Source organism: Osmerus mordax, chromosome 7, assembly GCF_038355195.1.
Source record: "Osmerus mordax isolate fOsmMor3 chromosome 7, fOsmMor3.pri, whole genome shotgun sequence".
NCBI classification, from domain to species: domain Eukaryota; kingdom Metazoa; phylum Chordata; class Actinopteri; order Osmeriformes; family Osmeridae; genus Osmerus; species Osmerus mordax.
Window position 1 is genome coordinate 6,667,887 of NC_090056.1, and position 70,825 is coordinate 6,738,711.

The 70,825-nt window shown below is 46.6% G+C and overlaps 4 protein-coding genes across 6 annotated transcripts in view; 1 reads left to right on the forward strand and 3 right to left on the reverse strand.

Annotated features, from left to right (window-relative positions):
* The window catches only part of LOC136945616 (voltage-dependent L-type calcium channel subunit beta-4-like), an 8,841-nt gene extending 5,467 nt beyond the window's left edge, over positions 1-3,374 (reverse strand). Inside the window, exons 1-6 of one of the 2 annotated variants that reach the window (XM_067239542.1) lie at positions 3,361-3,374; positions 2,838-3,217; positions 2,179-2,198; positions 1,801-1,881; positions 452-510; positions 228-328 (exon numbers count right to left, since the gene is read on the reverse strand). In XM_067239542.1, the coding sequence (XP_067095643.1) occupies positions 228-328; positions 452-510; positions 1,801-1,881; positions 2,179-2,198; positions 2,838-2,904 (328 nt within the window). In that variant the 5' untranslated portion in view covers positions 2,905-3,217; positions 3,361-3,374. The remainder of the gene's footprint in view (positions 1-227; positions 329-451; positions 511-1,800; positions 1,882-2,178; positions 2,199-2,837; positions 3,218-3,360) is intronic. The other variant, XM_067239541.1, reaches the window with a different exon arrangement.
* A 17,211-nt stretch (positions 3,375-20,585) lies between these two features.
* On the reverse strand, positions 20,586-43,036 carry LOC136945617 (dihydropyridine-sensitive L-type skeletal muscle calcium channel subunit alpha-1-like). Of its 2 annotated transcripts, none has more exons than XM_067239544.1 (44): positions 42,582-43,036; positions 40,584-40,689; positions 37,045-37,184; positions 36,419-36,552; positions 35,951-36,103; positions 35,482-35,687; positions 35,084-35,187; positions 34,704-34,843; positions 34,351-34,429; positions 33,986-34,146; positions 33,474-33,699; positions 32,841-33,048; positions 32,514-32,634; positions 32,181-32,295; positions 31,967-32,066; positions 31,748-31,817; positions 31,021-31,153; positions 30,633-30,762; positions 30,440-30,499; positions 30,226-30,332; positions 29,965-30,052; positions 29,734-29,841; positions 29,556-29,608; positions 29,239-29,385; positions 28,809-29,010; positions 27,923-28,081; positions 27,636-27,746; positions 27,420-27,503; positions 26,297-26,344; positions 25,688-25,714; positions 25,421-25,546; positions 25,257-25,322; positions 24,890-24,981; positions 24,277-24,436; positions 23,984-24,111; positions 23,529-23,728; positions 23,333-23,434; positions 23,094-23,221; positions 22,287-22,412; positions 21,916-22,127; positions 21,656-21,717; positions 21,493-21,530; positions 21,277-21,369; positions 20,586-21,114 (listed from the first exon to the last, which is right to left on the reverse strand). In XM_067239544.1, the coding sequence occupies exons 1-44, from the start codon at positions 42,770-42,772 to the stop codon at positions 20,869-20,871; spliced, it is 5,490 nt and encodes a 1,829-aa protein (XP_067095645.1). In that variant the 5' UTR covers positions 42,773-43,036; the 3' UTR covers positions 20,586-20,868. The 2 variants fall into 2 exon arrangements, with proteins under 2 accessions (XP_067095645.1, XP_067095644.1); XM_067239543.1 differs by having other exon boundaries at positions 21,484-21,530.
* Positions 43,037-43,891: 855 nt separating this feature from the next.
* On the reverse strand, positions 43,892-46,831 carry tmem9 (transmembrane protein 9). Its single transcript, XM_067240136.1, has 6 exons — positions 46,752-46,831; positions 46,136-46,263; positions 45,952-46,043; positions 45,745-45,853; positions 45,323-45,454; positions 43,892-45,032 (listed from the first exon to the last, which is right to left on the reverse strand). Exons 2-6 carry the CDS (start codon positions 46,232-46,234, stop codon positions 44,892-44,894), a joined length of 573 nt encoding a protein of 190 aa, XP_067096237.1. The 5' UTR covers positions 46,235-46,263; positions 46,752-46,831; the 3' UTR covers positions 43,892-44,891.
* Positions 46,832-63,931: 17,100 nt separating this feature from the next.
* The window catches only part of c1ql4a (complement component 1, q subcomponent-like 4), a 7,050-nt gene continuing 156 nt past the window's right edge, over positions 63,932-70,825 (forward strand). Inside the window, exons 1-2 of the mRNA XM_067240307.1 lie at positions 63,932-64,483; positions 70,802-70,825. The exon at positions 70,802-70,825 is cut by the window's right edge and continues 156 nt beyond it. Coding sequence (XP_067096408.1) covers positions 63,938-64,483; positions 70,802-70,825 — 570 coding nt within the window. The 5' untranslated portion in view covers positions 63,932-63,937. The remainder of the gene's footprint in view (positions 64,484-70,801) is intronic.

Consider the following 70,825-nt stretch of genomic DNA (forward strand, 5'->3'; position numbering starts at 1 on the left):
GAGAGAGAGAGAGAGAGAGAGAGAGAGAGAGAGAGAGAGAGAGAGAGAGAGAGAGAGAGAGAGAGAGAGAGAGAGAGAGAGAGAGAGAGAGAGAGAGAGAGAGAGAGAGAGAGAGAGAGAGGGCGATGAATAATTTAGAAGAACCGTAGTACCTAATTCATATTGGACGACTGGACTGACAGGATGGTTTCCTAAACGTCCTCTCTGAAGAAGCTCATGCAGCTCACCCAGGCTGGAGCGCGTGTTGGACCTCTCCATGATGGCTTTCTTGTTCAGCAGCGACCGTTTGGCCAAGGACAGGTCGGCCGTGACCCGTGTGATGGAGATCCTACAGAGAGGGCATTCACCAGCGCGCTTAATCAGAAGACCCGCGAGGTGAACGGATGGTGTCAGAGTCAAAGCATGCTGAGGGCCCCTCGAAGTCGCCATGACTGGCGGCTCCCGTACTCACCTCCCATCAAACCTGTGCTTCAGGAAGTCAAACAGGGCTTTCTGCATCATGTCTGTCACCTAGGATAGGAGATGGAAACCATGTTAAACTGACCTCACAAGTCTCCCTCTCTCCACCCCGCTCCTTTTCTCTTCACCCTCGGTCCCTCCCCTCGCAAGCCTGTCGAAAATCACACTATTGTTGCTACGTCAAACAGAAAAGAGCTACGCTGCTTCCTATCTTGAGGTTCTAAAGTGCCATCTGAGGCCTGTTCTTTACAGTATTCTGGGCATATATTTAGTGTATATACAATGTATATTTACACTATCTAGGTAGGGTGAGTTCTTCTCCACAGAGGGCATGAGTTGATATAACTGGAAATGGCAGCGTGTCTTAAATAGAGATGAGCACTGCAGAGGATGACGTAGAAAGAGAAACCTTGAGTGTGTGTGTGTGCATGTGTGCATGTGTAAGAGGCATTCTATTTTCAAGCAAACCTGAAAAATGGATGTGTTGTGAAATAATAATAATGATAAAACCAGCAGTGCAGCTGCCGTCCCACTCTCCGGGAGAGAGAGAGAGAGAGAGAGAGAGAGAGAGAGAGAGAGAGAGAGAGAGAGAGAGAGAGAGAGAGAGAGAGAGAGAGAGAGAGAGAGAGAGGGATAGAAAGGGATTGAGAGAGAGATGGAGGGACAGGGAGAGGAAGAAAGAGTGAAATGTTAAAGGACAATAAAAAAACAGAGAAAGAAAAAGAAGAAAAATGTAAAAGAATGATAATAATAACCGTAATGAAAAAATTATCCAAAATTTGAGAAAAATAGGAAACGAGAGAGAGAGAGAGAGAGAGAGAGAGAGAGAGAGAGAGAGAGAGAGAGAGAGAGAGAATAAGCGAAAGAGGTGGCAGGGAGAGGCACGGCTGACGTACACCACTGGAGCATCCCCAAAGCACATCAGCAGAGCGATGCATAAATATTTCACACACACAAAACAAGCGGCTTGGCACACAGCCTCCTCACTCACAGAGGAGGAGAGAGGGAGGTAGAGAAGAGAGCAAATGGTGAACAGAGAAAGATACAGAGAGATTTCATTTAATTACAAGCCTCATAAGTCAGTCCGCAGGTTGGTTTATCAAGCTAATGCTAGCCTATTTCAGTCCATCTTATATAACATATTCTATTATTATTCTATGGGATATTGTACCGGGAAAGTATACAAAAATAGATATCAAATTCCATCTTCCATCTGAGCAACCAATCTGTGTGTGTGTGTAATACGATCTGCCAAAGGCTTTGAGTTTTTGATTTTTTTGCCTGTGTAATGAATGGTGTGTGTGTTGGGGGGGAGGTCTCCCTGTCGACGGCCCCTCTCACCTCGTAGCCTTTCAGGGAGGGGCCCACCAGCACCACGGGCCGCATGGAAGGAACCACATCATACGGCGGCAAGTGCTCCGCCTGCAAAGACGGAAAGAACAACATGCAGACCGTCACACGGACGCAGCGACAGAGCAGCAGCACACACATACTTGCAAGAACACACCCCGACCGCGCCCCACGCACACACACACACACGTCATGTGCACCCCGCGCCAGGTCTGGGAGGCTAGCCTCCCACCAGAGTGATGCAATGAGAGGATAACTCTGTGTGCTTCTGAGGCTCGTGTTTGAGGAGAGAATGCTAGTTATTCTCTCTGTGTCCATGCCTGTCTTTGGTCCACATGCAGACCCGAGAAGCTGCAAACACACACTTACCTGTTTCTGCTTCTGTTTGGCTTTCAAAAACAAGAGAAGATATGCTTTAGCGAGAGATGGCGGCTAAGGCTAATGAAACGGTAAAGGATGGGTTTATAAAGATTTACTAAGTCACTGACATCATATTGAGACGCTTCACTTTTATTGTGAGCACGCTGTCTGACACCGTAGATGGGGTACAATCTTGTGGTGGTACATGTAGACTGTTGGTACATTCTGTTAGTAGTAGTTACTTCTCACCATGATGGTGTAGAAAAAGGCCTGAGGTGACCATTCAGGATCAACTCCTGGGTAACTGATAACCGATCCAGTCCAACATTAGCTCCCCTTATTACCTGACTGACGGCATCCCAGACAAATACATTTAAATTTAGTCATTTATCAGACGCTCTTATCCAGAGCGACTTACAGTAAGTACAGGGACATTCCCCCCGAGGCAAGTAGGGTGCCTTGCCCAAGGACACAACATCATTTTCACAGCCGGGAATCGAACCGGTAACCTTCAGATTACTAGCCCGACTCCCTAACCGCTCAGCCACCTGACTCCCTGATACCAAAGACTGAATCTTATTGGTCGACAGGACCAGGGATTGGCCGCCCCTTGAGCCAGACACACAGACACAGACAGATGGCTCTTAGCCACGCCCCCTGCTATTCACCTGAAGATGGTTGTGTGGATCTCCTGCCCCCGGACGAGGCGTTCCTAGCCTTCCTGCGGGACGCCATGACATGACAACAACAACAAAGAGATGAGAAGAGACAACTATCTTAAGCTGCTGTGAGTACATTGACACACCTTTACCATTAGGAGGGAGGGAGGGAGGTGGGGGTGGGGGGTGGTGGCGGAAAGGGAGGGTCAAGAAGTGAGGGACCCTCAATTAGAAACGGAGGGCGAGGGCGTGAGAGTGAACTCTGACGTCTGTGCCTGTTTCAGCTCCTGCTTGATTCTCATGGCCTCCAGTTTCACGGGGCTGGGGATGAAGGTGATGTCCGCTCCCTCCTTCACCAGCCGTCCAATCCACCAGTCATTGCTGAATTTCTACACGGGAGAGAGAACCAAAGCGCTCGCTGCAGCTAATAACCCACGGCCAAATAGTGAATCACTGCTCTAAGGGCTTTCGTACATAACTTGAAAGGAAATAGCTTTGAAGAAGTTTGCAAGAGGAGTAAAACGTAGCTCACCTCCTTTATGTGTAGAAAGTCTTTGGTTTCAAAGTTGATGGCAGCACCTTGGACGGGACAATCCTCATCGAGCGCCCCACAGTAACTCACGTTGGTTTTCACGGCAAAAGCTACCGGTTTGGACTGTGCAGAAACGCCGGCAAATTTGATCAAATGTTTTACAAAAAACATCTATACGAATTTTGGATTAATTAAATGTTCTACATTTCTAGCCTTTTGGTCAGTGCTGATTACAGGGTGTGATTTTTTATTCAGTGACTGCATATTTAAAGATACATAGGTAAATACTACTCCAACACTATCTTAAACAAAGTTTAAAAATACATGAAAGGTTACAATCAAGTCGCTCTGGATAAGAGCGTCTGCTAAATGACTAAATGTAAATGTACAATCAGCTGGTCGTCAGGGCCCACCGTCCTGTATGTTTTAGATGCTCCCCCTCTCCAGCACACCTTCGTACGTTACCACGCTTCTACAGAGCTTGATCGGGACCCATTCATTTGAATTAGGAGCAGGGAAAACTCGACGACACACAGGACAGTGGGCCCTGAGGACCAGGGTTGAAGACTACAGGCCTAGAGGACACGGGACTGACTCTGACAATGTGCCAGCTGACCTTGGCCCCTCTCCAGCTGCAGCTGAGCCTGGCGCTCGGCTTCACGCCGAGACGCCTCCTGGTCTTCCTCCAGGGACAGGTCGGAATCCGAAGGTCTACTCGTGTAGGAATCGGCTGAACCCTGGACAGAGGAGAGGAGGAGAAAGAAGGGAGGGAGAGGGGGATATGGCGACGGGGGGGAATGGTGCAACGGGAGAGGGAGAAGGCGAGGGAAGAGGAGACATCAGCACAGACGGCACCCACAGAGAAACTGAAGATAGACTGGGCCCCCAACAAAAGAACATTGCCGTCTTCTCGGGAAAAATGCGAGCCCACGTCAAGTCCACAAAACTCCCACAGATTGCAAATCCCCTCCATGTTTTGATCCTCCAACCTCCTCCTGGTGCCACATCAATTACTGCAGCGTTGTGGGTCCCGGCTGCTATTATGCTGAATAACCAGTGAGCTGACTACATGGCCTGGCCCATGGTGCAGCTGACTTAGGATTGGTGCTTCCTTTTGCTTTCCAAAGCAGCCCTCCCAGAGGAGCCTGTGCGTGAGCACTGCAACAACATACCAAGTACCAGCTAGCTAGTGAACGCACCTCAGCTCCTGTGCTGAGCCCAAGAAACCCCCAAAGGTCAGCTCGCGAGGTATTCTGTCGGGGTTTGCAGCAGATGCTCTAAATGTACTTTACACGCAACACAGAGCCCGACTCTGTCAGCGGTGCTTGTTCTGTGCCTTTGTCGTCATTAATCACAGCAATAACTTTGCGTGCAGCCCGCCCCAACACTGTTGCCAAAGGTATCGAAAGCTACAGTTCGGCATGACGAGAATTGATGAGCATGAGCAGCGCGTCACTCTTCCCTCACCTTATCGTACTTGCTGGACAGTGTTAGTCCCACACACGTGTCCACACACACACCCACACACACATACGCTGTCGATGTGCCCTGAACGCCTTCATGCACTCACCAGTCCCCCTGGTCGTCTCTCTCCGTCCCTGCTGGGTGCAGGCAGGGCTTCCTGGGAAGGAAGGACACCTCGCACACCAGACGGATACACCCACACAGGACTGCCAAATATAGCTCAATAACAACAGCAGCCCTCCCCTCTCCACTCCCTCTCCTTTCTTCCTCCCTTTCCTTTTTTCACCTGGCTCCCGTATCCACCCCCCCCCCCCTTTCCTTAATCCCATAAATGTTACATTTTCTTTGCGCCATGATTCCTGTTGAGCTGCCTGACTGCACCGTTTGGGCGTGTGTGTGCATGTGTACGTGTGTGTGTGTGTGTGTGCGTATCATTTAAATATCAAAGAGCGCCAGAGGGGAGCTAGCATCTGATGATAACACCACAGGAAGAGACAAAGCATAATTAGCTAGACGCTGGTCCTGTTACTGTCGACCATGGAAATATAATGTCGATGACTGTGTTGAAAATCCTAACATAGGGGTCCAGTGAAAGATGGCGCGTTTTTAGCCGATGCTAAATAGGTAGACTGGCTAAGCTACAGGATCAAGGATGATTGCACACACAACACAGATATAGCATGGATTTGAGAAACACAAACTTTACGGTGAGAATCCTAGACTAGTAACAATATTCCATATTTCAGGCAGAGAATCCCTATGTATATTGTTTGCCTTTTTATCCCCTTTGAAGTTTTATTGCCTGAACACCTGTCTCATGATGTCACATGAGAAACTGTGGTACAGGGTTTTCTTGTTCTAATAGTGTGTCTGTGTGTGGTGATGAGACGAACAACGCCTTGCTGTCACCTATCCATGTTCCACAGACTCCTCAGAGCTCAACTGCCACAAAGACACAGCTGTGACCAGCATGTCTTGTTCCAACCAGAAGAGCTCTGCCTTAGTTTCACCTGATATCTTCCCTGCCTGCTTCACAGTCCAGATTCTGATACTTGGTGTGTGGGTGGAGGGGGGGGGGGGGTGACAATGACTGAAGCCCAGATCCTCTTGTAGAAAGCTTATCACTCTCTCTGCACCGCAACTTAGCCCTCACTTGTCAGTGTATGTGGGTGAGCATTCACATTTGAGAAGGCTTCGCCTTCTTGAGTGGTTGAAGTGAAAAGACAAAACAGGCATCTGGGATCAGACACGTTGGCAGTGTGATGCTGTGACTGTGAGAGAGACAAAAAGGATTCTGGAGATTGATTCAAGTGTGGCAGAAATACTTACAGTAGCCTGACAACACCATCTGTGAGATGTGGCTGCAAGATCATGTGGAAGGATGAGTGTTCAAGAGCTCGGAGCGAAAAAGGAAATAGAAAGACAACGGGACGAAGACAACAGTCACAGAGAAATTCACCGGAACTCATTGTAGAACTTAAAGATAACCTGAAGTACTCCAACCTCTGACCACAAAACACATCCAGGAAATGACCTCACACTTAGACCCTCTAGCATCCAGGAAGTGACCCTACACTGCGACCCTCTAGCCCGGGTGAGGACAAACGTTTTGCTGGTACATTATTGAACATTCCTGCTGTGACCTTTTTATAAAAGAAAGAAGGGCACCTTAGTTTTTTCACTGAGAAAACAAGATGAGCAGCAAACCTTTTTGTGTCACACTACTTCACCAAGGTGAATGTCACACCAGTAGAGGGCAGTAGACACATGTTGCAGCTGGTGGATCTCTCTTGCTGAACGGAGTCTTAGATAATAATAACAGTTTTCACCAATAACACTGGGAACTGGGTGGCCTCATTTATTTTCCGCTGTAACGAATACACCCTCCTTTTGTTGACTCACATGCTCAGCATTGCAATCGGAGAGAGATCATTGACAGAATTAGCTTGTAGTGCATATTTTGGAGGTCACAAAATGCAAAACGTCAACTATTTTGCAACGACTGAGTAAGCTCCCTAGCTTTAATGCCACAGAAATGTACCTGAATTCAACACTATTCAATTCTCTGCCTTTCCATTTCTATCAGTCCAAACCTTTTGATTTGAGAAGCACAGAACTGAGTCCTGACATTACTGTATCTTTATATGGTTTACAGCGTGACATTAGAAGAAAAAGGAAAGAAGAAGAGATGGATGAAGGTTTACACTAAAGACGCTTTGTGCTGGTGCTAATCAACAGATGTACCTCCAACAAGCTGCTGAGAAGCCTGCTGAGGTCCACAGAGGTGAGACAGAGAGACAGAATGTCCTGTGTCCGAGGACGGGAGGATGGGTGGTTGTGGTGGGGGGGGGGAGGAGGGGGGGGTGATGCTGACAGTGAGTGAACAAGAATAGACTTCTGCTGAGGCAGTGAGAGAGTACAGGGTACAGGAGGAAACAGCCAGGTAGAAGAGAGAATGAGAGGTGGAGGAGAGAGAGAGAGAGCGAGAGGGAGAGAGAGAAGGCACTGGAGGGGAGAGGTTGTCAACAGATAGGACAGGGAGAGAGAGAGCCGAGGAGCGCAAAGAGAGAGAGATAGAGAGAGAGGAAGAGAAAGAGTTAGGGAGAGAGACGGTGGCTCGAAGCAGAAGGGGTAGCGAAGACAGACAGAGAAATCGATGGAGAGACAGACACACAGTCATAGAGAGAGGGAGAAATCACGGAGAGAGACCGGCCACGCAAACACAACAGTACCTTGTTAGCGATGAGTCCTGTAGCGCTCGAGTCGGACATGCTTCCACAAACTGGCAGCTCTCTCCCCCCCCCCCCCCCCCCCCCCCCCCCCCCGTCACATGGAGAGAGCCCTCCCTCAGCCCGCCACCGCGCTCACAGACAGGCAGGAGGGGAGACAGAGAGAGAGAGAACGAGAGAACGAGAGAGAGAGAGAGAGAGAGAGAGAGAGAGAGAGAGAGAGAGAGAGAGAGAGAGAGAGAGGAGGCACGCTCGGCCTAAGTGCTCCACGCTGACGTTAGCGCGTCGCTTCCAACAAGCCACTTCCTATACAAAATTGATGCCCTGACTGCAGCCAGCGGCTTCTCAACACACCCTCCTACTGGGGTGGGTCCGCTCCCCCGCTCAGAGCAGAGCCCTCTTCCGTCATGCAAGACCTCCTTTTACTCTGGCTGCCGTCTCTATCCATCCTTCCATCCAGCTCCCTCTCTCCTCCCCTCCCCTCCCCCATCCCCTCCCCTACCCCCCTCTTCCCCCTCGTCTCCAGTTACACAAGAGTCTGCCTAGCCACTCTCTTTCCAAGAGAGACCTCCGCTCTCCTCCCCGGGTGAACGCCGGATCTCCGTTTCCTCCAAGGGAGACGCCACTCTCTTCTGCTCCACATAGCCTTCTCCTTTCATGTGGAACGTCCACGCTCTCGCTTCCAGAGCCTCCTGCCTCACAAAGCAACAATTGAGCGCCATGATCACGAACAATCCGCTTAAGACCCTGCATCCCCCCCACCTCTCCCCCACCCCTCGCCCCACACACACGCCCCCCCCCCCCCAAACCCCCCCTTCCCCACTCCGCAAGACGCCCCGCAGCAGGTTTATGTTGGTGTGTTTACAGATGCAGAAACGCTGAAGCACAGCTTCTATAAAGTGGTTTGTGAAGCAGGGTGGTCGAGGAACACAACAACACCATCCAACCCAGAGCTGAGAGCGGCTTGGACGGATCTCGGCCAAATCGTTGCTGCGGTTCAGAGTCCATACTTGGCAAAGGGCTGAGTTAGCAGGTCTGACGTCTCCTTCACTCTTGTCGAATCCAGAGCACCAACGAGAGACTGGAGGGCCAGGCAGTCAGGTGCCAACGTTATGTATATCTGTCGAGGAGTAAAGCAGGGCTAGGGCGGGGCTGGGCTGGGAGAAGACAAAGACTAATTGAATTGGAGGCAAAGACAGAGCCAGGGAAAGGCCTTAGGCGCTGATGATGACAGGGAGAGACTTCATCAAGGCCTGGACTAAGGTGGGCACAGCTGGGCTTAGGATGGACAACGTAAGAAGTCAAGGGTTAGGGCTTGGGATGGTCGGCACAACGTCAAAGATAACTCGGGGCCACGCAGTGGGGTCATTTGGTGGGTCGTACGTAAAAGTGGGCGGCGGTCTCGGACGCGGCTAACGTCCAGAGGAGCGCAGAGAGGGCAGAGCTGCGCCGGAGGTCCCGCTGGCAGCTGCGGCCTCTCTGTCTGTCAGGCAGGTGATGCATGAGGCCGTGGAGAAGCAGGGGTGAGTCAGCAGCCATCTCCAGTCCATCATGTCTTCATAGCAGAGCGGAGAGAGAGAAAGAGAGAGAGAGGGAGAGAGGGAGAGAGAGAGAGGAGAGAGAGAGAGAGAGAGAGAGAGAGAGAGAGAGAGAGAGAGAGAGAGAGAGAGAGAGAGAGAGAGAGAGAGCGAGAGAGATCGCTATAGGCGGAAACCACATTGTTCCCGGTCGGACTATTAAAACTCTGGCTTTTCCTGTGCAGCCTCAGGCTCCAAGGACACTACTCCGGAGTCCATTATGCTGGCAGCATGCGCTTTCACCCCCCATTCAACTTCGGCCTGCTTAAGAATTAAGTGCACTACCCCCCGCGCTTTCAGTGAAAAAAATGTCTCAGGGCTATATTTCTGTGTGGCTTTTCAAAATGAAAGGCAGGCAAGAAGGCAGGGAGGCACACGCAAACACACACGCAAACACACACGCAAACACACACGCAGACACACACGCAGACACACACGCAGACACACACGCAAACACACACGCAAACACACACGCAGACACACACGCAGACACACACGCAGACACACACGCAAACACACACGCAAACACACACGCAAACACACACGCAGACACACACGCAGACACACACGCAGACACACACGCAAACACACACGCAAACACACACGCAAACACACACGCAAACACACACGCAGACACACACGCAGACACACACGCAAACACACACGCAGACACACACGCAGACACACACGCAAACACACACGCAAACACACACGCAAACACACACGCAGACACACACGCAAACACACACGCAAACACACACGCAAACACACACGCAGACACACACGCAGACACACACGCAAACACACACGCAAACACACACGCAGACACACACGCAAACACACACGCAAACACACACGCAGACACACACACAAATGCACATGCAAACGCGCAGGGATACACAGTTGTGCACATGCATGCACACAGATATACAAACACAGGGACACAAATGAGTTTGAAAACGGCAAGCTCCCTCCAAAGCCGGTTTGTCAGAACAGAAAGATGGAGGATTCGGATCATTGGCTGTGGTGCCAGAAGAGCTAGTGTGTCGCAGTCTTCTCCAAACAGTGGGAGTGAAATGACGAGAGAGGGAAATAAAAAGAAAGAAAGGAAGAAGGGGAGAGAGATGGAGAGAGTCAGGGGGAAACAGGATGAGGGTGGTGCAGGGTGAGAGGAGGGACAGTAAAGAGCGAGTGAGAGAGAGAATGTCCGTATATCTCAGCCTTGGGACTGGAGATCGAAAAGCTGAATTTTTTTGGGGGTTGTTGTTGCTGCTGCTGGAACTTGAGTCTATATATAGCCTCCCTTCGTTCTCCTCTCCTCTCTGCTCCCTTGTCTGGGGCTGTGTCTGTGTACCAGGTCCTGACAGACCTGGGGCTGTGTCTGTGTAGCAGGTCCTGCAGACCTGGGGCTGTGTCTGTGTACCAGGTCCTGACAGACCTGGGGCTGTGTCTGTGTACCAGGTCCTGACAGACCTGGGGCTGTGCCTGTGTACCAGGTCCTGACAGACCTGGGGCTGTGCCTGTGTAGCAGGTCCTGACAGACCTGGGGCTGTGTCTGTGTACCAGGTCCTGACAGACCTGGGGCTGTGTCTGTGTACCAGGTCCTGCAGACCTGGGGCTGTGCCTGTGTACCAGGTCCTGCAGGCCTGGGGCTGTGTCTGTGTACCAGGTCCTGACAGACCTGGGGCTGTGCCTGTGTACCAGGTCCTGCAGGCCTGGGGCTGTGTCTGTGTACCAGGTCCTGCAGACCTGGGGCTGTGCCTGTGTACCAGGTCCTGACAGACCTGGGGCTGTGCCTGTGTACCAGGTCCTGACAGACCTGGGGCTGTGCCTGTGTACCAGGTCCTGACAGACCTGGGGCTGTGTCTGTGTACCAGGTCCTGACAGACCTGGGGCTGTGTCTGTGTACCAGGTCCTGCAGACCTGGGGCTGTGCCTGTGTACCAGGTCCTGCAGGCCTGGGGCTGTGCCTGTGTAGCAGGTCCTGCAGGCCTGGGGCTGTGTCTGTGTACCAGGTCCTGCAGACCTGGGGCTGTGCCTGTGTAGCAGGTCCTGACAGACCTGGAGCTGTGCCTGTGTAGCAGGTCCTGACAGACCTGGAGCTGTGCCTGTGTAGCAGGTCCTGCAGGCCTGGAGCTGTGCCTGTGTAGCAGGTCCTGACAGACCTGGGGCTGTGCCTGTGTACCAGGTCCTGACAGACCTGGAGCTGTGCCTGTGTAGCAGGTCCTGCAGGCCTGGAGCTGTGCCTGTGTAGCAGGTCCTGACAGACCTGGAGCTGTGCCTGTGTAGCAGGTCCTGACAGACCCTGGGCTGTGTAGGTGGCAGTAGGGTGGGATAGATTCCTAGAGGAAAGCCTGTCAGAGTTCACTGAGTATCGCTTTATTCCCTGCAGTGAGAGCCAGCTGGTTTTTAACATGGGAACAAATGCAGTTGCTTCAGATTTAGCTTTTGAAAATGCTCCGCCCGCCTTAGTTACTGTTACTAAGCCGTCAATATGCCTTTGTATGGCTTATCCTAATGTACTGTAAACTGCTAAGGATGGAGGGGATGAGTAGCATATAATTGGTCAGTGTAAAATGTTCTTTTTGGAGTCATACCTCTGCGATATCCTCCAGATTGAGTTAGCTAGCCAATGACAACAGTTTATTCAGCTAGCTAAACAGGAGCAGACAGAAGTGAGTTGGTTGATCTCTAAGGTGCTGTATTTAGCTAAGAATGGGGCCTCCCACAGTGTTTTATTCACTGCCGGCATCTTTCCTCTTCGGTTTAGAATTTGGAAAAGGGGTAGCCATGGGTAGCCTACACCTTTCACCATTTTGCACCTTAACGACCGAAGGTTTGACGGACCTTCTTCCAGTAGTGACCAGGTGCTAAGGTCAAGGCCGTTTGGGGGAGGGGTTTGCGAAAGGTAATTTAGGACTACTGGACCCTTTGAATGTTGAGGTGTAGGAGGTTCAACCTCATCAGTCTCCTCCGGGTGTGTGGCTCTGGTGTGTTCAGCCTTCCTGTATCAGTGTGTCACTTCCTGTGTATGCATCTCCTTCCCCTGGCATAGCCAACCAAACGCTGGTCTATGGCCACCTACTGTATCATTGTAACATGCAAGCCGGTATAGAGTTACAAAGAGTGGAAGTTTCATCAGAGAGAGAGAGAGTTGCATTGTCCCCAGACAATGCAATCTGAGATGGCCAACCATAGGGAATCAATATAAGAAACGCACAGATTGATACTGTCCTAAGCGTTCTATCCTCCCCTTAACTCATTTCCCCCGAATAAAAGTCCCCACCCCCCCATGTAGCTTACCCACCATCTAACATCCCAAAATAGACACTTCCACGTTTTACCCACGTAGCACAGCAACAAAGAACGCACCCCCATCTCTTGGCTGAGGACCTGCATCCGCACCAAGGACACCAGAAGAAGAAGAAGAGTTGTTTATAATGTGCCTGTGCCCGCTGTTTAAAAATAGGTGGCACGTTCTCGCAATATGGCGAAGACGCCGCTGATGCAATGAGGGCAGTGCAACGATATGAATCACAGTAGGGCGTGGGGGGCGGGGGGGGGGGAGAGACACTGACAGAGGCGCTAGAGTGTGAGGGAGAAGAGGGTGGAGAAAGAGAGAGAGAGAGAGAGAGAGAGAGAGAGAGAGAGAGAGAGAGAGAGAGAGAGAGAGAGAGAGAGAGAGAGAGCGAGAGAGAGAGAGAGAGTGCGGCCAGGGATCTCCATCTTTCATTGCGGCTGTCGACTTGGCCTTGCTCGCCGTGCATACTTAGGCCTCTCAGCCCCCTAGGGATCCTTCATTCTGACTCCACCAAACTGCTTCAAAGTAAAGCGAGGAGCGAAGCTTAAACCCATATAACACTAGGAACCTACTGCACACTGTTCAAGCTCTACACTGCTTAGGCTTCCATACTGCCAGGTCTTAGTGACATTCTTGTGCCTGGTTGATGAAGTGAGCTTTGGTCATCTTTACTTGTGGTTGGGTTGGGTTAGCTATGGGGCATGTCTGCTTATCAAGCAATGTGTGGTATGAAAATAAAATACAAATTGTTTCATTTCACAGATTACCGTATAGCAGAATTCCATTCTGTAAATTTACTGAAAGGTTCTTCATCTTTTTTATTATTCCTGAATTGGTATATCAGAAAGTCCTTCTACATATTATATTCTTGATGTGGGTCTTAATCTGTCAGTCATCATTCAAAGCTTAATGATGAGTAGTAAATTATACGCTTGTAATGCAATGTTCTGCACCACACAAAACAGTTCTACAGCACACAAATTGTGCTCCCGTGTCACTCGTTCAGAAACATAAGTCCAAAAAGAAAGTCAGAAAAAGCCTGTGTCTTCACCTTTTGCAACTCTGCTGGTTCATCAAATTTAATCAAAGCATTGCACACTGATGCACTAACGACACACACGCACACACGCATGCACGAACACACACACACACACACAAACGAAGCACTCCACTCCTCGCGGGACAGGCTTTTAGTGCTCTGTCTCATGCAGTATTTAATTGACCCCACACAGGAAGCCTGGCGGTCCCAAATGCACTCCTTCCCCCACGCTCAGGGAGAGCCTGGCTGCTTACGAGGAAGCCCACAGCCCTCCATCCCTCCTCTTCTCATCCGCCTCACAACAGCAGAGAAAAAAATCCTCCTTCCGCAAAAGATTTACACCCCAACATCCACCCTCACTGCGAAGAAGCAGCGGGAAGCTTGACACAGTCCTCAAACTCACTATCCTATCTAAAATAACCAGATGTTGTTGTGCCTCATGTTCACACCTTCTACACACATAAGGGCTAATGACATTTCCTCACTGATGAGTTTTCAAGAAGGAATGAGAAGAACTTGGTCAAATTCCGCCCACTATAAGAAACACACATTTTTTTCTCTCCATCCGAGACCCGTAGACCTCAAGATTGTAGATATCAAGAGACAGATGGATGCAGCTGCACTTTGCAGAATCAGCATATCGGGGTGCGAGGTAGATGAGACAGAGATGCTACTTACTCGGTTGGAGGTAGGAGAGAGTGCTCTCTCGCTCGCGCGCTCGCTCGTTCTGCTAGTCAGTCATGGTGTTCTCCCTCTCCCGGGTAGCAGTGAGGTGTACTGTAGCGTGCTTGGAAGCAGTATATCTCTCTCTCTCCCTAACCCCTCCCTCTCCCTCTCTCTCTCTCTCTCTCTCTCTCTCTCTCTCTCTCTCTCTCGCTCTCGCTCTCTCTCTCTCTCTCTCTCTCTCGTACTCAACCCTTTGCCACGTCAGAAGGGCTCCGCTGTTCTGTGGCTCTTTCCATTCTGCGCTGTCTCTCCCTCACTTGTCCTTTGCTCTCTCTCTCTCTCTCTCTCTCTCTCTCTCTCTCTCTCTCTCTCTCTCTCTCTCTCTCTCTCTTGCCTCCTTTATACCTCAGACTACAGTTCTCTTTGTCACCCCTCGCCTCAGACTGCAACTGAGACATGCAGAATGGACCTCATTACAGATCTTGAGCAGCAATCATAACAATGTGGTACTGGCACAACTGATAAAATGTACCAACATCTGACTTTGGTCTTTTGACTGCCTTGATGCTGATATGATCCTTCACTTACGTACATGTCTGTAAGAAACTTGTATTTATCTTTATTGTCTTTCTGTCTGCATTGAACAAAGGCTCACAGTACAATGTAACTGGAAGATTAGTCCTATTCACTGGAGTCTTTGGTAGGGACAGATTCAGAAGACCTAAGATAGACTTGCTTTCAGGCATGTATTTAGTCTTCTGCAACTGTCACCTGCCAAGTGAGGCAAACATGACCCCAATTCCACGTCTTTTTAACAGAACCCCAGGTATGTATTCATAATGACACAAGCTATTTACAAAAGACCTTGAAATAGTACAATGTCACCCCCCAAAAAAACTAAAATGTGCTTATGTTTAAACAACAACAGTTACAACAGCATTCCTAAACCCACACCATTCTGACAATACCTGCCAGTCGACACAGGATGCCCACTGATTCACTAAAGTACAAACACACTAACAATCATGATGAAACAATCATGACGAAACAATCGTGACGAAACAGGAATGGGAGAGAATCCCGATTACAGTAACTATTAAGACAAATCTCATTCTATTTGTGTAGACCTTTTTTTTTTTACAAGCCAAGCTTCACAGATACCCATGGATCTGCACATAAACCAACCTAAGACCCTCCAAAAATACAAGGATCAATTCAGTGAGGGATCCCCACCGTCAGAGACCGTTGGTGATTCTGAAAGATGCAGAACATTTGCTGAATACAATTATGCAGGAAGAAAAGGGATACATACAGGCACCAGACCATAGACAGTCCAAGAAGGGTCCCTCTAAATACTTGAAGCCAAGTCAAATGGAACAGCTGTGCAAGAAGACACCAAATACAGTTTCTACACAGGAAAGGGAGGGGCATTAGAACCACTCCAACAGTGCCAATCGGTCTCTTGCATCGGTTCAACCCATCTCTCGCAACATGTTCAGCATCCACGAGAACATCGAGTCTCCAGCCCAGAAGAAACACCACTACCCCTCGAGCACTTGACAGTCCAGTCATACCCTTCGACCATCCACCACAGGCTTCAACATGTCAGAACAACCCCAAACTTAGTCTGGAAGAGAGTTTTGGTGAGGTGCCCTGGGAGTCTTCACGTGTCTGTCCGTCAGACATGCTGAGGTTCCCTTGTGCTCTGTGTGTGCTCTGTGGTTTTCACGGCTGGATGTGCACGGACAGCTTGACTCCAAAGCTTTTGTGCATGCTTGTGTGTTGAGTAAACTCCACCTCAGAACATGAACGGTCAACAACTCCTCAACTCAACATTCCACCTGAGCAGAACGTAGACACGGACAAACTGCAAGTGGCTTTGACAAATGACTAACCCCACTAAACCCACCCACGTTGGGTGTATTGTAAAGTTTAGGTCGCGCAATTATGGCAAGAAGATTTTTCTAAAACTTGACCGATCACATTCATAATTCATTGACAAGGTTGCAGGAAACAGTCAGGGAAAGAGAAAAGAGAACAGGGGGAGTGGGGGGGGGCATCAATTCGAATTCAATATGAGCAGTGGGTGTGAATAAAACATGAATTAAGACTTGAAAGCTAAACTCCACACTGTTTTGTGTGGAAAAGGCGCTGGCTAAGTCCCGGGCTGGGGAGGGAAGCCACATGAACTGCACCCAAGCATTGAGTGCAGATGTCTGTCAGTCTGTCCCTCTGAGAGCTTCTGTCGGGCAGCACTGGTTCTGGTGCATTATGGATGAACCGGCTATTTCAAGCCTTTGGGGGGGGCTGCGTTGTGACTTTTGAGTGGAGAGAGATGACACCTGGCTGCTGCCAAGCTTCCAGTGGCGAGACTGGTGATGTACTCTAACAGGGACTCCCAGCAGGTACAGCATGTGGTGGTGGTTGTTGAAGGGTGACAGAGTCTGTGCAGATGCACTGCAGGATGGCACCGGTCGGTTGAGGGAGGGGCAGCTGTAAATCCGTTGACACACTTTGGTAACATGAAATTGGCTTATATCTGCAGCAAACAGTAAAGTCAAAAAGAAAAACCCACACACAAATTTAACTAAGATGAATATCATTTGTTTTATTCAACAAAAAAATGCATGTAGGAACGTGTTCTAAGTGTAAGAAAGAAAATGTCACTGACAAGTAGACTGCTTTACACAATAAGGCATTTTTATGTAATCAACTTTAGCATTAGTATTATATATTTAGTCATTTAGTCATTTTAGTCATTTATTATATGGGGATTTTTACTACATCACCAAGGACCATGGACTCCAGGAAATAACAACACTTAACCTCTTTAAGTAAAAAAATTTAGTATGAGAAACATTGGTGCGAGTTTGTTTATATACGTAGTTTGCAGTTCAACTCACACTAAAGGCAAAACAGGTGGCAAAGTGTGCCTGTAAGACAAAAGCACAATCCCTAACATTAATTTTAGAAAGCAGGAATCCACATCCCTTTACCACTACCACTGCTAAAATGACCTGCCAGTACTCTGGGTAACCTGGGCCTGCTCCTAACTGTCACCGGTCACTACAATCCCCCTGAGATACTGAAGAAGAAATTTCCCCCTCAAAGAGTCTACCATGAAATACCAGAGAAGGGTTATGGCCCACCTCTGCAGGGAGGCAGGTTCTGGATTTCTGGGAGGTGTCGGAACAAAACAGATACACGTTACCTGTGCATGAAGGCACATATCGAAAAGCAACACTAGCTACAGACAAATCCTACTGCCAGCTCTTACTTTGTATCAATCTCCCACCAGCAAACAGTAACAGCGAATGGTGACAGCATGGCCTGTTCACTGTAGGTGCAGTAAGTCCCTTCTTCCTAAAGGAACATTAGCGCCTGCCACAATTATTTTACTGTAAAACGAATAAAACATCAACCAAGATCAAGAGGATGTTCTATTTCCTTAAAAGAAGGGGCTTACATGAGTTCCAGTGTACTGGTTACTGGGATTGATTGTTGGAATAAGAAAAGGGACAGGTTTTCCCTTGACAAGATGTTGTGTTTAATTAATCAAGATGCTCTGTTGTCGAGGGTGGGAGCAATCAAAGCAGCGCCTGCAGTCAAAGAGTGGTGGTGTGGGTGGGGGGTGTGGGTGGGGGTGGGGGGTGCTTGTGGGGGAGATGTGGGACACGGGTCTTCTCAGTTTTCACTGATGTAGCACTCTGTGGCGTGCTCTAAGTGAATCCTGCTACGCTGTCCATTTCCACAGTGGATATCGACCAGCAAAGTCTGGTAAAGTCAATGTCAAAAACACAGGAAGCAGTCCGTTTGGATCCCCCTCTTGCTTCTTTGCTGTCTCACTGATACACAAACACACACACACACACAAGTTCACTTAAGGTCCAATCAACCAATACAATTTATTCTTACTTTTGTTATTGTCAAATTGTCAATTGATTCAGTTAAATGAAATACAATATTTTGTTGCAAGTCACTCACGGTTGCAAAAAATATGATATTTAAAGTTGGAACAGTAGTTGTTAGCAGTCCTTGTTAGCAGTTTGATTAGTATTGGCGCCCTCTGTTGTACAGTTAGTGAAAGTATTCACTCACAAGGGATAAAATACCGTACGTCTAAAAAGGAAATTACATGCATTCAACTTTACAATAAAATTCATGCAACTTGGGGGACGATGATTCCAGCCCGGGCCTCTGCATTTCATTCCCTGCCTTTTCACATTTGTGTGTGGTTTTGTTCTAATGTGTCAAAACTAATGTGTCACAGTCGTTTAGTCAGGAGCCAACGCTTGGGCACAATTCCAAAAACGTTCTGTTTAGTTTTTAAAACATATCAGACAATCAATACATAATATTAAACCAGTACAATTCCTGTGTTTTCTATGTACTGGTGTTATTAGACGTAAAACAAAAGGTTAATGTGGACTTTTCGAGACCAAAAAATAATATATTGTTTGCTGAGGCACCGTTCCTAGTAACTACGTGTAATAAGCACTGAAATGACTGTCTCCCATCCAGAGGAAACAGCCTATGGTGCATGCATGTACGCATGCATGAACGTGCATTACACTTAAGGGGTCTCTGTATAGGGGTTTGAAATGGTGCTCCTTGTCTAGAGAGATGAGTTGCATCTCTGATGACAGACATATCAGCAATTCAAGAAAAGACAGATATTTTCCATTTCAAAACTGAAACAAACATGCTCAAATTTCTTTTGTCAATATACCAGAGGCAGCAATTTAACACTGACCAACACAACAGCTGTGTAAGCATATAGTTGGTAGCTGGTAGACATCTAACCTGCTACAGAAAATGACGTGGTTTAAAACTAGGTTACATTCCACTGTTGTAATCAGCTTGCTTGTTAGCCATACAGACTTTTTAAATTTGGTATAGGATATATAGCAACCTTATCATGAAATAGTAGTAGTGTGAAACATATTTCATAAAAATGTGTCTCTAATGATGTAAAATGGATTTCATCTTAAGCACTTAAGAACACTTAAAAAGTCAAAAGTCAGTTTACACAACACAGAGAATGTTTCGGATCATTTCTTTTGATTTGTCACTTGTCACAAAAATTGTGAGACTAAGTGTAACATACTGTAATACTGGTCAAGTATGATAGAGGTTAGGTCCATGTCCTGCAGTAACACAGAGAGGGAAGTAAACCAAGGGTACCACCAGGTACAGCCACCAGTGGGAGACATAGCACCTTCAGACCTGTTTCAGTGAAAGCATTACATTTACATTTAGCAGACGCTCTTATCCAGAGCGACTTACAGTAAGTACAGGGACATTCCCCCCGAAGCAAGTAGGGTGAAGTGCCTTGCCCAAGGACACATCGTCATTTTTCACAGCCTAGAATCTAACCGGCAACCTTCTGATTACTAGCCCGATTCCCTAACCGCTCAGCCACCTGACTCCCACATGGAGGCACAAGAAATAACAAGTGCATGCAGTTACAAACACAGGCAATGTTCTTCCAGTGAAATTTGGACTAAATCCACCATATTATTTTTTCAATAATATCTATGCTGAAGACACTGGCAATAGTGATAACTTAATTGACTCTCCAGAAAAGTCCCTTCAAAATAGTCAAATTGGTATTTTACACAACTGAATTGAGTCAATACTTCCGACACATATTTATTAAATAAATATACCTGAATATACTATACTACATTTGAAATGTAAAATGAAAACAAAGTTTACACAAAGTACTGTACAGTCGATATACTACAGTAAATTTTTTGTTATCAAAATAAGAATTCTCGTAAATTAAAAAGTAACATGTCCAACACAATAAGAAAAAAACCTTCTTTGAAAATGAATGTTCCTACACCCTCTGCAGGGTGGGCAGCACACAAAACTGTGTTGTCAAAGAAAAGACAAGCGTATAATAAAACAGAGATTGGTAAACCCTTCCCTTTAACATACATTGCCTTAGTTTATATCAGTTACCTTAGTCCCACACATTTGAGGGAGACAGTGGTTGATGCATAAACCACATTCTATTGTGGTTTAGAAGGTTGTGGGACTCGCCTCACTATAATTGTTGCTGATTGGACAGCAACATGATTCATAATTAGTTACTAGACCCAACACACCAAACTCTACAAGTGAGCAATCCTATTGTTGCAAATGTTATAAATAGGTGTCAAATAGAATGTATGAATGTGGAAAATTACAATTTATTGCAAAAGCTCTTATGTGATTTCTTAACATAGTTTTGTTAACTGTCTCTTTGTGCTATGCTACTGTTAACTAGTTGTGTGTGCTACCCCAAAATAAGTACTGGAGCCATCTGGCCACCCCTATGAAAATGTTCTGGATGTGCAACTGCTTTCATCTCACTGAAACTTCAGATAAACACTCAACAGACCTCCTGGTTGTTCAACCACTCTATGAAATGGATCACCTTTAACAAACATGAACAAAAAAACGTTTGTCAGTCAGTGGTACTTTCACATAAGTGAAGTATTTTATTTGTTGAAATCAACCAGGGCACCTGAAATGCTGTGAGGATGAACAAAATATTGTTTATCCTTGTTAGTCAGTTAGATTACCCTGAGCTAGTCAGTTAGCACGACCCTTAACCTGGTTAGTTGGTTTGTTCCATCTCCAGCACAACACACGCGGCTACATTATGCTGTGAGTTCACCTGCACAGCCTCGTCAAATGTAAAGTCATATGATCCGCTGACAACAGCAATTGGTTGACAAGCACTCTAGACGGAAGTGTCGGCATGTGCGCTCTCCTGTTCCGTACTGGCAGGGACCGAGGGAGGGATGGGGATGGGGCGCCTCTTCCTCTTAACGGCGGTGACTCGGCCACTGCGTCCGTTGAGGATGCCCTGGGCCACGCCCTCCATGTCAGTTACCGGCATGTGCATGGCCTCCGCCATTTCCTGTTTGGCCACCGACACAAATGTAGGGTCCTTGGCGAGGGAGTCCAGACCACCCACCATCAAGGCCTGACAGGAAAAAAGAAACTACAGTATATGCACTCATGCCTGATTACACTTTTGGAATTAAAAGAAAGTCACCACTCAACCCCCCCCCCCCCCCCCCCCCCCCTACCCCCCCCCGCCCAGGACAGATGTCTGGATGGGGAGCTGGACGGCTGCAACACTAACCTCCTGGATGAGCTGGTCGGCTGCTGCGGGCATGACGGCAGCCCTGGGGGGGCAGTGGGCCTGGCTGTCAGCGTAGCTCAGGTCACAGGGAAACTGTGACCAGACAGGTGGACAGAGGGTTAGGTTACATTATGTCATCCAAGCATTGATTGGTGTAACAGTGCAGACGGCGTTGAGCTGAGACGTGTCCTCTGCTAGGCATGTTACCTGACTCACGTCTGTTCTCACTGTGATGTCGGAGAAGCGCTTGGTATCTATGTGAAATGAAGAGGGAAGAAATGTGGTAAGTCAGGGGGCTCCAGACACGGATCAAGAGAACACTGAGATCATTGAAGTATGCATTGTAGGGAGCGGTATGGAGTTAGGCTGCTAAACTGACCAGGATCTGGATCTTCTCTGAAAGAGTAGGTCTGGGGTCTTCCCTCTCTCTCGTATACATAACTAAAACAAACGACACCATTCATCAGAGGGCATCAAAGCCATGTTTATATGTACAGCATGTGCAGTAAACATCGTCATGCTAGTACATCACTGTATCCTCCATAAGAGGATTCAGAAGATTCGCTGCACTATCATATCGTGTCGCTCACACAGTGATTCTGTACGTTTAGGCTGGTTCCAGTGTTGCGCCATACTCACGCGTTGTTGTTGCTGTTGTTCTGCGTTGCCCGCGGCGTCGCGGGGAAGAACTCCTGGCCGGGCCGGAAGGCGGAGCCGGGCGGTGACTCGACATCTTCGCGGCGACTCTCGGAGAACTGCAGCGGCCGATGGCTGGTCATCTGGGTGGCCGAGGGGCTGCTGGGCTCCGAGGAGAACGGGTCGACTTGGTTCCCGAACAGGCCGCCATTACGCTGGACAGACAGGACGGTAAACTGGGGTTATCATCGTTCAGATACTGGGTCTATGGATTCAAACTACAGCTCCAACTTTTATGTTTCGATCCCGTTCCACAGTCCTTGTGAGCGTGTGGACGCCCCCGCGCTCTGAGCTGCGGCCCCGCTGGACCTCACCCTGTAGATGGCCCCCTCAGCAGCCTCGTTCATGGCTCGCTCCAACTCCTCCTCGTTCAGCAGGTCTCCTGAGATGGCTCTGTGGAGCTCCGTCGCTGCCTCCTCCTCGATGCTCCTCAGACCGGCCTGCTCACACACACACAGAGAGAGAGAGACAGAGAGAGAGAGTGAGAGAGAGAGAGAAAGAGGGAGGTGGAGGACAAATGCACTGGGTTGCCGTCGAGAAAGAAAGCAAGGAAGGATGGTAAACTAAAAAGCCATGAAAGGAAATGGGTTGATGAAGATGGAGGTAGAGAGATGAAGATAGAGATGGAGGGATGAAGATGGAGGTAGAGAAATGAAGATACAGATGGAGGGATGAAGATGGAGGTAGACATCTGAAGATACAGATGGAGGGATGAAGATGGAGGGAGAGAGCTGAAGATAGAGATGGAGGGATGAAGATGGAGGGAGAGAGCTGAAGATAGAGATGGAGGGATGAAGATGGAGGGAGAGAGCTGAAGATAGAGATGGAGGGATGCAGATGGAGGTAGAGAGATAAAGATAGAGATGGAGGGATGCAGATGGAGGTAGAGAGATAAAGATAGAGATGGAGGGATGCAGATGGAGGTAGAGAGATAAAGATAGAGATGGAGGGATGAAGATGGAGGGACAGAGCTGAAGATAGAGATGGAGGGATGCAGATGGAGGTAGAGAGATAAAGATAGAGATGGAGGGATGCAGATGGAGAGAGAGAGATAAAGATAGAGATGGAGGGATGCAGATGGAGAGATGAAGACAGAGTGATGTTCTCCTGCCGGATCTGACCTGGACCTCGTCGGAGCTCTTCTTGGTCGGACGGTAACCGTAATATTCCTCCTGACGCTTCATGAATTTCCGGAAGTGGTCCTGGATCAGGAAAGTGGCGTAGAACTTCCCCACCGTGACCTCATCATCTGGGGACGGAACACGACATGATGTCATTGATGATCCAGTTTGATGTGTTTTTGTTCAAAGGTACAGAACAACTGTATGAACAGTTCACGTTCACATGTTCTGGTGTTTACCTCCGATGGGCGGTATGACTTGGTCTAGCAGTTTCATACTGGTGCGTTTCCAGATCTTCTTTATGATGGCTCTCAACTCCTCGTTAGCTTGCTCAAAGTTACCTGACGAAGACAAGAAGGGGCAAAATGATATTCAACCTCATCATATCAACCGAAAACTAATGTGTGTGTGTGTCCAGTTTTCAAAAAGCAGTACCTTCAGTCTTGATTTTGAGAGCGGTTCTGACCAGAGCGAACAGGGTGGCATTGAAGGTAACTGTTCCATCACTGTTAAGGGGCATGTTCATGGAGATCAGTCTCTTACAGGCGGCGCGGTGAGGACAAAATTTCCCAAAGCCCAGCGGCGGCTGGATCCTTCGTAGCAGAGTCACCACGTCGAGATGTTTAATCCGGCCCCTGCAGGTCAAATTTAATAGAACTCAAATTGAATGGAGTTCTAATTGAATGGAAATTAATTTACTTTGATGTCATGTTTATAAATTGGAATAACGATACTGACTATAGAACACTTTATAGAAGAACGCTAAAGACACTCAACACTCCAGACAAATGAACTAAACACTCTACAGCTCTCCTGCACCCTGATATGATGGAAGTTAATTTAAGTTTGTTATGGCTTTCTGGCAGGCAGGCAGGTTGGCAGAAACTCACTTGGCTTCAGGGTCATATTCAGCCCAGATCTTCTTGAACTCATCCAGATGATGAGGGCCGAGGATAGACCAATCACGAGTCAAGTAGTCAAAGTTGTCCATAATCACAGCCACAAATAAATTAATGATCTGAAGAAAGTATCAGTCACATGTTAAAGTCATATGAAGCTACTCTGTAAATACAACGTTTCGTTTTTTTATATTTTTGGAAGAACTTTACTGTAATTTTTATAGCATCACAAGGCACCAGCTGTGCCTTGTCTTCCCTAACGAGTCCTTTCAAGGGGAACTCACCAGGAAGGCACAGAGCATGTAGAAGCTCATGAAGTAAAACACTGCAAAGCTAGCCCCACAGGTGTACTCCTCCCCGGGCAGGAAGTCTGACTTGGGGTCGCACTTCTTCCCATACATGGAGGCCAGCATCACTTCCTGCCACGCCTCCCCAGTGGCACATCTGATTGGGTGAGAATATATACGAACTTGATGCTGGGATGAGGGAAACATAGCCGGATGTTTTCCACTAGAGTTAGCTGTTCCATCATTACCTCCCTCTGTACCTCCACCCTCTGTCTCTCCCCCTTCCACCCTCTGTCTCTCCCCCTTCCACCCTCTGTCTCTCCCGCTTCCACCCTGTCTCTCCCCCTTCCACCCTCTGTCTCTCCCCCTTCCTCCCTGTCTCTCCCCTTTCCACCCTCTGTCTCTCCCCCTTCCTCCCTCTGTCTCTCCTCCCTCAGTTTCACCTCCCTGTCTCTCCTCTCTTTGTCTATGTTCTTTCCTCCCTCCCCCCTTCAGTCCACATCCCTCCCCCCTTCAGTACCTCCCCTTTTCCATTCCTCACTCTCCTCCCCCTGTCCCTCCTCCCCCTCACCCCTCCTCCCTCTGTTCCTCCTCCGTCTGTCCCACTCACCTGAACAGGAGCAGCACAGCTTGAGGGAATGTCTGGAAGTTGTTGTTGCGGTTGATCTGCGTCCCGTCTACTAAGGCAACCTTCCCAAACACCTGATGGAGGGCGAACCCAAATGTCACAAACAGCAGATCCATCGTTCTGCATGTACTGACTTTAAGTATGTATGCATGTGTGTATGTATGTCTGTATGTATGTGTGTATGTGTGTGTGTATGTATGTGTGTCAGTAAGTCTGTCCGTCTTTCAGTCAGTCAGTCAGTCAGTCAGACAGACAGTCGGCCTGCCGGCCTGCTTGCTCACAAACACACACCTCTGATTGTCAGTGTGTGTGACGCATCGACAGTCAGTAGTCACAGGAAGACGCTCACCTGCATCCCAATGACGGCATAGATGAAGAACAGCATGACGATAAGGAGCGCTACATAGGGTAGAGCCTGTGGAACACACACACAAACACACACACACAGATCTTCACATAACCCACAGTGGGGATAAAATAGATGAGGAAGAGGATGGTTGGTCTGATGCTGACCTGGAAGGACTTGATGAAGGTCCACAGCAGGTTGCGGATGCCCTCTGAGCGGTTGAGCAGTTTCACCAGACGCATCACGCGGAACAGTCTGAAGAAGGTGATGGACACTCTGGCGTTCTCTGAGTCCTTCAAGCACGCAGTGAAGAATGTGTCGTTTTATTTTACCGATTGAATTTTATATCAACACTATTATTAACAGTACCAAGTGCAAAACTGGTCAAAAGAAACAAAAAAAAATGCTGAATCATGATAAAAGTAATGACTTACAGCAATGGCCTGCATTGGGTTTGTCTCCTGCAATGGGATACACCGAAGACAGATTATATCAGTTTACTTGTTGTGGTTCCTTGGGCACTACTGAGGTAGCATGTCAATGACTCTTTATACTGTACATGCCTTTTAATCTTAGTCACACCAAAAATTCAGTGGACATATTTAGAAAGCCAACTTATTAATGAACTTACGTACTCTTAACACAACTGATAGGCCTACATACAAAAGCATGTTTAAACAATTCCAGCTCATGCAAAATATACAATAAACATGGAAGATTAGGACACAGATACCAATGCCTCCTTTGTCTAAGCCATTAATTAACAGAGTTAGACACATGTTCGGGTAAACAGAAACTATACTCTTAAAGTCACACTTGGTTTAGGCTTATACTCATTAAACCAAATGGTTTAGCTAATACAACAAGCACCAAAGTGTTAATCTAACGCTGACATGACAGCAGCCTCTAGACAGTTCAAACGCCAATTTTCCTTTAGCGCGCTAAATAGCTAGCTAGCTGTGGACAGGCAGTACAGTCGGGTTACTGTAGCCAGTGAAACAGAGAGGAGGTGCTCACACGACAAGGCCCATGCAGATATTTACAGCACAGCCATGGAGACAGTACAGTCCTCCACTGGCAGCCAGGGCATTCTAGGGAAACCGGAGAAGAGAGAAAGAGAGAGAGAGAGAGAGAGAGAGAGAGAGAGAGAGAGAGAGAGAGAGAGAGAGAGAGAGAGAGAGAGAGAGAGAGAGAGAGAGAGAGAGAGAGAGTAATACGAAAAAGGGACGAAGGATGGTAAGATGGGTGGAGAGGGAAAGAAGGGAGAAGGTAGCGGGGGAGGAGGGAGGAAGAATAGAAGGGGAAGAGGGAGAAAAAGGAGGACACAAGGAGGAGAGAGAGAGAGAGAGAGAACGGGTGGAGTGTTAGACAGGTGAATGGAAAGCAGATGAAAGTGCTGTGTGGTGACAAAGGTGCGATTTTGTGAGATTGCGGATGTTGATAATGTGAATGTGTCACATAAATTGCATACGGGTGATGACAACAGTGATTACAACAGTGCTTCAAACTTCAAGGTACTGTAAGTACTGAGGGCTGCAATCAAAGCGCTCTGTGAACATGAACCGTAAAACCAGTGTCAAAAGACATTTGTGCGACATTGCCCTTAACCAGAGTCCATAAAACAAAGCACACAAAACCGTGACACAAAACACCACTCAACATCAAAGGTGTTACTGAAGCAAAATGTTCAGTCCATCTCTCAAAGGGACAGGTGCTTGATTTCAATGGTGGTTTATCGAGTTACATGACTTTGGCATTCCAAATGGTGGGAGATGGTCACGCAGCGAGTGTTTGGTGGGGGAGGGGGGGAGTGTAGTGGGGGTGTTCCTAATTTAGCAGTGGTACTGACCATATCCTGTTCACTAGATCTGACCAAAGCCTGTCCTGGGCCCACCGTGTGTTTCTAGGTCAGGGTGTTGGATAAACACAGTCCGATGACATGGATTGTAAATCACATCCAAATGAGTGAACCCTTTTAACTATAAGTGAGTACAACACCTGCTAAAACATCCTTGTCGATTTCAAACATACAGATCTACAACACAGTGGAAGACAACAGCCCTCTACTGTTCTTGGGGGTTCCTTAGAAAAAGTCATGTTAAGCGCACACACGTTTGGAAGTGTGTCTCCTGTTGGGACTCCAGAATGTGGCTGTGTGATACTCACATCGACCTCGCTCAGTATGACATCGACCACGCTACCTATGACAATGAGGAAGTCGAACACGTTCCACGGGTCTCCGAAGTAGCCCTGCAACGACATAGTTATCAGTAGTTAGTGCTCATCATAGTTATCATAGTTCAGTGCTCATTTTGATTGATGATGACTCTAGATTAAGCATGAACTGTTTTCCTTCCTGCCAGCCCACGGTCCAGGACGTACCCGAGCCTTGAACGCCATTAGCTTCAGGACCATCTCCACAGTGAAGAGCACCGTGAAGATCACGTTCAGAGTGTCGGACAACTTGGTGACATGGTCCGACTGGTTACAATGCTAGACAGGAGACACACAAACCAACGGTTTGAAGAAAACCTTAAACAACATCCTGCAAATACGTCAACAATGTGGAAAGGTACATAGGATCATTGAATATTCGACATCATGTCGTGAATCGTTTGTGTTGAGTGAGTGAAACAGATTTCAAAATGGTGGAGCGTCATTTTGTGTACCTGCATGCCCAGACACAAGGTGTTCAGCATGATCAGGAAGAACATGAGGTACTCAAAGTAGCAGGAGGTGACGATGTACCACACTCGGTACTGGTTAGGGTTCTTAGGGATGTAGCACCTCAGGGGGCCGGCCTTGAGGGCGTACTGGACACACTGGCGCTGGAGACGGGGAACAGACATGGACTCACAGTCTGTTATAGAACACAGCACTACACACTGGCGCTGGAGACGGGGAACAGACATGGACTCACAGTCTGTTATAGAACACAGCACTACACACTGGCGCTGGAGACGGGGAACAGACATGGACTCACAGTCTGTTATAGAACACAGCACTACACACTGGCGCTGGAGACGGGGAACAGACATGGACTCACAGTCTGTTATAGAACACAGCACTACACACTGGCGCTGGAGACGGGGAACAGACATGGACTCACAGTCTGTTATAGAACACAGCACTACACACTGGCGCTGGAGACGGGGAACAGACATGGACTCACAGTCTGTTATAGAACACAGCACTACACGCACGCATACATATATATTACTTCATTTTGAGCAATATTTACATTTGATTCATTTACACTTTATCCAAAATGAGATACAAATCATGCGTATCGTGAGTATGACCAAACAATGAGACAAATCGTATTGTAAGAAGATACGTGATTTTTTTTCAAGATAATATCTGTCAAGGGTCTACTGTGCCAATAATAATGTATCTAATCATGTGTATCTCAATTTAGGAAATAGGCCTTCTAAAATGTAGAAGCTCTATCAAGGTGCGTGGGACGTGGTACACATGGCCCTGCATGTCAAAGCAAGCCCAGGTGAGTCCAGCATCTCTACCTGGTTCTTGTCCATATTAACTCCACACACACACCTGGTTCTTGTCCAGCTCACAGTTCTTGTACTCCTGCTCTCCCTGCTCCTGGAAGGTGACGATGACAAAGCCCACGAAGATGTTCATCATGAAGAAGGCGATGAGGATGATGTAGATGATGAAGAAGATGGAGATGTCCACCCGTTTGTTGTACACTGGGCCCATGTCCTCCCCACTGGAATCGATCGCTCTGTACAACAGCCTGTAAGAGAAAGGGAGGGGGACAGGGAGGGAGGGGTAGGGCAGGGACAAAGATGCTCAATATACACAACAGTTCATTGGTACTTTATCCCCTTTTGCGAGATGTACGATTCTAACACAGGAAGAAATGTATAATGGACATGAAAGAACATAATGGAATGGAAGAAAGATGAAAATCATGCAACTGAGTGACCGTCTTGGTATTCCAGTGTGGTCTTAGACTGCTTACTGAGGCCAGCCCTCGAACGTGGAGACGGTGAACAGGGCCAACATGCCGTTGAGCACATTGTCAAAGTTGAAGTCGCTGTTGATCCACACCCTGGGAGCCAGCACTTTGTCATGAAGAGAGTTCTCCATGTGCTTCATGAAGAGGCCTCTGAAAGAACAAGTGATTGGTGAATAGATTAGTATTAGGAAAATATTATTATGAATAGTGACTATTTATTGTTATTAATATTAATATGAAATTACTTTTATTTCATAACAATTTGAAATGTAAGAGTTCCTCAGAAATGGGAAAATTAGATATGCTGAGAAAGTACGTACTGACACTGGTCTGGCGTCAACTTCGAGGGGTCTGTGCAACTAAAGAATCTGCCCTGGAAATGAAGCAGATAAAGGATTATTTTAAGCCAAAGGATTCAAAGCGGCTCCATGACAATTAAAAACACCAAAAATCTAACATTTAAAAAGATGTCGCACGAGTCATTTTACAAAATGTCACCTTGAAGAGCTGTACTCCTATACAGGCAAACATGAAGTCCAGCAGCATGGTCACTAACACGATGTTGCCGATGGTCTTGATGGCCACAAACATGCACTGGACCACGTGCTGTCAAACAGAACAGGTCCAGTCACACCCCACCAGTACTACACAGTGTTTCTGGGTACAATACGTCTATCTGTGTTCATTGCATGTGTGTGTATGCAGAAGTATGTGTGCGTGTGTGTGTACCTTTAGCCCCTTGGCCCTGTTTATGGCTCTCAGAGGCCTCAGCACTCTCAGGACCCTGAGAATCTTCACCACAGAGATGGCACTGGACCTACACAGAACAGACACACACACATCCAAGGTTATACGTATTTGTGGAAATGTTCCGAGTCACTCGTGTTGGAAGTGAACCAAGAAACGACCCATGGGCAGAATGAAAAAGAAGAACTGTTTTGAATGGAATCAGATTAGAAGTGTGTGGCTGTCGCTATCCAATCAACTCACTCCATTCCCATGGAGAGCAGAGACACGCCCACCACAAGCAGGTCCAGTATGTTGAAAGAGTTGCGGCAGAATGAGCCCTTGTGCAGGAAGGCTCCGTACACTGTCATCTGGGGGTCAGACGTGGATAGTTAGACGTGGACAAAAACATGCATGTCAGCTACAACTGACACCAGCTTCAATGAAACAACGTCTAAGTGCTTCTAGGAAATTTTACCTTGAGCACAATCTCAATGGTGAACACAGTGGTAAAGACGATGTCTGCAGAAGCCAAGACCTGCACAGAATTGAAATGGTTCTTATTAATATTGTGACTGTGTGTGTTTGTGTGTGTGTGAGAGAGAGAGAGAGAGAGAGAGAGAGAGAGAGAGAGAGAGAGAGAGAGAGAGAGAGAGAGAGAGATCATGGACCTTGTTCCTGAAGGACCTGGGGTCAATAGGGTCCTCAGCTGCTAGAGAGATACTACTGAGGAGGATGAAGAGGAGGATGAAGTTTGTGAAGGGCGTGGCGTTGATGATCTTGTGGCACAGCTTACGGAACCTTGGCCACACACACACATACGAACACACACGCACGGATGCACACACACAAACACACACAGACACACACACACACACAAACACATTGAAGATTTCGTTATTGGATATCAGATTATCCTAACTCAGTAAAGACAGCTCAATTCATTAATATTGTTAAAAAATATAACAAATAAATGGCCATTGTTTTAATTAATAGTTTTCAAAAAGACAACTTCTCAATGACCATTTATCTAACTTCTTCAACTCTTGTTGATCTCACTTGTTCTGTGGTCCAAAGATGTAGAAGGAGCTTGCCTCGGGCATGGGCACCGCCTTCTCCTTCAGCTGGAGGTCAGCCATTGGCCGGGGGCGTGGGCTGATGGGGATGTCTGGCTCCTCCTCCTCATCGTCACCTAACAGAGCGGTGAGCTTGTTAGATGTGGGGGAGGTGCTTGTTAGCAGTTTTGTGATTGAAATACAGCTATTGAAATTCAAATACGGCTGTCTAAAAGCACAGGTAGAAGACGAGGGATTGACATGCAGCCATGCTACTCTCCAAGATTTTCTTTTGGAAAATGAAGCACAACAAAAACATGTGAGCTTTCACAAGCTGTATAAGGTTGTAGTCAGAGAAGGTGGACATAGTCAAACTTGAAACCTGAACTATAAATTGTCCTGGCTAATAATAATTAGGGGATACTATACTTAACAGTACCAACACCAGGAGAGGACATGTGACAGTAATGAGTTCAGCACTCTGCACATGAACCCTAAGACCTAAGTGCATTGACTGAACTCCCATTAAAACTTCATAGAACATGTGAAAGACAGAGGCGTGTAGAAGATAAGAGGTTTAGGGGTGTTTTACTGACAAAATATGTTTTCATATGTATTACATAATGTACAGTAACATTATTTACCGGTAGTTTGTAAATTACCAAACGTTTTTTAAGAAACGTTTACATTTTGTGTAAAGTAGGCCTGCAAGTTTTAGACAGTTGGCATACCTGGGAAGTCTGCAGGAGGGAAGGGATCTTTCACTTCGTTGACATGAGACTCAAACTCATCCACTTTGAGCTGGAAAAAAAGGAAACACACTGATCAGCTCAAACCTGAAATCATTTGGACCAAGGCACTTTTCTGACTGATTGAAGTGTCCAGTCTAGCAGTATGTCATTGGAATCTTGACCACATCCAAGCCAAGCGGGCTCAGACAGAGTTCTGACCTGGGCTGTGGTAGGAATGCAATCAGCCTTCGCCCTCTGTTCAGCCAGCTTCTTAGCTAATCGATCCTTTTCCTCGTCAGCCTTGTCAGGAAATTTGGATCTAGAGAGAAAGATAACACTGTATTCATGGAAACCCAGACATATATAGAACAGCACGGGGATCAAGACATGTTTATCATCTCTGTGTGGCGTTTGAGAAAGAGAGTTGTTTTACCTGAGCAGCTTTCTTCTCTGCTTCTCCTCTGCCTTCTCTTTCTGAGCCGAAGTCAGACTCTCGGCCTCCGCCAGGTTGTCCACGGCGATGGCCAGGAAGACGTTGAGGAGGATGTCTGGTTGGGGCGAAGCTCAGAATAATAACCACAATGTCAGCATCATCAACAAGCAACAGCAACAAAACTGCATATTTTTCCCTAGTCCTCTGGCTGTCCTCATTAGATGCTATGGTACAGTTTAAATCATCAGAACTCCAGTGCTATTAAAAAGCCTGAAAAATTAACAATGATCTAAGACATCTCATATTCAGCTCCAGTACGTCTCCTCAGGATACAGTTTCCGACGACAAAGAGAATGATGAAGTAGACGCTGACCATGATGCCAGGGAAGGACGGCCCTCCGTAGGCCAAGATGCCGTTATACATGATGGAGTTCCAGTCCTCTCCAGTCAGCACCTGAAAACACCCAAACAGATGCTTCAGACCAAACATGAAACCTTCAAAATGAAATTCGACTCCTAATGAACTAGATGTTAGATGATAACACATGCTAAGTCACTGAGCTTAACAATAGTTTAAAACAACATCCGTATCCAAAGACTTTTTAACAACAACTTCATATCTGAATAGAGCTCGCAGTCAGCGCATGAGGGTTACCACACCTGGAACACACTGATGAGGGCCTGAGGGAAGTTGTCAAAGTTGCTGCGTTTTATTTCCTGGTCGGGGAAATTAAACTTGCCCCCGAACACCTGCATGCCCAGGAGGGAGAAGATAACAATGAAGAGGAAGAGGAGGAGCAGCAGGGAGGCGATGGAGCGCACTGAGTTGAGGAGGGAGGCCACCAGGTTACTGAGAGAAGTCCAGTACCTGACACACACACAGGAGAGAGAGAGAGGAGATAGTCGCAGGCTAATATAATACAGAACAAAATACAGCTCTTAAAACGGTCAGTTAAAATTTAATCTTTAAATAAGCCCCAACCATTTGGATTTCACATGAGAGATCCTTTCTGGGAACTGTGAGATCAACACTTTGTTGTTTAGTTACATGTTTATATTTTGGGTCTGTGTATAAGATATAAAATGATGTCATGGTACTCTTGTAATGTTCCATTTTTAGGGGATGTCCCTTAAGACAAACTTGTTTGTCTTAAAATAATGAAAATTATTTTAGATAAAACTGCAAATTATGATTTGATTATCTACCGGAAGTACCATTTATTTTAACTCTACAAGACAAAACAACTATGACACAAGTTGTAGATTAACCAGTTTCCAATCCAAGTGACCTACTTGGTGACTTTGAGCAGTCTCAGGAGCCGGATACATCTGAGGATGGAGATGCCCAGCGGGGTCATGACCTCCAGAGAGACCAGGATGATCTCCAGGATGCCCACCCCCACCACGAAGCAGTCGAAACGGTTGAAAAGAGACATGAAGAAGGTCCTGGGACCCAGTGCGTACAACTGGACAAATATCTCCAGGGAGAACAGGACCAGGAGCACCCTGGTGGCAACGTCTGACAGTCACCAGTTTGAGTTAGTGGGGAAGAGAAACGAAAAAGAGATAGGAGAGAAACATAAATCAAAAAGATTATCATTGACATTGTATACATATACGAAAATGTATAGATTGTAACGATTGTAATCTGATATATTCATAAGAGTAGGTTAATTATTCAAAGGAAAAGGCTGAAAAATAAAGGACATTTGTACAAGAAATATATAAACGCATGTATCTGTTGAGTGCATTGATGTTTGTGCATAGCTGAAGAAAAGGGTTCTGTTTGCGTGTGCTGAACGCACCTTGAAAAGCTGTGAGGGAGTCGGACTGGTTGTGATGTTCAGTGGCGATGGCCAGTGTGTTGAGGAAGACCAGGAAGATCACCAGCCAATAGAAAGCCTTGGTTTTGATGTACACCAGACACTTCATCCGGAAGAAGCGGTCCCAACGCCGAGCCAGGCGACTGAAGACAGAGAGAGAGAGAGAGAGAGAGAGAGAGAGAGAGAGAGAGAGGTGACAGCAGGAGGAAGCAGGAGAGAGCAAGGAGGACAAGCGGGTGAAGGAAAGTAGGGAGAACATAACTCAGTCATAGTCACTGTGTGTGCCTGTATCACACTTCCATCATGTCAGTAAATAACTGTAACTGCAACTTGCTGATCAAACTGACTAGTAGTAGATGACGCGGCTCTTTCCCTCCAGTTCATAAAGACTGTCTGTTTCTGATCCATCTGTCAACGGCAGGAGTCCTGTCAAGAAACATCAAGGTATTGGAATCGAACATGACATAGAATAGAAAAGAACATAACTTATTAGATCAACATTTCCATAAACATTTAGAGGGAGCTTATACACAACCCCAGACAGACAGACAGACAGACAGACAGACAGACAGACGCAGACAGGCAGGCAGACAGACAGACAGACAGACAGACAGACAGACAGACAGTCAGACAGACAGACAGACAGACAGACAGACAGACAGAGAGGTGTTAGATCAAGGAGACCTTCATGCACCTTTACCGTCCTGATCCGCATCCAAGACCTCCGCCTGGGTGATCCACTCCATGTAGCCCTTCAGGTCCTCGTCCAGCTGCTGGGTCTCCCGCAACTTCTGGAACTCTCCGCGGGACTTGGCCTTCTCTCTCTCCTTGGTGAACTCCCTGTGTGTGGGTGGATAGGTGAAGAGGACATTTAAACAGTCTTATTTTGGATTGAAAGGGATTGGACTTGTGTACGTTAGTAAGGGTCATACGATTTGTTGGTGGTGCCTAAGACGTTTGCACTGTACTGTTTTGTTATGTATGGAGATGATGTCATCTGTTCAGGAAAAAAGACTGACTTTATGTGTTAAGAGGCCTTGTGATACATGAGCGTGAGGGAGAGGTGAAAGATCACCGTACCCACTGAGCACGCCCAGGACCAGGTTGAGGATGAAGAAGGAGCCTAACAGGATGAGCGTGACAAAGTAGAGCCAGGGCCAGTCATTACCTATGGCATCGTTCACCTGGAACACAACACAGAAGAGTCGTGTCTACGGAAGATAATGTCAGGTGAAGAGTAGGATTCGTCTGTTGCTACTAGTTCCCCACATATCTCTAGGAGCCATTCCATGGAGTAAGCACCTGTCTATTTCCAACAGCCCTGATTTCAAATAAAGTGGTGTGCAGATTTGTTAAGAGAAAGAGATATTTACAGGACATTTATATGACTATTGGGCTAGAACAAAATGTACACCAACTAATGGTGTCTTGAAAGACTGGTCAAGGCTGCAGACCGTGCTGGTGTGAAAAAAACGCACCCAGTAGAGGACGTCTGTCCAGCCCTCCATGGTGATAGACTGGTACACGGTCAACATGGCGAAGCCAAAGTTGTCAAAGTGAGTGATGCCATGGTTAGGCCCCTCCCAGCCCGGCCGACACTCGGTGCCGTTGATGAGGCAGCGCCGCCCGTTGCCGGCCTGGGCGCACGGAGCCGGCTTCTCCCCCTCCGCTGTGGCCATGATGTCTGACGGAGGGAGGAGGAGGAGGAGTGGATTACTGGTCACATTTTTGGAAGGATTCGGAAAACATTGTTTTGTGCAATGACTCATTTGGATTTTTAACGTCATGCCCTTTCAGTACTTGGCTGTAGTTTACTTAGATACTTAGTGGTGATGTTTTACATTTACATTTAGCAGACGCTCTTATCCAGAGCGACTTACAGAGCGTTTTGATTTGCACTGAAGCTTTTAAGGGGTAACATCATTCTTTTTATAGGTTATTGCAGACCTGTGCCAACGTAATAACAAGTCTTGTGCATCTTGCACTTGAAGAACTCCAAGCCCACAATGGCGTAGATGGTGACCATGAAGAAGACCAGCAAGGCGATGTGGAAGAGGGGCAGCATAGCCTTGAGGATGGAGTTCATCACCACCTGTAGGCCTGGATGTATTTAAACACATTTAAATACAGGAAACACATACTGACAAATTCAATGCTAACTGGGGGAACATATTTAGCTGATTTGACTCACTGGTTTCACACACACACGTATACCTTAAAGGACAAATACTCTATGGATTGTGATAAAAATTAAACATTTGGAAAAGAATTGTGAAGCGTTGTTAGGTTCTCAATACAAGAAAAAACCATACATCTTATTAATTTAATACAAGCAAAAAAGGTTCCAATGGTGTGTCAATCCAGCTATATGGCATCTTTGTCTTCATCACACATCAGTGCAGAGTGTGTTCTTACTGGGGACTCCTGACACGAGACGCAGGGGCCTCAACACCCTGAAGGCTCGGAGAGCCTTGATGTCGAAGCCCCCGCCCTTCTCCATGTTCACGCCAGCTAAGTGGTTGATGGTGTCCAGGGCGACGGTGAAGACACTGTGGGACAACACAATGCATCTGTACCCATCTTTTTATATTTTATATTTATGCCTTTTACTACAGTACTTGTTTTATCTTTCTTTATGCTTCGACTTACCATGTTAATTGTTATGCGCCACCTACCAAAGCAAATTCCTCATGTAAACTTACTTTGCATAAACTTGATTCTGATTCTGACTAAAATAGTAAAATATGGGACTGAACTAATATTTAAGACTGAGTAGTATTTGAGACTGAGAATAAGAGGTGAAGGGAATTTTGTCAAATGGTAGGTCATACATTTGGTCCAGTTTAGACATAATGTTTGTCAACGAATGTGTAGCACAAGAATAATTTTACAGTGTGTTTTAAACTGAGCAAGGTAGAATCGGTACAGAGTATTCGGTTTTGTTAAAAGTACCCTTGTGTTGTTGATTTGAGGTTGGAGTGGTTTTCTGAAACGACTATGGGAGCAGAAAAACAGCTCCCCTCTCTAAGGTCTCATCTTACCCCATGAAGACGATGACAAAGTCCAGAACGTTCCAACAGTTCCGTAAATAGGCTCCTTCGTGGAATACCAGCCCGTACGCCACTATCTTCAGAAAGCACTCTAACGTGAATATGACAAGGAAGATGTACTCCAGACTTTCCTGGAAAAAATGAAAAAACAACCTAAATTTGATTTTGCATCATTCTAATCCTTAAAATATGACAGTGATATTTAGTTGATACAGGATTAAAGAGTGAGGATGGAGGCTACTGGGACATGTGACATACATCTTAAGAAAATAGAAATGGGCACTTTAGATTAGATTAAGTTTGACTTGTATTCCAATCCCTTTTGTATTGCTTTTGTCTGTCTGCACTTTGATTAAATAGGGTATTAAGGGGCTTAAAGGGATGAGTGTGTCTCAGCAGAGGGATGAATGGATGAAGGGAGAGAGAGAGAGAGAGAGAGAGAGAGAGAGAGAGAGAGAGAGAGAGAGAGAGAGAGAGAGAGCGGGCAAGAAAGACAACGAGAAACTGATACAGAGATAAACAGCAGAAAGAGGGTGCCACAAGTTCAAACGCCTGAGTTTCATCAAATGGACCATATGCACCAGAACCTGCTTTCAAAGAAGCATTCAAATGTTTTGTTCAAGGATGCGTAAATGCAGATGAGTTACGGCCAGTACATATTAAAGCTGGTAATGTTTTATGTGATGTTGAAAACAAGCTTGCATAAAACTATTGTTTGCGTTTCACCTTAGACTTTCACTGTGGTATCAGTAAGAGCAGAAGCAAACACACTGTCGACAACACCATGTATGGTTCCTCTCAGGGCCCTTGTATGTATGTGTGTGTGTGTGTGTGTGTGTGTATGTGTGTGTGTGTACTGTACACTAGCCGCACTGTGGTCGAAGCACATTGCTTGGAGTAACCTTAGTTAAAGAATTTTCCTAAAATACACTCATAATTTTTCAACACTTGACTGAAGCTGAATGACATAATAAATGAAAAACATTAGATGTACACAACTTAAACATAGAAATAACTATGGCTGTAGCTTATAACTATGACTATAGCTAGTAAGTTTAATTGTCCATGGCTTTAAAGTATATGCAGACCAACCTTTAAATAATGCCATTAAATGAATTCTCGCTTGCGCTTTATTTCAGATGAATCAAATTTAATTTGAGGGACTTGGTAACCAACCCACCAAAGTCAATAAAAATATTTTCAATGCCTGTCAGAAGCAACACGAAACTAACACTCGGACCATTAGCACGCTGCTAATAGCGATCGAATATGCTTTATGAGTCGTCATATTTCATGACTGGGGACTGTCAGAGGGTGCGGTTCTCTGCAAAGCTCTCCAACGACAACATGCATCATGGAGGTGCTGCTGGTCCAGACTGACCTAGTTCTGACTGCCAAAGGGGGCCTGGTGGAGACACGTGATCCCCCCCCCCCCTCCTCTAGGTCAGTTACTCTTTCGGGTCTAACATCTCTGGAATGACCCTGCTGACGAGTCAGAGGAGGATTGGCCCAGGGGCCCGCGTCCAGGGGGCGGGTAGAAAAGTCCTGTAGATATTAGACCTGCATAACATCCAAATGACGCCTCTGGTGATTTGCTCGATGAATTTCACGGAGGGAAATAGGCCCTTGTGTGTGTGTGCAAAGGTGTGTGTAACCTCCGAGTGTGACCCCATGTGCAGCGCTGTTGTGTTATTGTGCTGCGGTAGGGGTGGGGGCACGGATGTTTCTTCGGAAGCAGGTGTCTGTCTGGATGCAACACGTTAGCACCCTGAGCGATGAGGTCAAGAGTCTTTAGCAGGGTCAGACTGCCAAGTTTCCCCTCTGGCCACCAGCCGGCTGGGCACATGGGACTGGGCCGCCACCAGCCGGCTGGGCACATGGGACTGGGCCGGCCACCAGCCGGCTGGGCACATGGGACTGGGCCGGCCACCAGCCGGCTGGGCACATGGGACTGGGCCGGCCACCAGCCGGCTGGGCACATGGGACTTGGCTGAACTCTGGCTCTAGATGCTTTCACGTGTGTACATCTTTGCACAAAAATGCAAACACACTCAAAGCAGTGGGTCCAACCGTAAACCCAGAAATCAATTCATGGAAATGTTTTACATGTATGCAATCATGGACAGACACCGAAACACACAGACACAGACACACAGACACTCATACACAGACACGCACACACCTTTTTCTATGTCCGATTCAAATCTGTGGCCTGCAACCCCTTGCAGCGTTAACACACACCTCAGGAGTGAGGTCTAAAAATACAAAAAACACCAGGACCCTCTAAAGGAAGACCAGCTGTCACACCAACGGCTGTACCCCAGCCTGAATTCATGTGTTTTTCCCTGCCCTAGTGTTTCCCTGTGTCTGATTCCCTGCACCTGTGTCTTGCTAAGTGTCTAGGTCAGGTTTTAAGTTTGCTAATTTGTTTTAGTTCGTTTCACCGGTGTCTAGTTTGCTTTTTGTGTATATATGGTCCCTTGCTTAGTTTGTTCTTGTGTGAGTATTCCCTACTTGTTCCCAAGTTTTCTCAAATAAATACATTTTGATATTTGGAATCCTGCCTTCCTGCCTTTCTCTGCGTTTGGGTCCTCCTCTTGCCCACACACATGACACCAGCACTTGCCACTGGTCTAACCTTACTGTCTCCCAACATTAGCCACATTTAGAAGACAAGCATTCACCTGTCATACAGCCAGGATTGGATGCTAAGAAAACCATTAGCTACTGCGCAGAGGTGCCATAAACATTCAATGTCACGTTTATAATACATTGTCAATGCGAGTTAAAGTGCTAAATGAGTCCCAACAACCTCTGTCGGAGGGGTTTACTCTTATGAGAAAGACACAACATGGTTTATAGCCTGGTGCTGAATGTAAACACATTAGCAGTCTCGTGCCTGGCAATCACATGTTCTGGGTTCTTGTGGGGGAAGCAGAGGGTTAACTGAAGCACGAAAGCACTGACTCTGTCCTGGAGGCATGTTGAGGATGGGACTCAGGGGCTTTCTCAACCAGCCAGCGACCAGAGTGGAGAGTCTGACCTCACTAACTCCAAATGTTCAAAGGCGAGCCACAAATGAAAAGCCACAAACTGGCTCTGGCATGTTAAAGTGCCGATATCACGGCTTGTGATAAATCCGCAAACACAACGCCAGGGATTAAATGGTACAGTGACAACCAACAAAAACTAAACCAAACTACAAACCGTCTACAAAAACAAATGGGTGCACAAAGCACATAAAGCCTCTTATGACAATGAAAAGGGAACATGGAAGGATATAGGTTCAGACAATAAGGTTTTACACTTTTCAGCTCAGTAAAGTATTGTTTTGGATCCTTCTTGATTATTTATTTTCTAAAAAGAGTTATATTAGGACAACTTTTCTAGAGTAAAGGGTTCTTTGTTTGGGTTGCAGAATGGTCTATTTAGAACTTTTTTTATATGTATACATATATTTGAGTGTAGACACTGGAAGACAATGACCCAGCCTGAACGCCCCTGATGGGAAGAGAAGTTTGGTTGCTCACCAGGCTGGTGTTTGTGCTGTTGCTGTCTTCCTCAGGCATGGGCAGGAACACGGCCAGGGCCACACAGTTGGCAAAGATGGTCAGCAGGATGATGATCTCAAAGGGTCTGGAGGAGGGTAGGGTCAGGACCAGAACAAGGAGACAAAATGGAGGACAAACAGAACAGACAGGGAGAGAAACATAGGGGCTGGTTTGACAGACATCAAATCTCTCTTTTTTTCAAGTTCAACCTTGACTTGACTGTGTCTGGGAGGTGGGTCGGGACTGATAGTTCTATGTTGTCAGATTAGATATGGACTGGTGCTTTCTGAACTGTGATGGATTGAGTAGGACACAAAACTGCAGGTTCAATGTCCAACTCAAACCCCTAATTATTGAAAATAGTCGAGCCTGTAACCAGTGCACTTTGATAACTGTACCTCACTGTAACTTATCCCTCAAAGACTATTCATCTACCATCTGTGGCCTCCTGTGTGTAATCCTGCCTGCTCTCGCCAGCGTGTTGGCAGTCCGGTCCACAGGGGGCGCTCTGTGAGAATTCCCCTGCCAGCTCAGGGGGTTGTGGGCTGTCTGACTGTGATGCCACAGGACAGCTGGAGGGCCCCGGAATATGATCAAACTATGTACACTTCACATGTATTAGGAAAAGAGTTCCCAGTTCAATCAACTGTTCATCTGTTCTAAAGATTATGGTCGGCTAATGGGTGTCAAGTGGGAGAATTTACCAAAAATTGTTTCAGTAGATTTGGTCTTTTTCTTCTATTTGTCCAAGTGTGTGGTCTCAAATGGAAAAACGGATATCTATACGAATATCACACACCACCCAAACTAGAACCGAAAAGGCCAATAATCTACTGATACTGATAATTGTTGACAAACTTCAGATGACAATGTCAAGTAGGCTACTGTAAAAACATATAGACAGATACATGTAATCTCAATTATCGTAAATCCTGAAGAAAAATATGTCCACTGAGCAATGCAATTATTCCTAAATAATAACTACCCTTAATGACAAAGACAAAAACACAAGCTAACATGGCTTGATCACCACATCCTAATCTATTTTAGGTCATATATTATATATAGCCAGCATAAATAAGGCAATCTGGTTTGGTCTAAAAGCAATGTGGAAAGTCCCCCCATGAGAAAGACCTCCACTCAACACCAACAGGCAGTATTCAGACTAGCCTCGTGCTGACATATCCATGGAAGTATTTCGACTTAAAAGCACAGAACGTGAGCCAGCCAGACTTATCACTGAATTAAGAGGTTTTATTTATTATGTCCAACCGATGGCTCAACAAGGTGCTGGGTTAACTCCCTGGATCAGTGAAAAGACCAGGCCTGCATATGTCACATTGATACTGGTCAGCCACACACATAACACAAGTCTTAACACCTCCGGCAGGTCTGGACTGGGACTGAAAAACATCCCGGGACTTTGAAACGCAGACCAGCCCACGACTGTGTATTATTATTATATATTTTTTTGCATTATACCGCAGCCGTTTGACCGGCCGTTCGGGAAATCACCCTCCGGCCAGTCCGACTCTGACCTCCGGCCAAACCATCTCAAAAGCTTTTCAGGAGGATAAGGGACTTGACCTTTTTCAGGAGCAAAATAACCTAGCTTTTAGATACGCAGAGCATCTGTTCATTATTAGCGATGTATACATAGCTTGTCTGTATATCTGACATGGTAGTTTACAGGTGATACATTTCAACTCCCTACTGATTCCATGCTGGACATGTTATGGAAACTGTAACATACACTGCACGATTATATCCTTACAGGGAACACAAAATGCCAGGGAGCACTTTCAATCCATGTGTGGAACATGGAGTTTGGGGCAAATTGTACGCATTATGATAGGAATGCAGTTTGTGTGTGTGTGAGAGAGAGAGAGAGAGAGAGAGAGAGCGATAGTGAAAGAGAGAGAGAGACTGAGAATGAGAGTGTACAAATGTGTGCAGTGAGAACACTAGAAAGGATACTTCCACTCCACTATGTTGATGCAGGCTTTGCGGAAGGGGTTCTTGAGGTTGAAGAGGAAGAGGGAGCGCGCGGGCCGGGGGTTGCCCCCGGTGGCCTGCATCTTCTTCAGCTTCTCCCTCTGCTTCCTCTTCAGCTCGTCCTCGTTCATGATGAACGAAGTCATCGCCACCTCGGCAGCATTAGAGGCCATCTTGACCCGTTACGCCCGAGAAGGCTTCCCTATTCACAAGGGGGTGGAAAAAAAGTGCTCCCTCTCAATGAATATATCCCAAAAACCGTGTTGCTTCTGGGTCCTGTACCCAAAATTCCCCTCCTGGTTCCCGTGGGAGGAGCCCTTCTTAGGTTCAAACACTTCTGTTCTGTTTGTCGCTTTCCGTCTGCCTCCTCCACCTTCTTTTTCTCTTCCTGACTCTCCGTCTTTTCCCCGCAGAGCCAAAGAAGCTTCTCTCCTTGGCCGTGGCTGCAGCTTGAAAACCTCACCAGGCAAGGAATAATGAGAGGAGCCTAGGAGCAGTTGGCCCCCTGCTTTAGTTTAAATATAGACAGACGAGCCACTGGGTGGCCATGCTTGGGAATGGCCGAGGGGGGGGTTTTGAGGTTTTAGGGGCTAGGGTGTAGAGCGGGGAGCACAGGGGAGAAGAGACCAAGCAGTTTGGGGGTGTGGTGGTGGTGGTGGGGGGGGGGGGGGGGGATCGACAGCAGAAGGAAGTGCAGCTGTTCCCCTGACTGCCGCTGGTCTTCCATGACCAGACGAGAAGAGGTGGGAGAGAGAAGTGGAAGGAGTGTGGTCTTCTTCAGTGGCACAGCAAGCTGGGTATGTTTGTGTGACGCTGTGCAGAGATGACTGTTTACAGTGTAGTTGGAGTTTTCCGGGAGAAGGCGGAGGGGTGGGGGGACTAAGAGATGATTAGGAGGCCTTTCAGAAAATCATACATGAGAGCGAGTCATTTTCCTTTATCATTTTCCAAAGTATATCATACAGTATTCTTTTTACATCATGTGTGTCAGCAAACGGAGAAGGTGAAGCAATCCACTTTGAATCTTACACTGAGCATTGCCATCTAGAGAACTTTTTGACGCATGAACAATTAACATACCATTGTATTGCATATAGAAGCTGTTTGTTGTATGCAAGGCCAAGGATGCTTTTAAAGTGTTTTTTTTGGCACTGGGTTACAGGAATTAGGTGTGTCTTCTGTCGCCCCCTAGTGATAGCCTTGAAGGCTCCTCACAGACCTTGAAGAGAAACTACCAACCTCCACCCAAGAGCATTGTGTGCCTCATTCTGTTCCACATACTACGTCAGATACAAAGCTCAAAGGTGATTTTATTGGATATTTTCAATATTCAGCATGAACCACAGATATTTTAGCAGCAAGGTAATAAATAATTCACAACATAAAAAACAAAACACGTAAAATATATCAGATGAAATGCATTTTAAAAACCTCAAATATAGGCACACTCACAGCAATTTCAACAATCATTCAAAAGAACCATAAATGCAGCAAAACACAATATCAAGGAGTAACAACACAACAGCAGGTGTTTGTAAGCAGTATGTGACTTGTGATCCAGTGTAGTTATGAGGACCCCCACATGAGAGTGCATCAGTAGTAAATGAATGTGAGGGGAGATGTAGCAAGACCACAGTTCCAGTAAAACACTGATGTAACTCCCAGGGAGGACAACAAAGATATACAAGGGGTAGGGTACTTTATCTCTCTAGGGAATAGGGAGAGAGGCTAGGCCATAGCTTATAACATGGGTAACAAATTAGCGTTTGGACATCCCGTCAAATCCGCTTTTAGGATTTACAAGCATAAAGCCTATCCATAAACTGACATAGTTCAAAAATACAATAATGCTAGGATAGGGGTGTGGATTGTCAAGTGATTTGAGGAGGACTGGGCCAGCGTGTACCACATGCATCTTCTGTGGTGCTTCTCACAGTAAGAGTTTGTAAATGTAAAAGCTCAAAACAACTCACATGACTCAGCTAGCTTCATATTTATCCAGAGATCTTCAAAACAAGCTTTTTAGGCCACATCTCCTAATGCCGTAAATGGCTCCTTAAAATGTTTCGAAACATACCCCATAATTTCATTGTTGTTGTATCCTGTATTTCTGCATTCCGTATGCAAACCGCTAAGTACAACAGCAAATACAATTACTATACGTGACCAGGTAGGGCTTTGAAATGGTTGTGTAGTACTGAATAAACAGCGACATTAATGCCAGTCTAAACCCGGCCGAGTCCGGAGGTGATGACCTGCAGGTCAGGCCCACCATCTGGCCGAGGAAGCCTTCTAACTGAGCATCTTGTGACGGTCGAAAACAGTCTTGCGTTGCTCCTGAACCTGCTTCTTCCAGCGCTGCTGGGCCCCCTCCACCCTCTCCAGGACAGTGTTGGCCCTGCCCTGGGCACCCTCTACCTGGGGGCGGATGTCCTGATGAAGAGGGGAGGGGGGGGGGGGGGGGGGGAGTACGTGAGAGTGATAAATAGTTGCCACATGCACCTGTTCCTGTAGCCTTAATCATTGCTAATGTGTGAAGAGCATTTTAGAGAGACACACACAGAGAAAGAGAAGCAGAAAGGGAGAGAGATAAAAGCAGAGAGAGAGAGAGAGAGAGAGAGAGAGAGAGAGAGAGAGATAGATAGATAGATAGATAGATAGAGAAGCAGAGAGAGAAGCAGAGAGAGAAGCAGAGAGAGAAACATGGTGAACATTGAGAGTACCTCTGAGTCCTCCTCATTGTGCAGGGGCTGGGTGTAGGAGTCATGTTTGCGGATCAGCGGCTCCACCAGCAGCAGGAAGAGCATGTAGAGCAGAAGGGAGCCCACCACTGACAGGTAGATGATGATGGTCACCTGGTGGGAGTGGTCAACCATCAAGTTCATCACCAGTCAGCAGCACTCCTCCAAAGATCATATGTTCCACTGTTTAACACGCCACACCTACCTCAGCCCCAAAACAGAACATTCTGAAGACACTAGGTCAAATTCAACATTTTAATTGACTGTGTAAGATTGCTCTTGTCTGCCACGATGGAAATGTGCAATCCCCACCCACTTAACTGTTTTGAAATGGTATGCATTTCAAATGGTATTTGGACAGAGGGCTGGCTTTCTTTCCAGCGGGTAGGGCTGAGGTGGCCTACCTTAATGGTGTTGCTGCTACGCTCCTCATACTTGCACTCACACAGCAAGCAGTAGGCCTCCACATCATGGCCAGGCACTGGCATGGGCTCCACTACGTGAAGGCAGTTGCTGAAAACACACACGCGTCAGTGAAAAACTAATTATATTATCACTGCACTGGAGAGTTGGGGTGGGTGGGGGGTACTGTTGTGACATGGATAGCTTACCAGTCTTTCTGGGAGACATTCCTATTGTAGATGTGTCCCGTGATATTTCTGTACGGTGGGCAGATGCATTTGCAGCGGATATCTTCAAAACTCTGTGAATTGGATGGTAGCCTTATCAACTTTTTTTCGTAACCTAAAATGACAGTGAAAATCTTGGACGATTGGATGAGGGTGACTGGCATACCTTACTAGCGTGTGCATAGGTGGCAACCTCAAGGACAAGTACAGCCAGCGCAACTGTTAACCAATGAAAACGCGACCCTTGCTGCCTACTAGAAGACATTTTCCCACGCAGCACCTTTAGTCTTGAAGCTGGGGATGACAAATTGAAATTTGCAATATGGTCACGAAAACAAATTCCCTGTTGTCCGTGGTGCAATACCTACGTTTCTGTAACCTTAATAAAGAGAATGGACACACGCACAAGCCAGCCAATGTTTAAGATATATTAATTTATAAGATGATTGCAGATGCTCCAAAATTTGGGCAGGACAGGAATAAAACCGTTGCCTTGCGTCATGTTATTTTACACTAGTCGGCAACTTATCCCTAACCTTAACCCTAATCAATTTGATTAATATATGGTCGAGCATTCAAAACAAATTTACCCCACACACCCTTTAAATGTAGTTTCCTTGCTTGCGAGCTAGCTTGAAGTTACCCTACTGTTATGTTAGCTTGCGGTCTCTGTCCTGCATCTTCACTCAATGCGCATTTATGAACTTTGTGGATGCGAGCCATATTAGCTTCTGCAGACAAATAATACATTGTGTAAGCATCCATGTTATAACGGCTCATACCACAGGAGCCTGTCGGTTTTGCTTCTTGGAAGGCTGCCTTAGCTTCTTCTGTTTCACTGCAGGCAGTACAGTACCTTATCTTCTTCTTGTCTGTTATGACAAGATGCAAACAGAACTCTGGAGAGGTACACTGTCAACGCTCGACTGCCACCATCTGGGCTGGTATAGAAGCGCTAGTAACATGCACACAGTTGCCTTCAGGATTAAAAGGAAAGCAGCTGTCTTTCAGTGTGACTCTCACATTCAGATACCAACACTGAAACCAGTGATTAAATACAAATATGTTATAGATTCAGTTTATTCAGAGCCTCTTCAAACACTGTCATAGGCAAAGGGCAGAAAAAAGTTGCCAATTTATGTATACCACAAATGAACTAAAACACTGTATTTTTGTGAAATCATAGTTACTATCTTTTGGATCAAATGATCTTTGCATCCATGGTGGACTTGGTTATGTGAATCTCACTGCTTGACCCAATCATAGCCCCTATTTTCTCCTAATCCTGCTTTCATATCTCTCTTTATTGTAAACTACTTGCATATCTCACACAGGGCTTCATAACGAATGAATCACAGACTTCAGACACCCACTGGAGACGGTAAGAAATGTATTGCTTGTTATACTTCCACAAATCATACATTCTCCACCTACGCCTATTAAAGATGTCTGACAGCTGGTCACTGGTTCAATAAAAAAAAAAAGGACCAGGCACGTCACTAGGCATATCCAGTACCTGCTTGCCGTGTGGACCCTGAACACTAGAAGACTGCAGACCCAGCATGTTCTCACACATTCCTGCCTCCACAAGCTCCAGCCTCCATCATAAGAACCTGTCGGATGCACAGTGGGGCTCTCCACACACAAAGGGTAATTAGTGCCAAGGCAACACTGCAGCCACTCTCTGGGTCTCATCGGTAGGTCAGAACTCAACGAAGGGCATTCAAAATTAAATGGAAATGCAGACCATCACAAAATCTAATCTAGAATGTGTTGTAGGACCCCCCATATAACGAGCATGACTTAGGTACATCACCGGATACTTGGAACAGTAGCCAGAGAGAGCAGAGCAAGGCCACAATCTTGTTAGACAAATGTAATTATGGAAATCGTGTATAGCATATGGCCCCAAAAACCAATACGTGTTCTTAAACGACAGCAATCAGTTTGTCCACTAAGGGGTGCTAAGAACCCCCAAGAGCTAGTATGTAGTGTAGCAGAAATTCATCCTCTTTGTGGGCAGTAATAATAATCAATAATAATAATTTTATTTGTAATGCACTTTATATTTAGCTAAATCTCAAAGTGCTATTGTTGATATCAATATTAACAGCCAAAAAAAAACATTAGAGGATTAATGTTCAAAACACATTCAATGCAAAACATAAAAATTGTTAACACTAGCTTCAAACACATACACCCACAATTTGGAAATACTAGCCTGCCCTACATTATAATTACATACTCCTTTCAACTAAACCCAGGAACTAATAGGCGGGCAGAAACAATAAACACTTGAGAGTGTATTCATCTGGAAAAGAAAAGAACCAGGGCTATCGAGGGACCTTTAAATTGAAAAAGAGAAAAAGACAAAGGCATACAAGTCGGATGCGACAGTACACCAACTGCAGCATTACTGTAGTTCTCAGTCCACACCTCTTACTTCCCCCAAACTATCCATTTTTCTTTTTGACCTTTTTCACACCTCCTGTAGTGTCTTTCTGCGCTCCTCTCTTTGTCTCTATCAGGTCTTTGAGAGAACACTGCTTGAATAACAAGACAAGATCCAGGGTAAGTGATATTTCCCACAAGTCTTCCCTTTGCCGCAGTGATGTATTGTGGGTACCGTTCCTATTCTAATAGACGCACGTGTTTATTGAGATGGTGGGAGGCGGCAGGTGCTGGTGGTCCGGTGACAATCCAAAGCGATAAATCACCCCCTGGTTCCGCCCTCACGAGCGTAGCCGATCACGCTCAACCGAAAAGCAATTCTGCCAACATAGGTTTGCACATTTGTCTTCATCAGCCAACTGGTGGGGGGTTGTTTCGGGTCCGGACTGAATTTGCTGGTTCCCATGGTAATCAAACATGGAGTACAGTTTTTATCTGTGTGGATTGTTTAGAGTCATGGTTCAGCTTTGGTAACCATTGGAAAGGCTTACTCATATGTCATTTTGTGACTCAGGAAGCAACATCTGCCATTCTTACTGTGTACCAAGAAAATGTAATTAAATACACTGTAGGAAGTGGTGATATTACGCAATTATTCATAATGTACTTCAACTCTTTTTAGAGGTATGACGCAACAATGTACTAATGGACTTACACTGTCACAGACATTATGAGCCACTTTTGAGTACAGAATCACAGAACGTCAGAGCCGAGCGAGAGATGCGGTTCATGTAGAGTGCAGCCTGTTGTTGTTCTCCTTCACCTCTTCATCCATACAGACAGCTGTCAGTCCGCCAGCTGAGCCCAGGCTGGGAGAGGTGTCTGTCTGGCTGGCTGTCTGCTGTGGTGTCAGCAAGGTGAGAGCTGGCGCCCAGCCGAGACTTCCAAAGCCGGGCTGCTGGGGGCCTCTGAGGGACAGAGGTTCTCAGGGAGGGAAAGTGGAGGAGTGCTGGAGCAGGGAGACTCAGCCAGACAGAACACGACATCCAGGGGCGGCCATGACACATGATGGACACACCCGTGCGCGGACACGCGAGTGTGTGGAGGTAACACCGAACACACACACACAGCCCTGCTATATATTCAGATCCCGTAGCGTGATCTCACACACTCTTGTGTACACTCACACACACACACACACACACACATCCCTGCACACGATTCAGATCCTGTTGCATGATCTCAGAAGTAAGGACCCCAGATAAAGAGTTAAGGGGAAAGCCTGCATTGCAGTCCATCCTGGGCAGCCCAGAACGCTGGGCCTCCATAACGAGGGCCGCCTGCTGTTTCTGGTAACGTTCAGAGATAGACCTGGGGGGGGATCTTGGAGGAGAGCTTCGGAGGGCAGTCATGGAATCCCTTTGGCAAATTTTATGGAAACAAGCAAACCTGCCAGAAATCCTCATGCATCTCACATAGGAGCCTGGAGGAGAGGTCAGAGAAAGAGAACGATTGAGAGAGAGAGAGAGAGAGAGAGAGAGAGAGAGAGAGAGAGAGAGAGAGAGAGAGAGAGAGAGAGAGAGAGAGAGAGAGAGAGAGAGAGAGAGAGCGTGAAAGAGAAAGAGAAAGAGAAAGAGAAAGAGAAAGAGAAAGAGAAAGAGAAAGAAAGATCAACAGTCGAAAACAATAAAGCAAAATGAAATGAAAGGAGACATGGATGGAGAGGTGGGTAAATAGCTGGAGGGGAGGACGGAACTTTGTTGTTGGAATAAAAAGAAGCGATTTAAAGCTTTGGTCTCGACAGACCAGCCTGGCGGCTTTAACAGGGTTTGGCAGCAGGGTCGATAGCCCTGACGGCAATGAATACATCCCTGGTTCCAATGACAGAACCAGCTGATCTATATATATACTCACCACATCACATGAAACCCCCAAACACACACATGAAACCCATGAGGACACACAGTCATATCAGTGTGTGCTTGACCTTGTGTTTCAAGACACAGAGGATGGATAGGCTCAATTCTTTTCCACACCAAGTGTCAAAAGGATGTGTTTGTGTAGAAGTTCTGTGCGACATCTCTTTCTGTGTCAGCCCCATCAAAGTGTTTGGATAACATGCTAAGCCATCAAAGGTCATTGAGAGTCAGGGGTCTGTTTGACAAAAGGGCTGACAGATCAAGAGAAGGCTGTCACTTCTAATCCTTCCCAGGGGAGACCGCACAGCTCTCTCCCCAGAGCCGCGGCTGGTGGGGGTCACACTGTGTGTGTGTGTGTGTACGTGCTGTGCCTGTGTGTGTACGTGCTGTGTGTGTGTGTGTAGAGGGGGCGAAGATTTCTGTCCCCTTACTGGGTCCATGTTGAGCCTGCTAGCATCATGCCCCCCCCCCGACTCTCCCTTCACACACACACACACACACACACACAAACCCCCAGGTGATGGTGCATCGGATCCACCTGCTCCATCGGCCCACGTCTTCAGGCCTCCTCCTCCTCCTCCTCCTCCTCCTGAGCCTCTTGCTCCAAATGCCACAGTGATTCATCCTCCTCTGCCTCCGTAGCCACCACTATCGAACCTGGCAGCATCGTGCCTGCCCCCCCCCCCCCCCCCCCCCTCCGCCCCCAACACCCGCCACCCTATAACACCTCCACAGCCAGACACGAGGAAGGAGAGCCGAGGCCTGGAGAAGGGCACAGCGAGGGGAAGCTTGGAAGCAGGTGAGGGTGTCTGCGAGGAGGAGTGGAAGCCTGTGTTGTGGTTGTAGCTGAGGCTTCGTCTCTGATCTGAAAAGGGGAGTGGGCAAGATTTGTGAATGGATTCAGTGCGGACACACCGGGACGTGCACACACACACACGTGCACGCACAGACAATTACAATGCATCAAAAGCAACCGTGAACGTGCATGAGCTCCCACACAGGCTGCGGGTACACTACGCGCGCATACACGACGGTGGGAAGACCGGCTGTGAATCAGCTGTAAACAGGAAGATCTTAGACCAAAGTTGTCATCTCACAGCTCCAGAAATCAATAGAGCCCCCCCTCCCCTCCACTTCTCTCTCCCTCTAATCTCCCTCACACGTATGGAGTGAGCTGGGGCTGGCTGGGCCCAGCAGAGGGGCCTGGGAGGGGGGCAGGGTAGACGAGGAGGAGGGAGGGAAGCAGGAGGGTGGAGAGGCTGGAAGACAGGGGGGAGGATTGGCTGGGCTGGGTCATGAGTGTGTGTGTCTGAGGTTTGGACCGAGAGATTGGGGTTTGTTTAAGAGGTGGTTGTTCAATGGGAGGAAGCCCTGTTGATTGTATAAATTGAGTGCAAATGTGGTGCAAAATATTGCATTGACTAAGCACAATTGTTCTGCACTACCCTTATCAAGCTTTGAATGTAACATTTCTGCAGTGTAAACATGGGTCTGCAGCTGTTGCTGGATTTGAAATGCCTCTTAAAATAAACTCTTGCTGCCTCTTTCTCTCTTCCACAGACACTCTCTCTCTCTATCTCTGTCTCTCTCTCCCACCCCCCTCCACACACACACACACACACACACACCCGACCACACACACATACACTCATTTGGAATTCCACAGATCCTTTCCCTCTCCTATTAGGGAACATCTCCTTGGTCCATATTAATTCTCTCTCTTTCTCTCCCTCTCGCCATCTCTCTCTCTCCCTTCTTCCCTAAGTAGCACACGGATACCCAGCCCTGTTTAACACCCTCCATCATGTCTCTGTCTCTCCCCCTCTATTGCCTTTATCAACAGGCTCGGTCCTAACTGGGAGAGGAGTGGAGGAGGATTTTGACAGAGACAGAAGAAGAAAGAAAGAAGGAGAGAGGGGCGGGGAGACAGGGAGACAGAGGTGGATGAAGGGAGAGAGGTGTGTAAGGTAAGGAAGAGAGACTCAGCTATGGGGAGAGTTAGACACAAGGACAGTGCGAAAGAGAGAGAGGGAGGGAAAGAGAAAGAGAGCGGGAGAGGTGGGGTTAGGGGGAAACGCTCCACTGCCTGGCTGACAAACAGAGGGTCCCTCCAGAGTCCGCCAGATGAGAGAGGGAGAAAGGGAGTGAAAAAATGGAGCAGGGCGAGGGAGGAGGAGGAGAGTTTGATGTGGGCAGTCAAGCCCCTCCACCCACCCCACCCCGCCCCCCCCCCCCCCCCCCAGCCCCCCAGCCCCCTGCCCCCTCTCTCTTCCTCTCTCTTCTTCCCCAACAGAAAATCTATGCCGGCTTTCTTAGTATTCCTCTCATCCCTTCTGTGAGGACTCTGTGGAGGGAAGCAGAGACAAGCGGACTGCTACCCAGGCCCGGCCCAGCCGTGTGGGATGCCGGCTGGGACGGAGGGCTTGTGAGAGCGGGGGTGTTTGCTTATATAGGGCTGACAGGACAGACAGGAAGCCCAGACGCCTGAAAGCCCCCGCCAGGGACACGGTGTGGAGGCTGGAAGGATGGAACACTGGAGACAGGAGGTCCTTCCTGTCAATGTCTGTTTCAACCCTCACCTGCTGCTCCAGAACGGCAATGTACTGTACTGTAACTGCATGGTCTCACACTAAACTGATCTGAAATTACAAACATATAGATGGATAGATGGATGGATATATGGATGGATATATGGATGGATAGATGGATGGATGCTGTAGAAAGGACAGCACTCCACACAGTCAGACAGCCCAGTGCCAAGCATCCCTGATACTCATCCATTCTGCCCAGTGTACCCACCACAGTGACAACCTACACACACATAACCCACCACTAGTGGACTACCCCTCCCTTCCCATCACCTCTAAGATGTCACTTCTCAACCAGGCTCACAAACGCTTAGTCTCCGACTCCTCTCCCAGTTTCTCTCCACCCAAAAGTGTCTCTTCTATCACCTTGAGGCTGGTCGTCATGCTTCTGTGATCGTTCTAAAGGTCACAGTGTGTAGCCACTGTCATTACCTGTCACTCTCCAGGCCTCCCTCCCTCCTGCACTCCTCAAGACGCTCCTCTGTCATGCATTTCATTCCCAGGCTTTGGAAGACAGATCAAAGTGCCATCCTTAGTTGGGCTTTGAAGGTTAAGAGCGGAGAGGGGAAGTGATCCCACTGCAGAATGAGTCTTGTGTGAGTGTGTGAGTGTGTGTGTGTGTGTGTTCAAGGAGAAGGAAAGGAGAAGATGTAGAGAATGTAGGAAACGGAAAAAGAGAGAAAGGATGGGAGGAAGGAAGGTAGGCATGGAGTCTGCCCTCAATGGAACATTGTATCATTAAGTGATTCAGTAAATCAGACAGTCTGCCGGTTACAATTACAGTTTCAAGTGAAGTTGGGTCTATGTGTATCAAAGGATCCATCACTCTCAAGTCTTTGGAGGGAAGCGATCGGTTTTTCAACACTTGGTCTGAGACTAATCAACAGTCAGCAGTTGGTTTTCCGGTGAAGAGTAAGAATGTATTGTGTCATTAGGGACATGAATACATACAGAGTGATATTGCACTCTGAATACAGGAAATGGATCCAGAGCCCTGATGTAAATGAACAGTTCACAGCGGTCCACAAATGAGTGCAGTGGAAACGAGGCACAGAGGGACAAATGTGTTTGCTGCCGAAGGCATCATAACAAGGAGGAAAAAATGGACAAAATCAAAGAAAGACAAATGCTGTAGCTTCTCTCATTCCAAGTTTGGTCTGGGGGAAAACTGACGAAAAGAATCACCTTAAATCACTTGTGTTTTTGTTTTGTTTGTTTGTTTGTTTTGAACGGCGTGATGGTGACAGGAGAGAGAGAGACAGGTTAAGAGACAGCAAACACAGGTGTGGCGTTTTGATCAGCGGGGAGGGGAGGCCTGATTACAGCAAACTTTAATCAGATCGAATCAATTATTCATGGTCAGGGGCCTAGCGGGCTGATTTGGAAAATGCCCTCTCTCTGACAGTGGCGGGATGAATAATTCACAATGCTTTTACACAAAGAACTCCATCCAGCCTACCTGATCAGTCAGTTACAAAACATTATGCAACAGGGAAATATGGGTCCTGATAAACGCTATCCGTCACTTCTCAAAATAAAATGCCAAGCAGAAGGATGAAAGATATCATATGGGTATGTTTTAGTTTGACTGTACTGAGAGGGATAAACTAAGTTTTTAGGATCATTTGATGCCCTTTGACACCCTTGTGTACCTGAGGCGAGCATTTGAAACACAGCAACAGGTGTTGTACATATTTAATGAGGGAGAGGGTTAAAAAAAACAAATACCCCCTATAATTAATCTTTTAAGTTATATTATTATCTGTAAGTGATTAGAGCCAGGATGTTGCACACTGCCCATTTATTGTTCAGGACCCTTATAATAAATAGAACTTAGACGAATAAGCAAAGAGGCAGATTAAATGCAGCCATAAAACACCCACGCAGTGCTTTTAAAACCGGTCTATCACAGACACCGGGCCGGCAAGACAACTGAGGACACGATGCTGCAAAAGTCGTTCTAACTGTGAACTTATTGCTGTGGAGAGGAGGAAGAGAGAGAGAGAGAGAGAGAGAGAGAGAGAGAGAGAGAGAGAGGGCGAGAAGGCAAGAGAGAGGGGTAGGGGAGGAGGAATAGAGGGGAGGAAAAGGGAATAGTGTCAAGACGACCAGACAGATAGGGGGAGATAGATAGACGGCAGGGAGAAAAAAAAGGAGAAAGTGTAATTCTTGGGGCCACAATTTATCGAGAAATCCCTGACAGCCAGTGACCATAAGTCACCCAATAATCGCTCTCAATAATTTACAGAGATCCCTCATGTCTTGCTCGCCTTCCCCCTGCCCTTGTAGCACATCGCTAAGACAGCAGGTCAGAACACTGTCTATTGACACACCCCTCGTCAATTTCAGCAAGAAGTTCAGTCAGAGTTAACCAGGTGACCTTTATTAACAAAACAAAAAGCACACAAGGAAACAAAACGTCAGGTTGGAGAGGACTTTGTAGCGAAAACAGAACACAACATTCATGTTCTTCCAGCATCTTTACTGATCCTGTATCTCCACGTCTGCATTAATGAGGCTCAACTACTGACATCGCCATGGGAACGCCCCACTGCATCCCCGAACCACAATTCACTTTGGTTCTCCAACATTCCATTAAATCGTCCGACATTGTGAGAGTCGAATACGGTTGAGGATATAAAGAGTGCCTTGCAAAACATCTTTGACATCTGTGCTCACATGGTAACAGATAGCAGACACGTTGAGCACGGCTGCATTTCACCAGCACGGATCGATAGCCACAGTGTGAATATCAATCCTGTAATAAAGGGAATGAGAGAAATGAAGAGGATACAGGAATCCTTAGCGGTTCCCATTTAAGGTGAACACAAGGTCAATGGAAAGGTTGCTAGGAAAATGAATCAACCAACATTATTTATAGAACGTGCAGGAAGACCTGAGCAATGGACTTCCATAATTGGGGTCCTTCATCAGTCGTACGCACAAGGACAATTCTAGACAAATGGGAACGAGAACAATGAGGAACCCAACCACTGGGAGACAAGCCTGTATCTAATACTGCAATCAGCTCAGTGGAAATGATGAATGAACGCGCTAAGTATAATAGACCAACATTCACAGAGCGTGTCAACATCTAGTGTTGGCGTTTTTAGTTGGACAGTGCACACGTCCCACTGGCGTCCCTGTCATGGTCAGGCTTAAGAGAAGTGATGACCACTCTGGGTGGATGACTCAGTGTCTCGCTTTGACTGATAGAAAGGTAGAGAGTGTCTGCGCAGACAGAACGACAGATCAATTTTTCTCTCTGTCCTCTATCTCTCCATGTCCCCCCCCCCTGTCATGTGTTGAAGATGATCTTAATCACTATCCTCGGATGGAATATTTGGACACTTTCTCTCCTGAACTGAATTTCTGTTCTATAGCCAATTCTGGAGGAGGGTGTTTGTCCACAATGTGTCACCCAGTCTTCTTTTCTTTCTTTCTTTCTTTCTTTCTCTCTCGATCTGTCTCACATATCTTTGATCTGCTACGGTGGGCTTTTCATGATTTGTGAACGTGTGTGCGTGTTTGTGTTTGTATGTGTCAACGCAGGGATAAACATCAATGTGGGGGACGCTCTCAAAATGTCATTGTTTTGTTGAGTTCTATTTTACGACACAGTTGATACTGTGTGTGGACCGAGCCTCCTCCCCTGGAGACCGCGGGGCTTTGTCATGCCTACAGTCTGGAACAGTGACTATGAGGTATATGTGTGTGTGTCTGTGTGTGTGTGGGGGGGGGGGGGGAGGGGGGGGGGGGTCTAAGGGACCATTTTCTGTCATCACTTTAGAAGGTTGCGACCCCAGAGCACAGGGTGGCGCTGAGCTGCTAAATTATTCAGGCAGAGCGTCTCAACCCCTCCCCTCTCGGGAGAAGGCGGTGGTGTGAATGCTGGGAGATGACTGACTGACATTTGCACATGAAAATCGGTCTTTGTTTCACACACACACACACACACACACGTGCGCACACATGCCCCCACCCCCCAAAACACCAACTCTGATTACGGAAACCTGTGGTGGGACCCTGGTGTAAGGATGGTGGTGGTGGTACTAGAGGGTTTAGAGGTGGTCATGCTGGTGTACATAGCAGTACAATCAGAGGGATCCTCCCATTAAGACATGCCACTTTCACCTGACAGAAACACTGTGCCACGTAAAGGCTGAAGCGTTGCATTATTGACCACTCCACCCTTGTTTCTCTTCGAAAACAAATCTACTATAGACTGTACATCCAACTTTTCCGTCAGCATCCCAATAAGTCCTATTCGTCTTTGAGATATGTGTCTATTTTTAAATGCAGTGGCTTTTCTAAATGTAGGCTACGTCCCAAAAATGTCAATAGTTGGTAAATAATGTTAAAGAGGAGTATAAATTCCCCTCCGTTATTCAGAAGAGCTGGACAGGACAGGAGGGAGTGTCTGGCTCATAAATCAACCGAATGGGGTCAAGGGGTGTCCAACTCAGACATGAGCAGAAATGTGATTTCACTCATGGGAATATTTTCTCGTCAGTCCTATGGATACAAAGGAATGTGCATATTGATTATACTTCATACTTGGTATAATGACCTTACCCCTTGAGCTCCAAAAAAACGAGACAGATTGTTCATTTTTGAGTTGAGCCATGAAAAAGGGCTTCCCGAGGTCTTCTTATTTTCTCTTTTTTATATAACCTTTTTACTATGAACTTCTCAATTTTAACGTACCATTAATGGTCCAATGGAGTATTCATTTAACCTCAGTACCCTGAACCATTTTTAAATCTATTGGTTTCTCTTAATTTTCAGTCATTCTCCTCTGAAGCACAATTTGTCAACTAAACAAAGGGTGCAAATGGCTTTCTTTAGGAAAGCAAAAAATAAGCCAATACCAGGACTTCATCATTTGACAGCACCAGCCCATATTAATTTCCTGTGATACAACATTATAAAAGCTTCACTTGCTTATCAGTATCTTCATACATGTGGGACAAATCAAGGATTTTATGTGTGATTACAGTATGCTAATCGTACTCAGTAAATCAGATATTGCCTAATTTATCTGTTAATGTATTATGTCTTTCAATTCATTTCTATGCATGTGCTCCTACTGTAAACTACATTTTGTTCTGATGAAAGTCACAGGTCTATAATTGTGTGTGTTCGTCCTGATTGAAAACGACAGAGACCTGTAGGCTGTATGTTATCTGTGTTTTTCTCTATTCACTTTACATTAGATCCCTCTCACTGGCCTTCAGGCCTCAGAGAGACTATACTACTACTGTACCACTGTCTGTCTCAGCTGGTCATTTTCTTGTCGATGTGTAAGTGAACTCTAACTCCAATCAACTGGTTGTCTGATACTCATAAATCTGATTGTCACACTGTTGTAATGTGACAGCCAACAATTTCCACAACATCCTGTAGATGCTGGGTTACTGATTCATGAGCATTACATAGAAGGTTTATGAGTGACTTTATTATCATGAATACCATTTCCATACTCATCCCTGTATCTAAGACTGTTGTTCCATGTGCCCTGGAAATACATTTAAAACAAAAAAAGCCTTCATTTCAAGCTGTCAGCTGTGGTTCCTGAAGAAATTAAAATGGAAAAGATTTTGTTTTAATCTTGGGAGTCTTCAAAGAAAATGAAGGCGGCGCCACCGAAGAAAGAGAGCGAGAGACAAAAGTAGAGAGAGCGAACATTCCTTAGTATGCTTGACCATGTTTCTGGGCTGGGTAGTGGAGGAGCCCAAAGGATAACTGGACACACCGGGGGCAGGATGGAGAGAGGGAGAAAGATTGTGTGTGAGAGAGAGGGTGGAGCATTGGACAGATGACAAATTGTGATAATAAATGTGGTCCGGGACGGCAGTGTGGAGCGCTGTTATTAATAGAGAGAATTAGAACGGCTGTGCAACTCAATCTGCACACTGTCACTCTGCATCAGGTCCCATAATCAGAGCCTAATGAAACAGCACCAGGATGTAGACACATCCACACACACACAAACACACGTACACACACACATACTACTATGTACAATTAAGTGAGCTGCTTCAAGCAAATGGAAATAGATGAGGCATGACACTGTACAGTGTGTGTGTACAATGCATAACCACATTAGGATAGGGCCACACACACCTTAATAGCATTTCAGCACTACACAGCATTATCATCAACGCTCGGTTTTTTTGTGTCTTTTTTAAACTTTTGTTAGGAATATTATGTTCTCTCCATCTCTATTTTGAGCCACCTAGGCGAGGTTGTTCCTTTCTTTGGTAACTAAGCTCTTCTGCTCCTACAATCGTTATATTGAGTAACATCTCTCATTTTGGACCATCACCCAAACAACCCTGTAGAATCCTATGTATCCTAATGACCTCCACATTGATTCACACTGAGGCTCTCCCCATGAAAATGGATGGGGTTTTAATAGTTAGAACTCTGTTGCTGTTAACTGGAGGGAAGCTTCCTCTGTGGCCCCAGGAAACGGTGGTCCCAGAGCTGTGAGCTGCCTCCAGGGGCCCCAACACCAGCTCTCACAACTGGACACTAACTTGTTTTCACACCCGGATACTAAACAGTGGTGTTGTCCACTTGACGTGTAGGCAGATGACGGGTCCCCCACAAGGAGTTTCCGAATGCCCACAATAAAATGTGCACTATTACGTGGGTGGAGGGCAGGATGGGGGTGGGGGGCTTGGTAAACTGACAGCATATCTACTTTGTTATACTAGAAACTACAAAACCACATACACTTCTATCCAGGACTTCATAATGGTTGGTAAAGGATGTGGGATGTGGTATAATCTCTTGATTATATACAAAAAAGCCATTTATTTGTATACACGTGCAGGTAATGGTCAGGTGATGGTCACACAAACATTGACGACAAGAATTACGTATGCATGAATGAGTTCTGACTCCCTGACTTCTAGGAAAGAGAGAGAGAGAGAGAGAGAGAGAGAGAGAGAGAGAGAGAGAGAGAGAGAGAGAGAGAGAGAGAGAGAGAGAGAGAGAGAGAGAGAGAGATGCTCGGTCTATCACAAAATACGATGCTAAGCAAACAACTCAAATCAGGCCTTGCAGAGATCACAGTAAATTGAATGTCTCGTAACCCGTTTGTAACCGGATATCATGGGAGCGTGCCACTGAAGCACACTCTCAAATGACTCATCAACACATCCCTCCTCCCTGCTGAAAAACACAGAGCCCAAGCATCCATCGCAGGTATGCAGAAGAAGACGAGAGAAAAGGGACAGCTCACAGACATGCGCATATTTCAATATTAATCAGCTCAGTAATATTTTAACAGGCACTAAAAATCCAATTCTGAGTTTATTGCCTCTGACTACTGGCAATGATTATCCGTCCTGTCGAGGCTAAGACTGCTTTGGAGCTATGCACGATCTGAATGGCTTTAACAGCACAGTGTGACCGACCCTCAAAGTAAGTCTGACACCCCATTTAACTCATCCCAGTGTCGGACAGCGGTCCTTCACTCGTTCTACACAGCTCCCAGTGTCGGACAGCGGTCCTTCACTCGTTCTACACAGCTCCCAGTGTCGGACAGCGGTCCTTCACTCGTTCTACACAGCTCCCAGTGTCGGACAGCGGTCCTTCACTTGTTCTACACAGCTCCCAGTGTCGGACAGCGGTCCTTCACTTGTTCTACACAGCTCCCAGTGTCGGACAGCGGTCCTTCACTTGTTCTACACAGCTCCCAGTGTCGGACAGCGGTCCTTCACTCGTTCTACACAGCTCCCAGTGTCGGACAGCGGTCCTTCACTTGTTCTACACAGCTCCCAGTGTCGGACAGCGGTCCTTCACTTGTTCTACACAGCTCCCAGTGTCGGACAGCGGTCCTTCACTCGTTCTACACAGCTCCCAGTGTCGGACAGCGGTCCTTCACTTGTTCTACACAGCTCCCAGTGTCGGACAGCGGTCCTTCACTCGTTCTACACAGCTCCCAGTGTCGGACAGCGGTCCTTCACTCGTTCTACACAGCTCCCAGTGTCGGACAGCGGTCCTTCACTTGTTCTACACAGCTCCCAGTGTCGGACAGCGGTCCTTCACTTGTTCTACACAGCTCCCAGTGTCGGACAGCGGTCCTTCACTTGTTCTACACAGCTCCCAGTGTCGGACAGCGGTCCTTCACTCGTTCTACACAGCTCCCAGTGTCGGACAGCGGTCCTTCACTTGTTCTACACAGCTCCCAGTGTCGGACAGCGGTCCTTCACTTGTTCTACACAGCTCCCAGTGTCGGACAGCGGTCCTTCACTTGTTCTACACAGCTCCCAGTGTCGGACAGCGGTCCTTCACTCGTTCTACACAGCTCCCAGTGGAGCTCACCTGTCTCCCTCCCTCAGTCTTCCCCTCTTCTTCTGTCATCCCACACCCAACCAAATCCAACTCATCCCTCGCCGGCTTCTACCTTCCACAACCACGAGGCCAGGTCTCACTCTTTTTCTTTCCGTTCTTTGTGTTCGCCATCATTCATTCGCTGACAGTGGTCACATGCACAGCTGAAACATTGATGAAAAGGAGTAATCAATGTGTACTGTAAAGTATTCCCTCTGCCTCCAGCACATTCATTAAAGTTTAAACATGCATATTTATGATCACACCTGTCACAGACATGACAGTATGCTGCAAATAGGGGAGGCGATACAGTAATATTATAATGCCAATGACATTGGCTGGTGTTGTCAAATAAATGTGTTCAAGAGTGTGTGAGTTGGTGTGTTGAAGAGAGAGAGAGAAAGAGAGAGAGAGAGAGTTGAGAAGGGATTAGGCCCGGGAAAAAGAGCAATACCCCGTGTCTCGTACTACAGTAATGATGCCTGATGGAGGTGGAAAGTCACAGATAATGGTGTCTACTGGTTTTGTCTGGGGTTATACATTGTTAACTTGAACTTTATATTGCCTTCACAATGTCCTTTGTCTTCTTACTATCAAACGGGTCACATAAATAGTTCCACCATATTGTAAGGGTTACAGGTGGAATAAACACAGTAGACAGAGTAGGTTGAAATTTTGCTGAGCTGGAAACAGAAATTAAAGAAAGAAATAATACAATATTTCCACGTTTGGAAATTATAGTTAGCATATCCAGTTCCTTTTATAAACTACGAAAAGATAGACACCAAAGAGAGAGAGAGAGAGAGAGAGAGAGAGAGAGAGAGAGAGAGAGAGAGAGAGAGAGAGAGAGAGAGAGAGAGAGAGAGAGAGAGAGAGAGAGAGAGAGAGAGAGAGAGGCTACAAGAGTTGGATGGAGAACTCGCTCACTTGCTTGGTAAGGAGACTGGACGATCGGCATCACATTTCAACATAGGCTACTTATCTGGATGCAGACTGGGACTTGTGAAAACTAACGAGTCAGACGTAACCTAGTATTTACAACAAGTTGTTGGAAACAGAAAAGTTTCACCTGGAGATATTTCTTGAACTTAACCGTAGCCTATATATGTTTTGTTTTTTACTATTGTGGAAAAAAACATTTTGCGTACCTGTGGAGAGAGGTGAATCGTATTTTCTCCGTTCAGTCTTGCAGTGCACAATTACGCACACCTATAGCCTCTAATTCCGCACGCAACAATCCTGGGGTCGTTTATCAGGTATGCTCAGCGATATATTCCCGCACTTAATGAATTTGGGGTAAACAATGTAAAGATCATTTTGTTGTAACATTAGCAGATATTTTTATATCAGTATATTATTAGGACAGACGGTGAGTGACTCATTTTCTGTAGTTACGCTGTATGACCATTTTGCTATTGCTGTACGTTACTGAAAACAATGACTTTAGGCTACATTAAATCCTTATTTGTAACTTTCGTAAATGTGACGTTAGTTTGTATGGGATAAATGTAATATTGGCTATGCCTAAATGTGAATATCATAAAATAAAATCGAATCAAATTATATTTAGGATGTTGTCTTGAATAGGCTACTCCTGCTACCGTTAAGTGTTTTTTTTACGGTGATGTATAACTTTCAATGCGTACTTGACTAGAGTTGGCTGTTTATCTCATGCACCAGATATCAACTAATCGTAATCATAGTTCACAATGCATAAATCATGTCGCATACATTATGTTTAAAAATGTGTTTTCTCCAAAACTTCGCAGGTTCTGTTGACGCAAGGAAAGGAATATCCTGTAGAAGAACATTGATAAAGATTATGTTTGTTCCAAGACACTGACACCAGTTTAGATGCGGACACCCAATAAATGAAGGCGACTGAAATGATTCTGACAGGAAGGGACCTCTAAGCTTATTGACTTCTTTCTACCTGGAGCCATGGCAAAGTCTGTGGAGAAACATATCCATGAAGTGAGAGTCTGAGAGTGTCTTCAGTAGGAGCCTTTCAAATAAGAAGAATTCAATGTCACTGACAGCAACAAGATTCAATTATTCTTTCATTTGATAAAAACCAAAAACATTTTATTCAGATTTTGGCACCTGCCACAGTATCTGCCTTTTCACTGTTTTTCTTAACTCTTCTTTGTTAGTTCTGGTTGATGTTTGAAAAGAAGACGGGTTTTTCATAGTGAAGATAAATGGAAATGAAATGTTTTCTACAACCCACCCAACACAAATAAGATCACATTTCTGTCTTAACATACAACACAATAGTGTCTGAATATTCCATGTTCACACCTGAAAGAGAAAAAAAAAAGTAATTCCAGTTCCCTCCCTCGTTGTTATTTTCCCTTTGTTCTGTTTCTCTCACCCTGTCATCAGCTCTCAGAGACGGCCATCTTAAGTTGAACCCTTTTATGATATGATTACCACTCGTGCATTTTTGTCAGGTCTTGCTTCGGAGTTTTCAAAGCAGACAATACTCCGAGTCACTGCCTAGTCTAACGTCAACTTATTGGCACACAGTGCCTGCCACTTCAAATCACAAACTAAAACCTTTTCCACACACTCCTTTCCTTCTTTCATCCTATAGTTTCTCTCTCAGCAGACTCCATCCTGGCCGGCACTATTCCACCCAAAGGGGAGGAAGACTTTCTGACGCTGGCCGCCTCGCGGCTCAGCCGCCGGAAGCGTGTCATAGGGGCTGCAGTGGGCGTGGCCATGGTCCTAGTGCTCTTGGTGGCCATCCCCCTGTTGGTCCACACGACCAAAGGGGGAAGTGCTGGAAGTGGAGGAACCCATTATGAGATGCTGGGTAGCTGCAGGATGGTGTGCGACCCCTACACCACCTCCCAGACTGGCCAGGAGCTGAGTGCTGTGTCACCTCCACCACCGGATTATGCTGGAAGAAAGACAAAGTCAGGATTCCGAGGGCCCCCAGGGATCCCCGGACCCCAGGGAGCCAAAGGCCCCCCAGGAGAGAGGGGTAAGCCAGGTCCACAGGGCCCCCCAGGTCCAGGGTCCGGAGGCTACGTGCCCTCCTTGTACAGCCCCAAGATAGCCTTCTATGCCGGGCTACGCAAACAGCACGAGGGCAGCGAGGTGCTCAAGTTTGATGACGTGGTCACCAATGTGGGCAACTACTATGAGCCCAGCACTGGCAAGTTCACCTGCCCCCTGCCTGGCATCTACTACTTCACCTACCACGTACTCATGAGGGGCGGAGATGGCACCAGCATGTGGGCCGACCTGAAGAAGAACGGACAGGTCAGTACTAGTGTTTGTGTAGAGTGTGTGTGTGTGTGTGTGTACAGTAATCCTCCCTCAGTTTTGACCACCCTCTCCAAACTTCTCGTCGCCTTTGCTACATTGAACACTTGGAATTCACAGCACTCACTACTTAGTAGCGCCGAGACAGCAAAGGAATAAAATAAAGATAGTCTCCCTCATTAAAGCGAAGTCATGCTTTACACTTGAAAATCACAGCTACAAATATTTGCATTCCCACATGCACTGTGGAAAATGACAAGTGGCAGAAGGCCGGCAGTCGCTGGCAAAGAAACAGTCTAATTAGGAAGTATCATACACAGTGCTTGATTATCGCCTACAACGTAAACTGGAAAAAAAAGAGCGAAGGGAGAAATATCTGTCACAGTGTCGACCAGTCAGTTTACACCCCAGATATAAATAAATAACGAAGGTAAAATTGACAGGCTGCTCATCCACTCCCTTTCTCCCCAGACACTAATTAAAGACAGTGGGGACTGCTATGAGGAAGGGGAAAGAGGAGAGGTGGAAGAAATCCCAGAGATTTAATTTGAAGGCTCCAATTCATGAACATTTTCATTTTCTCTCATTGCGTACACACACATCCAAAGGATTCGCCACACGCAAGCATACAGTTCCAAAGAGACCACCACGCAACCATGCGTAAGCAACGCAGATGCACTCACGCCATTTCACGCGAGACCACTAATGCAGCAACAAAACCATCACCTGGACGTTTGAGTGAGATCACAGAGGTAGATCCCAGAGGCAACAAACTGTATTTAAAATAAAAATGGCCAACCTGATGTCCTCTATTGTCATTCCAGTCACTCGGCGTGTTAAATCATTCATAACTCCTGGATTAGATCCCCCTCAACACAGGGCCCTCTGCCTCTCTGTTCCTTGTTCATTGATTCCCCATTAATTATCTTTTCACTCAACTCAATTATTTAATTTCACCCAGGTCAATCTCCTACCCATCAGGTGGGCCCATTTAACACACCGCCTCATGCCCAAGACACTTCACAGGACCACGCCTGAACGCTCCTCACTGAGCTTGTGGTGGGCTCAGATGAAAATGCGCAGGACACTAAAATCGTTTTCCAGTTCTGGGTGGTTCTAAGGCCCTCCAGCTGAGGAGCATACTGCCTGAGGCGGTTTGAAGTGTCAGGCTGTTGCAGATGCGCAAAATATGCTCTGCAGCCTAATGCATTTTATTTTTGTCTTCAAAATTGAAGGCTGCATTTTTACTTCAATACAGGTGAATCCACCTGCGTCAGTAAAACTAGTGTCCTCTTCATTGTAGCTTTGAAAGCACCTTAATAGCAGGATGAAGGCCATTTTAGACTAAGAGGTTGGTGATTGGTGAAAGATGTATTTTCAAATGGAACAATATTTTCAGGTGCAATTATTCTCTATAGAACTGCAAAAAAACGCATTATATCACTGCATTGTCTTCTAGGCCTCGGGTCAGTTGCAGATATAGAGATTACAATTTTATGTAAATGTAAATAGTGAGACAGACAGAGAGATAGAGCGAGAGACAGCTAGAGAGATCGAGCTAATGAAGGGAGAAAATGAGCGAGAGAGAACATGACAAGGACACGCCGAGAGAAGCTCGTCAGTGAGAGGGGTGGCAAAAGAAGACAAGTTAGTTGACAGAGGATCAAGGGGAGAAGAGGAAGATAGATGGTTTAATAGAGGTCTGGAGACAGTGGGCCGGGAGTGACGAGGCATCGGGGAGACTGGTGTGAGAACCAGGATGACATCAGCTCACAAGACAGATGGACACCCGCTCAATGTATCAGGGCTTGCCTAGAGAGCGAGATCTCTGGGGAGAGCAGAGAATGGATCTAGACGTTGTGTCTGTGTACCAATTCCAAGTGTCTGTTTCAGATGTAAAATCAGCCTCCTCCTTAATGGTGGGACTCCAGTGGCTGTGTTTGTTCCTCCTCGGGGCACCTTCCTTTCTTCATGGAGCTCCACCTGTATTGTTTGAATCATCTCGTTCGATGGCACCGTCTTTTTTCTTACTGCTTACCCTCTGTGACTGATGAACGGTTCATAGTTTATGCGTTGCAGATGCGTGCTTGCTATGTGGTTGCCGTGCGGTCGAACAGGGGGGGTAAGACAGTGACAGGTGATGTGGTTCTGGCCCAGTGGCCTCAGCCTGATGGTCCCGAGAGTAGATCTCAAACCGTCACAACTTCACCAAACGACGGCCTGTGACTCCGTGCATCCCTTCCCTATTAGCATCAGTAAATCCCTCATGTGTAATGTCTACGCTCACCCGTGCACAATCGCTTGGAAATGACAGGCTGTAAAGAATCATTTGTGATTGCGGGGTTGACATTACGCTTTAACCGTTATGGCTCAATTAGTGACAGAATGCCCACATACTTCCTCTGATGATCTAACAGTCATTTGACCAAGACTAGTATAAACGTACTGCCTGCTGCCCTCACGACCGCTTTGTATGTCATATCATGCATAATCAGCCTCATTCAAATCTCATCCGAGATATATGATGTGGACGTGTGGCACTTGGTATTCCACCACGCTCACACAATTGTTATTAGACAAAAGTCTATGGGGCTATGCTAATATAGCCATGCTTTATAAGATGCACTGACAGGTAATATGTCACAGGTATTTTTCAACCTAGTGTCCCTCATTAACTTGTGTGGTGTTATTTATTGAACGATTAAGTTATAGTCTTATAGCACTCCTATGATGTATATGATATCGTGAATACAAAGTGCAAAGTGGACAAATAGATATTACTGCCTTGGCTCTGATTTAATCTTTCCCCTTGGTAACACAGTCATAGGCTCTTTTAATAGATCGAATGAAAGGTCAAGTTATTTCACATGCTAGCGCTCTAATGTCATCTCCTTCTCTGTAATGACCTGCACCTGTATGAACTCTTTGTACAGTGACATGGACAGGCCAGAGCAAAAGAAAAAAAAAATAATGAGCCTTTTACAGGACATAGAAAGGTCTACACTGCCTTTCTCTTCGTGGTTCAGATTATTTGCTCGGATAGAAGCTAGCAAGTAGCTACTCTGCATGAAAGAGATTGTGAAGAAAATATTTTTCCATATGATGTGATTAAAACCAAGACTGCTTTGTGTTGTATGCCACAGCAACTGTTTAGAACAGTAGTCATTTTTGAGAATAAGTTCCGATGTGCTGGTCGCTTGTTGTCTTAGTAATATTGTGGGCCCCTAGGCGAGAGTAAACCTATTCAATAAATATTCTATTTCCTCTGCCTTCGGTTTGGCCCCTCTCTCCCTCCATGGCTATGTGCCGTGGTCCCCTAGGTAAGTTTAACAGCTACTTTTCTATTGTCTCCGCTCTAAGAGGTCAGTATATCACAGCGAATGAATCCTGTCAGTTTTATTACCAGTGGAGCAACGGCGCCGCAGATAAAAACAAGAGTTCATATACCCTCACACATCTCCCCGGTCTCACAAAATATCCTCGCTTGATCAGTTTGTTACTCTAGTACCCCTCCTCCTTCCCAGCCCTCAGGCCCTTATTTTTCTTTCATTCCCCCACCCCCCCACAACTACTCTTGCGGTTTTGTTCTTGTACCCCCCCCCCCCCCCCTACCACCTCCTCGTACCCCCTTTCCCTCTGCTACCCCGTCCGCCCCCCTCTCCTGTGGCCCCTCCGGGCAGGGGCTGACTGGAAGCTGTAATGAAGGGGCCCAGGCCGACACAGAGACAGCCCCAGGCAAGGCCCCCGGGGGGGGGCACGATCAGTAAACCCCAACTCCCTCCTCAATCCTTTAGCACTCTAACCAGCCAAAAGCCCCCTCAGCCCCCTTAACCCCAGTATGCTGGCTTCCTGCCTTCATGGTTCATATGGAGCTGGCTCTGCTGTGGCTAAATCCATATCTGCTGTCTGCTCTCCCTAATCACACCACGTCTCCCACACATGCCTGTCAGGCCCATGTTTCAGCAGGCAAACCACAGACAACTTGCCACCCATCCCATATCCTTACATCTATGGTAAACCACTAAATAAAATAAAACAATTCTTCACAAGTGAATGTTTGATTGAGTGATAGGGAAGAAACCGAAGGAAACACAAAACAACGTGCAGCAACATGGACCCTCATAATGACAGCGCCTTAACAGTTGCGTAGGGCGATTTACGCTACTTAGAAATGAAAAGTGCCACCTGGATCTTTCTGAATTGCGCCTGGGGGCATAAAAGGAGAAAAAAAAGAGCTTTACGCAGTTTGACCAAAATAATGAGCAGAATGACATATGCGAGACATCAATGGGATGTCACAGCGACAGCATCAATGTCAGAGGCAGGGTTGATACTAATGCTACAGGGGTTGTATCACCACCGACGGGGATCCAGATCTAACCTTTAGGAATGACAATGAATGGTTGTTATTTGGGTATCGGGAGAAAATATCTGAATAGAGAGTATACACTGTATTTCCTTTGTGCAGTACTGTTAGCAAGCACACTTCCATTTTGATGACCACAGGAAAACTTTCTAAGGAGGAAAGGAGTGAATCACTGACCCTGTGACTTGGCTTTCATACTTCTAAGTGCAACAAGCCTGAATGTAGCAACAGAACCCAAAGAATCTCAGCTCTAATGAAGGCAGACAACCAGACTGTAGCCTGAGCTATAAGCTCCGGTCAGTACAGTTTCTCCACTGTGAAACCCCAGGAGACTGACCGCCCCGCACCCCTAATCAATCTGCTTTAGACGGGTCAGGGAGGGACGCGCGTATCCGCCGTCCGCCGACCAAGCTCCATGTCGGATGTAGGATCCGTGACCTGCATCTCATTTTACACAGACATACAGACTGACCAGCCTGATGGAAAATAACAGGACTATCGACGAATGCCACTGAACAGCAGTGGTTTCATCCAGGAGAAAATGAAAAAAAGATGTTGGAAGTTTATGATTATTTTCGACTGTCTGTCTAAGCATTGAATATATCTGGGATATTAATATCCCACACTGGGGTGATGGAGGATGAGCCAAAGTGAAGGGGGAGTGTCATGCTGGTGGTTGAGTTGCTGGTCATATTCTCGGCTTGTCAGGGATGCGCCGGGGCCGTGACAGAGATGGAGTGCTCACAGCGTGGAGCAACGCTGGACCCAGATGCAAGGCCACCGATGTCTGACGTGTCGGAAGATTGGAGATGCTCCACGGGCCCATTCGTATATTCATCATGTATGACATTTTGGGCATGTAGAACAGTGACATACAGATACAAGTTGACTCGGTGTTGAAGCTGGAATGGATATACTTGAGTATCAAAAATGAACGCAGAAAGCCACATTAAATTAAGTACGACATGTCTGATCAAATCACAAACTACCGATAAAGAAAATGGATGGGGAATTAACATTTACTTAGCAGAAGGTTCACACAGATCTAAACAACACATTACGAATTCAAGTCAGGCCGCAGTAAATCTCTATTCCTGCTCAACTGTAAGTCAATCTGGGCATGTGTGTGTCTACGTGTCCACATGAGTAAACCCAATTAAACGTGTTAACAAACAAGTAAATATCCACTCCCATCGCTCGATACTGGCGCGCCTTGCCGAGGGCATGCCAATGTGAAGCTGTCCGTCCAGGACACAGCTACTCGATATCATGCATATTGAGCTGAGCTACGATCATAAGCAACAGGTCAATAGAGAGGGAAAGCTACTGTTGCCGCTTCGAGCTACACAGACTCCTCCCCCCCCTCCCAGGGGAACCTGTTGTCCCTCGTGAGCACGTCCCCATGTGCGCCACCCAATCAGGTTGTCCCTCGTGAGCACGTCCCCATGTGCGCCACCCAATCAGCTTCCCTCTCGATCCACCGTCTCAGGGCCTCCAGGAGCCGGCCGATCAATACGCAGGCCGTGTGCTTGTGTACGCAATCTAACCAGAGGTCAAAGTTTTGCGTGCCAATCCATCTGTTTATCCTGCGGTGCAGATGCGCAGGTGATGGCGTGCACGGTTAACCTGACAGCCTGCGGGAGGCTGAAGACAGGAAGGGCAGATCGAGCCGCGTCTGTGTGTTTTTTGCACTGGGCATGAATGGGAGATTGGGAGGTGGGGTGTGTGGGTGCTGTAGTTCTGAGAATGAGAACATTTAGCAAGGGAGGTAAGGGTGAACAATGAGAGTGGATGTGTGAGTGGGTAGTGTCGATGTTGTTATGCTCGGACTGGTTGCATGAAGAGGGTGAGTGACCCACAGCTGACATTCATACGCCTTGTTGTCCTTCTCGTGACTGTCAGCATCTCTTTCCACTGTGTGTGCGCGTGCGTGTGTGTGCGCGCGACAGGTAAGAGCCAGCGCCATTGCCCAG

Coding starts and splice junctions, on each gene's coding strand:
- LOC136945617 (XM_067239543.1), bottom strand. CDS start 42,772: ATGGCCTCTAATGCTGCCGAGGTGGCGATGACTTCGTTCATCATGAAC. Junction 30,053..30,225: donor CTGCTCTCCATGGGAATGGA/GTGAGTTGATTG, acceptor TGTTCTGTGTAG/GTCCAGTGCCATCTCTGTGG. Junction 26,345..27,419: donor TCATACTGAGCGAGGTCGAT/GTGAGTATCACA, acceptor CGGTTTCCCTAG/AATGCCCTGGCTGCCAGTGG.
- tmem9 (XM_067240136.1), bottom strand. CDS start 46,234: ATGTCTTCTAGTAGGCAGCAAGGGTCGCGTTTTCATTGGTTAACAGTT. Junction 45,854..45,951: donor AATGTCTCCCAGAAAGACTG/GTAAGCTATCCA, acceptor GTGTGTTTTCAG/CAACTGCCTTCACGTAGTGG. Junction 45,033..45,322: donor ACAATGAGGAGGACTCAGAG/GTACTCTCAATG, acceptor CCTCTTCATCAG/GACATCCGCCCCCAGGTAGA.